Source organism: Carya illinoinensis, chromosome 5 (assembly GCF_018687715.1).
Source record: "Carya illinoinensis cultivar Pawnee chromosome 5, C.illinoinensisPawnee_v1, whole genome shotgun sequence".
NCBI classification, from domain to species: Eukaryota; Viridiplantae; Streptophyta; class Magnoliopsida; order Fagales; family Juglandaceae; genus Carya; species Carya illinoinensis.
Genome location: NC_056756.1, coordinates 41,765,090 through 41,837,178, shown reverse-complemented (window position 1 = coordinate 41,837,178; position 72,089 = coordinate 41,765,090). Strand labels below are relative to the sequence as shown.

Genomic DNA, 72,089 nt, shown 5'->3' with positions numbered 1-72,089 from the left:
GGAAAAAGAGTACAGTATTCATGTGTATCGCCGAGTGCTTTAGGATTGCCTCATTAAAACCTTGCAAAGGAAAACCCAGTGGGATAAAACCTTAGCGAAGGAAAAAGAGTACAATCAGCACAAGTCTTCAAGACATTACTTCCCCTGAAAAGTGTATGATAACAGGTCTTCAAACCTCCGCATTCCAATGTTCTGCATAATCTTCTTAAATGTTGCAATTGGTAATACTTTAGTGAATAAATCTGCCAGATTTTTACTTGATCGTACCTTCTTGATATCAATTTCAACTTTCTTCTCATTAATTGCAATGATCTTCTTGTGTGTATTTGAAAGATAACTTGCATCTGTATATCCACCTAACTGTGAACTTGATCCATGTTGATAAAATAATCACAACTGGATTTTTCTGCTCATCACTACTCTTCTGTAGTTGTACTCTTCTGGAGTTTTTATAAATAACACAGTTAGTGGAGAATTCATCAACATTAAACCGCTAACCTCATTTTTCAATAAAAAAAACGGTAGCCAGCCTTTTAAGATCAGACAAGCACCGCGGATTTTCAACTCTTTTGTAGGTGTCAAGCGTGCTGTCAGGCACCGCAGCTGTCAGGCGTGCTGTCAGACGCCGCAGAGCTATGAAGCTATATTCCATCTCTTTTCTCTTGCTTCACGAGAGATGCTGTATCATAATTTTCTCTATAAAAGAGATATTCAGCTCATCTTCATTCGCATCTCATCTTATTCACTTTTCTGTAATCATACTGCATTTTTACTCTGCAATCTCTTTCTACATTCTTATCCTGCAATCTCTCTCTACAATGGCTCAGCAATCTTCTCAGGGTCAATATATGAGGTATTCTGCACCTCGTTCATCAGCTGTTCCTGCTTCTACCACAGGTGCTATCATGCAATATAATGATCTGACTCGTAGGTCAGATAATGAAGCTATCTATGAGCTTGTGAGTCTCGGTACCCGATACTCATCATCCATTGTCGCATTTTCTCAGCGACTGCAATCCAGAACTTGTGGAGTTGACAATCTCTACGAGAATATTTCTATACTTCAGCGACTTCTTCTGGAGTCCAATATGAAGATAGAATCAATAAAGAAAGAGAATAGGAATTTAAAATCCTTATTTAAATCTTCTTTTCGATTGCCCACCCCTTTAGATAGGGATGCCATGCAGATTCTTGAAGAACAAGAGCGTTTAAAGAATGAGGCAAAGTGCCTCAAATTTCTGTAATTCTTGCTTCAAGTTAATAATATTTCACAAATATTCATATTTGTGTTTTTATCTTTTGGTAGATGTTCTGTGTGCTCCCTTTTATTTCTTCTTTTAATAATGCACACTTCATATCAAACCCATAATATAAATTTGAAATACTAATTGTATTAAAAGATGGTATTTCATGACTAATAACATCATCCATCTTCCCCTTGAAGCCGCAAGGGTTTCAGATTTATATTTCAAATATGTGCAGTTTTTATGAGCTCTTCTGGAACCTCAATGACATTTAAATCATATATATAAATTGCAATAATAGCTTGTTTCCACTTGCGTTTGGATTGCTTTAGATCATATAAGGATCTTTGAAACTTGATAGAATACATATTTCCAGATATATTCATATTAGAAGTTTCAGACATTTTCTATCCTTCACAGATTTTCATATATATATATATATATATATCATGATCCAATGATCCATATAAATATGCAGTTAATCATTCATATCCAAACTCTCGGTAACTTTCAAGCTAATAAAAATCTCAATATGATTTCAACCACTTTAAAATCATATCAATATTGTTTTTTCGAGAAACTAACTTGTGATTTCTATATCACATTTTTATATTAAAAGCTTCAGGCTTTTATATCATGTATATAAAAAAAAATCACCTCTTTAGGTGTTTGGACTTCAAGTCCATATTTATCACATTTTACTTAGTGATATCAATTCTGCAGGAATTGAGAAACTGACTTGTGATTTATATATCACATTTTTATTTCCTTTTCGTAAATACCCACTGACATTCAACAAGCATCACCTCTTTAGGTGTTTGGACTATAAGTCCCGATGCATCATATTTTACTAGTGAATCAATTCTGCAGGAATTGTTTCTTTCAAATTTGGCCAATATTTTACGTCGTATTCTTCGACGATTCTTGATTCACTTTCATCATTACTTCTGGTAATGTCAATTGCCATCTCATATGGAAATACATTGTCGACAACAATTTTATTTCTATCCATAATTTCTCCATTATTTATGAAATGTAACGAGATCTCGTTATTTTCAGGTACCTGTCCCTATTCAAGGGAAGACATTTTCATGAAAAACCTCTTCAGGAGGTACTCTTCAAGAGTTTATATAGGAGAATTTTATACAGAAAATTTGGATGGACTTTATTGCTTGTTTTGTGGGAATGGTCTCTTCAGGAGTACCAAATTATTTGTGCATTTCTCTTTTGAGATACTTTATCTTTTGTATCAATACGTCTCACATGCCTTTAGACATGTTTTTAGACTGTTGAGTTTCTTAATTGTCCTACAGGGACCTCAATCGTCGCTTGGATTTTAGCAGCTAGAATATGAGACATTTTTATCTTATTGCATCCAAAATTTAATTATCATCTGAACTTCTGGTTCACATATGATAATCAAGATAACGTCGAATAATTTCATCTTATTTGCTTCAAGCAATTTTTTTTTCTTTCCACTTCTGGTGGTAAGACTTTATAGTAAAAGAATCTTTTGGTTCTTTTATGGACGTCCATATGAAAATCATTCGACTTATCATAATTGATTTTGGATTATCAAGATAACCATGAAAAGATACAAATATTTTGAATCATATCACCTTTTGATGCATCATAATATTTGATTCAATAATTTGTATAATATCATCTCAAAGAGAAAGCTTACAGCTTTTCCAATACGAGCTTCTAACCCGAAAAAATATTCATTATCACGCTCAATCTCTTAGTTTGTTTGAATGAAACGCATAATTCTTTTCACTTCAGGGAATAGAAGGATATAAATTCATTATCATTCACTTCAGGGAATGATGTAGATCTAGTAAGACGTGATTAATGATTATTATCAAAAGCTCATTATTTTGCTCAGTCACTGAAAGAGCAGATATAAATTTAGAATATATTGTGGATGTTTGCATTTCATATTGCTACTTCAGGAGCACGTTCGAGACGTTCATTCAAATATATATTCTTTCCACAATTTCAATTATGCAACTTCAGGTACATAAATCATAATGAGCTTTTAATACAAGTATCAATCATTTAAACTATGAGATACTCAAAAGCTGTTATTGATTTAGGGCGATCCTTCAGGGATACTCCATTTCCATTCTCAAATAAATCATACCATCAATAAATAAAACTTGTATCTAAACTATGTAAATAAATATAGAATTTATCAAGTAATAATAATGAATATAATCATAAATATTCATCTCAACAATAATATATTAAAAACTTACTTAAGTTCAGAATCATCAGAACCATACACACGCAGCGTACTGAATGATTCCTCACAGCCCCTTTTCCTTGTTGATCAGTAGTAGCAGGCTGCAGGAGTGTAGGCGGGCAGCAACCATCATAGGGCCAAAAAGTCTTCCCACCAACCTATTATATTTATTTTATTTTATTATAAAGATAGTTGGTCAGCTGCATGCTTTGAATCTGATCACGGTTCTATTTTTGTCATGTGCTCAACAACCAAAAAAAATGAGAGAGATGTTGGTTCACATGCTCAACTTGCATGCATGGACCTACAAAATAAAATACAAAATGTGATAGTAAGGTAATTGAAATAAAGTCTTATCATAAAATGTGGACTTATCTCGTCGGGCAGGATGTGCTATAGCACCAAGCACTAGCACCAAAGCCACTTCCCTGGACAAGGACAAAATGGTTGGTGAAGTGGGGTCATCTCCAGCAACCAGCATGCAACTCTTCTCCTGTTTCTTGAGATAATAAGCCAATTTTGCACACACTGTTGTCTTTTTCCAACACCCTCTGCTTTCAAAAGAGATCTTCTAATATCTCGCATGGGCTCCACTATATTTTCCTTGGTCAAAACCTCCTCTTCTTTTAGTTTATTCCAAGCCGCCTCAATTTGAGTGATGTGGCAAGTTGAGCCATTTTCATAATTACAATCGCAAGTTGTGATGACCCGCTTTTGAGTGTATTTTCGCTGAAATAATTGTTTTTATTTTAATTAATATATTAGTTTAATTATTTTAATTTAATTGCATTTTAAAATTGGTTTTTAATTTATTTGATGTTGTGTTTTATTTCTTTAAGTTGTTTTGTGGTTTTTAATCTTTTTTGGCGGTTTAGTTTTGTTTCCCGGAATGAGGAATGGACCTCATCTTTTCCCTACAACTCTTTTCCTTTTTCTCTTCTTTTTCCTTTTTCTTTTTTTTTTTCTTTTTCCTTCTTTCTTTTTTCCTTCCTTTTTCTTTTTTCTTTCTTTTCTTTTCTCTCTCCCCGATCGAACCCCCCCGGCCTCTCTCTCTCTCTTCTCTCTCCTCACCCATGCCGGAACTGGTTCTGCCCTCGACCCGCCACCGTCCGGCCACCGTGGTCGACACCGCCGGTCTCGTTCGAACCCCCTCCCTCCGGTGCACCTTCCCACCAAATATCTCCCCCTGCCGGCCGGCCGTTTGGCCAGAAATCCTCCTCAAAGCCCCATGGTTTTTCGTCCGTTCTGCCGCCGTCGCTCCACCTCCGGCCACCATTTCTTCACCACTTCATCACCGGTCCCTTGCCGTCCTAACCCACCCATTTCCGGCCTCCAACGACCACCGAAATAGCTCCCACGAGCTAGGTTTCCTTTTTGAGAAATCCGGCCTCTTTCCGGCAATTCCGCCGCCACCCATGGCCAACCACCACTTCCAATAGCTTCACAACCATCCCTAGACCATTCCCTATCAATTTCGTGTCCTAGTTTGTCCCCGTTCAAAAGTGAGTTTTTCACAACCCACGGCCACAGTGAATTTTCACTGTGACGTTGCTTTTCCGGCACCGTTTGCAACGCCGCGTGTTTTCTAAAATTGCCATATAGCGCTGTAAGTATTTTCCAAATCCTATTTTCAGATTTAAATATATATTGCTCTTTCAATAATTTATTGCTGCTGGTTGGTTGATTCCGGACTGAGTCCGAGGAGTTCAGGGGTCGGATGGATGGAGGACGGAGTTGCTTGATTTATTGATTTATGGTTGGTTGATTGTTTTGTGCATTGAAATTGCATTTGCATGGTGCATGCACGTGTATTTTATTTTATTTGAGAAACCCTGTTTTGCGGGCGTGAATGGATTTTCGGGTGCGTGTGTCTCACGAGCCCAAGCCGGAATGGGTTATTATCTCGGTGGAGCTCCTCTGGTCACTCGGGAGTGGATAATACTGAGTGACGTCCCCTGAGTTGTCGCTGGACGACGACGGGAGCGGGGCTAGAGGATGGCCCGGCCAGGTACGCGCAGGGCGCGAGTCTGGGCATCGCTCTACTCACCAACTCCGTGGCCCTTCGCTGGCGAGGGCTAGAGGATGGCCTGGCCAGGTACGCGCAGGGCGCGAGTCTGGGCATTGCTCGTTTAGGTGTCACATGCGTAGTCGTTAACTGCGGTGTGGCACCGAGCCAGGGTGTGCGGATGATCCCTAGGGGAGATCATGGTGCATGCATAACCGGTTTGTTTTTATGGTTTTCGGATGCGGACCATTTTCTGGGAAAATGGCGAGTTTTGGTTTTGAGGCTTTTGATCCATTTTCTGGGAAAATGGTGGTTTGGGCCATTATCTGGGATAATGGCGAGGCGTGGTTTTTAAGATTATGTTTTCATTGGGCCAATGGGTTTTTGGCGTGCGTGGTAAAAATGTGGTTTTGCGGGGCATGTGCATTGGTTTTTCTTGCATCCATGTTGTTTGAGTTCTATGTGTTTTTATCTGGTGGTGTTTGGGTTTACTTACCTACGGTACCATTTTTGGTTCCGTAGCTTTTGGTGCAGAGTTCGAGGAGGAGGAGGAGGAGGCTGAGCCCGAGGATGCTGCTCCGCCGGGTTGCTGATGTTATGCTTTGTATTTGATATTTTATTGTATACGTGTTTTGTAATATTTTATTTATGTACGTTTTAAACAGCTTGTATTACGTTGAGAAAAATTCTAGTACTTAGTTATGACTTTCGTTATCTGCTGCGTGTTATTCCGTGCACATTTGTTGCTTCTACACACACTTGGCACCGTCGATGGGATGGTGACCCGGGTTGTCACCATCCGGACGTCTCGATTTCCCCGTGTTCGGGCGTGGGGATTTGGGGGCGTCACACAAGTGATAGATGGATTATTACCAGGCTCTTCAAGTTTCGTTTCTCGTGAATAGCTTTCTGAAAGAAAACTTAGTGGCCAAAAACAACGAAAAATATTTATGCGAGTGGATAAGAGAAAGAGAGTCTCCGATTTTGCCCCCTCTATTTCTCCAAGAAAATTAACCCATTAAACCTGGGTAAGTCACAGGAGAAAGGTTTCCATCACGAAAAACGTTGCAGTTGCCTGCAAGTTTTTTGGCTCTGAAATAGGTAGAATTATGGAAGGAAATGAGGTCCAACTCGTCCTCAGCTTCTGTTTTGAGGGAAAACATAAACAGGAAGAGAAACATGAAGGCTCTGAGTAAGGGGAATCTCTCTGGGTTTATCATCGTCTTTCTCTATTTTTCCTGTGTTCGAAAACTCCATCTTCAACATCTATATACCAAGTTTAAGTTATAGAGAGGAACCCACTAAGCGTGCAAATAAAAGTTTTTAAAAGCGAAAAGCTAGATATCAATTCCGTGCTATAATAGCTCCCTCTTTGTAGATCTGGAACTGCAATGGCATGGAACGTGATGATGTATTGCTTTTACTTTTACTTTGCAAATGAGATCCGTGAGCTCTTCGGGACGGAGTTCTCCCATCGGTATTAGCAGCAGCACCATCAACGTCGGCTCGTGGTTTTGTTGAGGCCCACACGTAGTAACTTTTGGCTGGGAGACGAGCGGCATTCGATCTGGATTTGGGCGTTCCCCGTGGCACCAATAGAGCTGTTGATACATTTACTGGTGCTTCAACATCGTGAACTGGATGGATTTTCTGAGGATCGGCCATTGATTAAGACGCCCAAGAAGATTGTGCAGTAGTGGAGGATTCTAGAGAAGAAACTCCCAGAGTCGATCTTCATGGTTTCAACCGGAACAAGATTAGACCGTGAACAATCTTTTTCGTCGTTGATGGTGGGTATTTGATTTCTGAAGAAGACGGACTGGCAGGCAGCGTGCTAGTGGCTCGAGCTCGTGCTGATAACGTGTTATGAACTGAATGAGAAAAGAGAGAGTTTCAAAGATAGAGAGCCATTCTTATTGATTCATCTCAAATGAACTTAGATACACCCATATATATAGGGTTACAAAAGTCTTAATTGACGACTATGACTTGGTCAATTACGACGGCTAAATGTGGTCATACAATACAAGATAGTTTATAACAATTTTCAATTATTTGATTACATATAAAAAATAATAAATAATAAGTTGACAGGTAATTTTTTATTTTTTTATTTTCCTAAGAATCTACATGCATGCCGCTATAATCCAGAATCACAGATAAAAGTGTAACAAACCCGCTTGAGAGTTCAGCCCATGGGGCTCAGCCTTTAGAATATTAGTTGGACTTTAAGTTGTATTAATTAGTGCATGGGCTTAGGCCCATAGCGTTAATTAGAGATTGTTGTTTTATAATTTTTTGTTGCTTTTGGGAAATCATCCAAACAGTTAAAAAAAGTCCAAATTTCTAGCCTCTCCTGTCTTCTTCTTCGCGAAGGTACTTCAAAGTGAGATTATCCTTTCAATCCTATGGGGGTGTGTTACAGAGAGATAAAATCATGGAAGTGATCAACATAATACCGCTCATATTATTGAGCCGGCAGCAACAGGAAGGGAATTAGAGGGAGGATCGCTCCCCCTCCCATGCATGGCTCCGACGAGCCATAACCTCTCGACCGGAGGAGCTAGGTATAGGTACTTGAACCGGCCAGTGAAAAATGAATAGAGAAAAGGGAGCAAATTAAGGAGACTAATGTGGAGAACAAATGAGGAAAGGTTAGGATAGGGTGAGACAGGATAGATCAAACGGGCAGGTAGGGTTTCTGGGGAAAAGCCCATGTATATGGAAGCAAATGACAATTGGGTTGACCCTCAATATATAATTGCTAAATGAAGGATCTTGGTGTACCTGGATTTAGATTAATTTACAGACTTTTTGTTTGTGTAAACTGATCAATGAATAGAATAAAAGCATTTATCATTTTATATTCATTAATCTATATAGACAATTTAATTTAATAAACATACTGCATACATACATATATATATATATATATATATAACTAATTAATACAACTATATATACTCCTGATCATCAAATGCATGCCTTAAGAAACCAGGGGTTGGCAACTAGTATAGCTAGATAACTAAAAAAATTCGAAGTTCCTAATTTTTATCTCTAGAGGAGATCAACTCAACATGTAAGATTTTTCATTTTCTTTTTTCAACAGTACTAACAAGTCATTTTCCTTGCAAAATAACTATATACGGCTGGCATGATTTTATACATATATATGACTCACATAGAGTCTCTCTTATTTTCAATCGAAGTCTCAGAATTCGTACAGATAGAAACTGATGATCTAAGCATTTTGAGCGTACGCACAATACATATATAAGCTCTCGTTATTATTCCGTGACAGTACTATGCTACTTGTCCCATTAAAGGACCTGAATCATGCATGCAAGAGTAGTATACTAGGGTTACTTTGAACTAGTAATTAAGGTTGTTGATGAGCTACAAGGCATTGCTTGTCAGCCTGGCAACTTTCAATATACGTTTTCTGACCTTGTTCTTCACCTTTTCGCTTATTTCTTGGCCTTCCTCAAACCCATCGAAGCACGTATTCTCATCCGTTAAGGCCGCGCTCACCCAAGTCTTAATGTTGGACATCTGGAATTCCTTATCCCAACCGCTTAATTTGTCCATGGCATCCAGGGATTCTCGGAGCTCATCAATGGAGTTTTTAATGTTCACGACGCAGTCCTTAATAACTGCAGTTTCAGAACTCGTCAATGATCCCTTCTGCTTCAGTTGCTTCGATACTATGGAGGATGCATTCTGTGCAGCTTCTAGGCCTACAGAAAGGCTGGTTTTGCAAAGCTTTTTGGGATTTGCTTTGATTTTGGAGGCATGGGGGGAGAGGGACGAGTAGCATAATTGTGGATATGTGGTTGAATTGCAGGATGTGATGATGTATTTTTCGTAGGTTTGGCTGGTATTGGTGGTGGCTAAGACTGCTTGAAGCGTCGACATGAATAGAAGAGTGAGAAGCATCATGAAAACATGACGGTATGAGAGTGGATGTCTAGGAGTGTTGTTGGCTGCCATCTCTCTTTAATTCTCTCTTTTTTCTATGCACTCATCCGTTTGTGGAGGTGTCCAATATATATAGGATGGATAGCTGTAGGCCAGGTGGCCGCTACGGTGATCATGATGCTTTAGAAATGATCACCAGGAAATTATCAAAATCATACTCTAGAAGAATACAAGTGAATAAGTACGTAAAAAAGGGGTACGTAATTTCAGAATTAGGCCGGCGTCCCAGGAATAAATCGATCAGTACATGTTGGTATATGCATACCGAAAGGAATATTGTAGGTCAGCACGACACGACGATGTCAACTGGCTAGCTAGCTAGCTAGGTACGTACGTCTTGATCATCCAATTCGCATTGATCATCGTGCTCTGCACATCACTGAAATTAATGGAATTCATTAATAATATTATAATTATGTTCTGTAGTTGAAAATATTATGCATAGATTGATTATATAATCTTACTATATTCAAGTCAACCAAAATTTTATGTTAGTCAACCATGGCTAGCAGTTTGTATTTGATACTAATATCATGTTTTGATAACCACATCCATTGAAGAGGAGTCATCAGGAACTTGCATATATGCTAACGTTTGATGGAAAACGGGTGTGGAAATAAAGAGTGGGTCCTGAATGATTGAGTTTTATGAAATTCAAGATGGCAGAGTGGTGAATGGAATTCTAAAAGGGATAAGATTTTACTCTTTATAATGATTTCAAGAAACTTCTCTTATAGCTCAGACTAGTCGTTTTGGATTAAGGGCATGTTTGGAAGATAAGAAGAGATACAAAATTCTCATCTGATCTCATTTTCAAACATAATTCAAATATAAAATTTTTCAACTAATCATTATAACTTTTTCAAACTTTCAAATAAAAAATAAAAAAAACAATTTCAATTTTTTCAAATTCTCAAATAAAAATAATATTACAAAACTATATTCTTACAATATTTTAACTTTATTATATTTGTTATTCAACTTTTTCTCTCTCATTTCTCAAAATCTAAAAAATACTCAACTCAAACTATCTTGCTATTATTCACAAAATTTTCATCTCATCTCATTCCCACGAACCGTAAGGAAATTAAATTGGTTTTTGCTGCGAGTGGTGGAAGGCTCTTGCCATGGAATGTATCGTGTAGAAAAGCATGTATTTCCCATGAATTAGAGTTTTCATGAGATATAATACTTTTTGCGGCGACTTATATCTCACGAGACTCACACGAAAGAAATTTGTGGATACATTGCTTTTCCCACAAAAAACATACTTTTTTCCACGAAGCTCCCATTGAAAAAAAAAATGATTTTTCTTGTAGTGCCAAACTTCTCCTAAGTTTATGTATCTGCATTTCCTTTGATCATTATAACTGATCTAGTGAGACCGAAGAGAATATGATCATAAGCACGTGATTTTTTCTGCCATACTCTACTCCACAATTAATTATGTTCTTATTTCAATTAATTAGATAAACTAATATACAGGTAACAAACGTGCATGGAAAGTCAATGCACCTCCATTTTCATAATTAATTAGTATTAATTGTTTGTTGTCTATCAACTTCTTATATATGTAGGGTTTGTAGTACATTAGTTCATGGGAGTTACGGATTTTCTTCGACTTAATTTCTTAATTAATTAATTAATACCTATTAATTAATTGGTAATTGTTAATTACTAACAATAATTATATATTCTCTATGTATTAAGAATCTGTCGTTCAATGTTGACAATGTGACGGTAACAAATGTCCTACTTATTAAGTTGACTACTACTCCCACCCGTAAGTCTTAATAATTTGGAATTGAAATGCATTTGTTATAGAATAATTACAACCGTCGTCTTCAAACATGCATTTCCATGTTAAAAAAACAAAAAAAAGAAGCATGCATTTCCAAATTATTAAACTTAAAAATAAAAAGAGGTTTTATACTTGAATTTGAAGTTGCGTGAGAAGCCGGCCGTTTAAATATTAATGGACCGTTGGTTAGATAAGATCGGTGAGGCCCCAATCGTCCATTGGCCTAATGTGCCATCCTATAAAGTGCATGCACGTGTCTACCTTGGTAACATCTTCCTTTTTTTTTTTTTTTTTTTAGATTATTTATAATTTCTCTAGTATGAATTTAGGGGCCGGTGAGGGTGTGCGCTTCCCGCACCCTGCCTCGGGCATAGGCGGTCGGGGGCGGTTTGCCTCCTGATATCCAACTCCACATTTACTCTCTCTCTCTCTCTCTTCAAACAACGATTTACTCTATAAGTAATGATAATATTTTATGCTTATGGGGTATTTTAGGGGCAGGATTGAGTGTATTTGTTGCTCTCCAACGAGTTGTGACCTTTTGGCATTGGCTCGCCATTCTGGAATATTGAATTAATTCCTTCTAAATGAGTTGTTGTCACCGATCAGCTTGAGGAGACTGTTCTGGTTGAGCATCTTGCCCATATACTTGCATATACATTACTCCCTTGTTGGACCAAGAACAGAATTTCCAAATACTGTTATCCATTTGGATCCAGAATCATTGGTTACTTAGAGCTGTATATACCTCTTCTAACTATTTAGGAGTTTTTCCCTTGTCATGTCTTGTTCATAAATCTTTTTCCCATTTGATAAGAGGTTTTCGATATTAATTTAATCCTTTTGTCCTAGTTCTAGACATTAGTCCTATAACAAAGTTGGGATTTTCTTTTGTAATTTGGAAGCATTTGCATCCTTGGTGTTCTTACTTCATTGCTTGGAATAGTTTGGCCTAAACTTTGATATTTTGGTTATTTGTATATTTGGCTATCTTGACGGAGACAAAGATGAGTTTGAATCTCTAGAAGGAAGATGGGATCTGTTGAGAGAGATGGAGAGAGAGGTTCAATGGGTCGAGGGAGAGCTTCGGGGGAGAAGAGAGAAGAGATGGGAGATGGGAGAATGGACTCACACCCACTGTAAGTCCAATAAATCTGCTACGTGTTACTCTTTTAGTGGAGCGTGTAAAAAGGGAAATGGCACCCCGACTGGTTTGAAACTTTTCTCTTTTTCATTTCTAGTCCATCGATTCCATAATGGTTAAAGCTTCAAACCGGTCAGGGTGCACTTTCCTCTTTTACACCCTTCAATAAAAGAGTAACATGTAGTAGACTCATTGGACTTACGGTGGGTGCAAGTCTATTCTCCCCTCTCCCTTCTCTTCTCTTCTCTCTTCCCTCTTCTCTTTTCTCCCTCAAAGTTCTCCCTCAACGCATCGAACCTCTCTCTCTATCTCTCTCAATAGATCCCATCTTCCTTCAAGAGATTCGAACTCATCTTCTTCTACGTCAAGATGGTTGGCAGTCACGAAAATGTCGAAGTTTAGGCCAAACTGTTCCAAGCAGTGAAGTGAGACGGTAATACCAAGGATGCAAGTGCTTCAAATTACAAAAGAAAACCCCAACTTTATTATAGGACTAACGTCTAGAACTAGGGCAAAAAGATTAAATTAAAATCGAAAACCTCTTACCAAAGGGGAAAAAAAATTATGAACAAGACATGACAAGGGAATGAACTCCTTATAAATAGAACACAGGTACACGATAAACTGATACATTTTTTTTTCCTTTTACAATAAAATGATACATGAAAATGGAATAAGAATATGAGTACTGCATTGAACAAAATTTACTAATTTATATAAGATCCATCACCAATACAACAAACTTTAACTTTGAAGCCTTGATTAATACATTCTTCTTGGAATAGTGTTAAATATACTTACAGTTTTACTTATACTTTTACTTACAAGATTCATTTTTTTAGTTTCTTCTTTAAATTCAAATTTTGAATTTCAAATTTTATGATTTTCAATATATCAATAACTGAATCATGGAAAATTAAGTTTTTTGTCAGTTTTTCTTACGTACGTTTAATATTTTCCTTCTTCTTGCTCAAATTTTTTAGCTGCATCTTCCATTGCTGATATGTTCGACCTTAGAAAAATAGTACGCTTGTGTCCACATGAACAATGAAGCAAATCATTCTCTGCAATGAATAGGGACGTATTAGCACAACCATTCTCATGTATAAAGTTTTTAAAATACTTAAATAAAATGATTTAAACACAGTCAAATAATGAATGAGAAGGTTGTTCTCGATCCTAAATTATACGGGTAACGTTAATTAATACAGTCTTAGGGTATTTAAGTCCCACGCACTCTGTTAAAAGGAAAATGGGATCCATCATTTTTTTAATTTTTTTTTTTATTTTTTACATGGGTCTTAAATTTACACACTTTTTTAAAATGATGTGTGTGGAACTTGCATACTACAGGACTGTAAATATCATTTCTCAAATTTTATCACGTCTCATTATTAGTAAATTTCAAGTAAAGTTTCTAATCTTTTTAGACTTAAACTTTTTGGTATCACTGTAATCATACCATGAAAAAGGCATAAAGGATCAGAGTTGCAGAAGTTGCACATGTTGTATGCCAAGTAACAGTCACGCTTGCAATGGCCGCATAAGAGAGTTCCTTGAGCATGTGGGGAAAAAGCATGAGATGATGCTTTTATGCGATGAAGCGCCTGCTTATGCTGCCGTATGAGATGTACAAAAGAAATCTTGACAGCACGCTGAGAGACTACATCTGTGGATGGATCACCAGAATTGTCTTGTTTCGAAGACATGAGTAAAAGCATTGCTTCATTACAAAGGAGTTCCTCGTATGATATTATTGGAATCTTCTTAAGAAGAGCATAACGTTCACTGGCCAATTCCCCCATTGGAAACCAATCTGCGGTTGCAAAGTTTACTGCCTCTCCACAATTAAAACCTGAAATTTAACAGAAAAGTGATTAAGGTGACAACTACTGGCAAGCGTGCGCGCGCGCGCGAGAGAGAGAGAGAGAGAGAGAGATTTACGTACCATGGCTAAATCCTGCATGATATGCTCTAGGAAAGGTAATGACAAATTCCCCTGGCACCTGCACAGTCTTGTAGACAGGTACATGATGTTGTAGCAAAATACTTGGAAGAAACATTGTGGTTTTTTCCGAAAGCAGTTCAAAAGCACCATCCTCTCCATTGGATGATAAGATATCTCGAGAGTAAACATGATCATGGGCTACCCTTTCAAACTGCAGAGCGGCATGACCAGGAACTCCATACCAAGTTTTGGGTGCACCAGAGTGATGATAGTTAATGCTGAGAATGAAAGTTTTGGTTAGGACAGAATATATGAACACAGTTTTGAAAACAGTTGGAAGTATGGTTTCTTACCTGTACAGATAGTGATCTTCCACGTGCCATGCAAACACACCAAATTGCATTCCAATGTAAAGCATTGGATCCGTTATTCCCTGGATTCAGGTCCATATAGTTAAAACGAAAGCTCTAATAACATATATTGAAAAAAAATCTGATGATGCAGTTTGAAGAATTTAGCAAGGTATGGACAATGGTCAGCATACCGGAATAACTCTTCCAACCAAACGCAAAACGGACTTGCGAAGCCTTGACAGATTCTGCAATCAAAGAATCAAATTATAATATGAATCATAAAATAGATGACATGAGAATACAACAGAGAAAGCAGAATTCAAAGGATAACATTTTCAGCCTCAAATCAGTCATCATATTGATCAAAGTTTTGGTAAAGAATTTAGGCATTTTGTTTCAAATGTGGAGTGTAAAACCTTCAAGTTCCATTTGCTCTTCCCAAGCTGATCCCTAGGATCAGATGAAAAGGCACTGCCATCAACATTGACTCCATATTCAACGGTTTCTTTCTTTCCACGAGCCAATCGATGCCAGAACTCTTTCTCCATGTATGCAGGAGAATCACATGAAGAGTACTCCTTGTTTGCCATCTTCTCGAACTCACGGAAGGTATATTGCCTAAAAATAAAAAAAGAAAACCATATTGCTCAGACAAAATGAATAGTACTACCATATAATATCTCACTATATGCTTAATTTACTGTCAGTATCATGTGGAAGTCACCTTCCTCTTCTATAAAATGAGATCTTATCATTCACATCCCATTTAGCAAGCCGAAAAGGTTGCACTACAGTTTCGAACTTAAAGTTCCTAAGTTCTTTCATCAGTACCACACTGGCTGGAACAGAAGCATCTATTGGGGGAATAATCTTGCAGATTCCTGAAATATTGTAATGCAAGGAATTGATTCAGGGATATTTAAAAAATTTCCATTGAAAAACTAAAACCATTAGTAAAGGTAAACAAACTAAAAGAGCTTTAACTTCCAACAAGAAAATGTGAGCAAAGAAAATTAAATTTTTTTTAAAAAATTGATGGGCTTAAACAGTAAACAAAAAAATTGTATCTTTTCATTATCTCATACCATATTTAGAAGCTTCAGAAGCAATATTTTGCAGATAAGTTAGAGGATCCCTGAACTCTATCATCGACGGACGGTATACAGGACACTTTGAAATGTCATCTATCCATTCTAATTCTGCGAAGTGAGACTCATCAATAGCAACATTCGCTGCACGTGATGTAAAAGCTTTTGAAGCCTTCACTGGACTTTGTTTTTTCATGTTAGTAGAATTCGTCCCTCTCCCTGAGAAGAAGATGACCAATGCAAATTATAAAGCATTCCCACCAAACAAGACTCCTTCATGAAATTTCCCATTTCTTAAATAATGTGATTGATACATTCATATAACCCATACAGCGATCAAACCGGGGGACAATACCATTCAATTAGACCAGATTTTCCTAAAAGCCCTGTTAAGAAGTTGTTCTTTAATTACTTCAGGCAGATTTCGAGATATTGGTGAACCCCATATTCCGTTGAATAATGTATTTGAATATCTGATCAAGCCGAGAGAAAAAAGAATTCAGGGAAAAAAATTTTCCGTAGAAGACAATGAGTAAAATCTTCATAATTTCAAAACTTTATCCGGCAGAAACATTTCCAGACACGCATCCGAGAAAATTAGGTAGTCTCAAGAAGCACAGAGAAACAAAGAAGCCCCGGAGAAACCAAACCTAGTTAAAACCACAAATCCTGAAACCCATACTAATATGTTCTGTTTGGTCCCCAACAAAACAGAGAACAAATGAGGACAAAAAAGGAAGAAGCAAAGTTGCATCGTTTCGTTTTCTTGTCTTCTAATTTCAGTAGTAGGATTAATTTTCTTCTGTAAATCCTGATAAAACGGAACAAGAAAAATCATATTCTACTAATTTACTTTCCTTCTAACATTCTTCATTGAATTTCTTAGAAACCAAACATTGGTAGAAGTAAAAGAAAAGGGTAGAAAAAGGAAAAAGTATACCGGAGAAACAAAGGATATACAAGCGAGAGAAAGAAGAGATTTTTCTGGGAAAGTTGCAAGAGTAAGAACAGAAAAAACCAGACAGACAATCTCTGAAAGATTTCAAAGAAAATCTCTCAAAAGATTTGTGGAACTCTCAAAGGGTTGCAGTTGGCTCTGTTTAGGCAACCGTTGGCGGTTAAAAAAAAAAAAAAAATCCGTCTAATTTGTACTCATTTCAGTTCTCTTCGACGGTGTGAGTGAGTTCCTGTCCGCCACGTCCGATAAGAAGATTCTCTTCGGGTTCATGAGAATTTTTGCGACACGTGGAAGCATCTTAAAAGACTTTACGTAAGTTTACATGCAGAAGCGAAACAGCGAAGAACTTTACCGCATAGCCGTTGCCGTTCATGCTTAATTTCTAAAATTCCGAATTGATTTCCTTTAAAAATTTTCCTATTTATTTATTTTGATTTATTTATCTATTCTTTTTTTTTTTTTATTTAATTATTGAAAGCGTATCGTTCTTCTTCATCCTATATTTATCATCACCATACAATTATTATCACCAATCAATCAAATAAAATTTTAGTATAGGATCAAAAGTAACATTAATTTCTCTTTTTATAATTCCTTTATTAAAATTTGCATTATAGAATATTTGATGCATGGACCGGACTTCCGCACATATATAGCAATGCAAACTCCAATATTGCAGCATTTACAATTCTTTATGTTCCTCCAATAATCCTTCGTTGTGTTACCTTTCTGAACTTCAAGAGTTTTTCTATAAAAGCCCCCCAAACCGCTCCCAATAGCCACAAATCTGGCCCTTTCGACCCCTCGCAAGCTTCGGCGATCCTCTATTCGATCCATGCCTCCCTCATCTACTGCATTGGAGCTTAGGTGTCGTGCTATTCTCTTTGATCTTTCATGTTTCGAGACGGAGGAGAGTAGAGATATTCTCAGATTATTAAAAAAGAAGAGAATCAAGCGTCAAGATAGGCATTCAAAGGCTTCGTTCTTTCATCGAATCAACGAATTACCATATAAATGTAAATCACTCTGTGTTTATGTATGTACATGCACGTTATTATTTTCTATATGCAATTGTTGTGGCCATTATCATAGATCTACATGCATATTGTTACTGTAAACATTATTTTCTCACCCTATGGTGTTTGGATCGATGCAGTTCCCATGGCTATTGGACTAGGCATCCGGTTGGGAATTGATGGGGAATCATGGTATTCTTTCTGTTTATTGCTTTACTACATTCATTAACAATATTGATGTTGATCTTCTTACACGTCGTAAGAATATATTTTTTTTTAAAGCAAACCAGAGAAACTGCATATATTAAGATTCAATCATTACAATCTTTCTGTTTAAACACCACATCCAGTATATGCATGGAGCATTCAACCATCCAAATATGCTCATCTGACATAGAAATAGCTAATTTTGATAACTTGTAAGCAGCCTGATTTGTTTCCCTATAGCTGAAGGAAACTTTCCATCCCAATCTGGTCTTCAACACACTTTTGATATCATAGATCAAAGATCTCGCTGCTGTCCAAGTCTCTTGTTGTGCATTGGTAGCCTGAATAATCTCCTGACAGCCCCCTTAAAAAATGACATAGGAGAAGCCTAGATCAGCACAGAGATCCATCGCCCTTCAAAACAAGCTTTAATGCTGCAGACAAAAGAAGCTTGAACCTCACCTTCAGCATCTCTTATAATTATTCCTAACCCTGTGATCTTGGACTTAACGTCCACAGCAGCATCCCAATTAGCTTTCATACAATGCTCAGATGGTTTCCTCCATTGCCTAACTCCCCTCATTGCCAGAACTGCATTTACATTATGGTCTTGACCAGGTTGTTGGACAGAGGGATATGCTTCCAAACTCTTAATAGCCCTCTGAAGCATAGTCTCTGGTCGATCAAACTTGTTATAAAATGTAACAGCATTCCTTCTAGTCCATATATCTTATAACAATAACCACATATTCTAGGTCTCCCAACTTCAGATTTGTACTCAAATTCTGCCACAGTTCCCAGACATAAAAAAAAGTAGAGTACCATTTCTTAAGAGGACTGTTATTGTCTCCCCATATATCACTAGCAGCAGAGCATGACCAAAGTGCATGTATTGCTATTTCTTCAAGCGTTTCACAAATAGAACACCAGGGTCTCTCCACCACCTTTCTTTTTATGCAGATTCGATCTGTCTGGTGGGAAGTAAATCATAACAGGCTCTCCAAATGAAGGTACGTAATAACTCCATAAAGAACAGCATTTAAAATACTTATAAGAAAAAAAATCAAATTTTAGCATAAATAGACGTAATTTATTTTGAATTTATGAGGCTGATATATAAAGAATAAAAATACAAGTCGTACGTGCATGAAATAAAATACAAGAAAAGGAAATAGAAGTGCACAGTTTCACAGCAACTGGAAAAAGAAAGTTTGAAGATGAAAATGTAGGTACATACCTAAACGAAAATGGAGGAGGAGTTCGGCTCAAAGATTGAAGACAATGCAGAAAAATTCCCAGGGTGAAGAAGATCAATCGGCGCAACAAGAAGTGAAGAAATGAGATAAAACCGAAAGAAATGAAGAGAAGAAGAAAGGAAAAACAGCAGCAATCGAAGGAGGAAGAAGAAGAAAAGGAAATGAAGATGAAGAAGAAGGGGAAGCGGTCGACGCTGGGAAGGAAAGAAAGGAAAGAAGAAGAAGAAGCCCTAAGGCATGCCAAACGACGCCGTTTAGTGAAGGGGAGAGGGCTGGGCTTAAGTGAGACTGGCTAGGCCCAAATTGAGAAGATTTTGGCCCAAAAACAAGAGTAAACCCCACTTGGAAGACCCCAGTCCGAAATATAGAGAAAAAAGATCCAATAAAATTAAATAAAAACAATAAAAAAACTACAACTAAACATAAATAAAATAAAATATTTAAAGCCCAAAAAATAAAATAAAATAAATTAAAGCAAAGAGCAATTTAAATGCAAAATAATAAATAAAATCAAGAAAGCCTTTTTAAAATAAATTGCACAACTTAAAAACCATAAAATAAATCCAACAAATATCACATTAAATTTAAAACAAGAAAACTAATATTTATAATTATTTAAATAATCATTCATTAAAAATACACGTAAAAATGAGATATTACATACTAAGAAGATAAAAACCATTACGTTATAAACAAATGGCAAATGTGTTATTTTATGCACAACCACAAATTTAATACAAAATACTCATTCATCTCTATTTTTTTTTTTTTTTATCTAAAGAAAATAAAGAAGTACATGTTTTATCTTTCAAGTTTTCTACGATGCTTATTGAATATAATGATGAACAACTTAATATATGTTTAGTTCTATTATATATTTGTACAAAACATTTAAAAAAAATAAGTTGTTGGACAACTTAAAAATAAATATAGTTTTGAATTAGTTAGAATTGGTCCAAAATGAGCTTGAATCGATCTAAATCATATTAAATCGATTGATTGAAGTGGTTCATTTAAAAAGGTCACTAAAATTAGTTTGGTTTTTGACTGATTCAATTTGACTCGACCTGAAAATGAATCGAACCATTTTTTGGAACCTTGAACCAATCTAGTATTCAATAATTCTAGTGTTTTTCGATCAAATGTTGGGCTTTTAACCATTGATAGACTAACCCTTTTGTTCGGGTGCCTGTGGAGACTAGTTTGTGAGCAGAAAATTGAGAAAAAGAGAGTTCACTCAAATGAAGCTCAACTCGTGAGTTCGCTCGACAGTAGGCTCAAGCGAGACATAAACCCTAGTGTTCTGTCAAGCCATACTCGACATCCTGCTCGAGCCATTGTTCATTGGTTGTTCACTCGAGGCGCGCTTGACACATTGCTCTAGTGAAGAACGTAATTTTTGCTAGATTAGGGTTTCCAGTGCCGTTTACTATAAATATGTTGTATTTGACTTGTTTTGTACGACTTTTCAGCATATTTTGAGAGAGAACAATTGTCAAGTGCGTGCATATTGTGTGAGAGAGCAAAAAAAGCCCTACAGAGAACGAAAAGAAGCGAAAACACGTTTTAAGCCTAGTGCCACACATCTAATGCACCGCACCAAATTAAGCAATAGAACTTGTAATAGTAGATAAACATTCAAGCGATCAATGGTCACCTGAGACTAATGGTCTTCTTTATAAACCAAGATGTTCATGAAGCTTGAAACTTTCTTTGATCCTTTGATCATGAAGAAAATGGTCTAAATTTGTGAAGCCTACTATGCCAAGAGTTTTGTGGCTTTCAGCAGGTTGACAATCTTCATTTGACAAGATTTAAAAGGTGAAAAAAACTCAAAGGTGGGTTATTAAAGATCAATATAAAGAAAAGCTGATTTCTTCTTTTGCTATTAACTCCAAACTGCAGTAGAAACTAATATGGAGGATATGTTTTAGTTCTTTGATCTTCTTCTTTTTTTCCTCCTAAGTGGAGATTAGATCCTAATGCATCTTGAGGAACCATTTTATTCGTACATAAAAATAGATGCTTATGAAACCGAAAAGAAAAGTAGATGTTTATGCTTTATACTACCATATATAAGAGTATCTTTGTGAAACAATGAGAAGTGCAAATTAGGGTCTTACAAGATGAAATTAAACAAACAATACAACATAAATCAAGGTGCAACCTCACCTGATGATTAAGAAGATAATATTAATGGCTGTGAATCTGAAGATGAGGTCACAAGTATACCATCCATACGTGATGTTGATATAGAAATGTCATATTGCTTGGATATTTCAGTTTTGATATCTTCAATCTCTCTATATTCCCCTTGAGGGTTAGAAACTTTTGGCGAGATTTGGTTGGCCTCCAATTCCATTGCAACTTCTCTCATTGAAGGTCGTTCCTTTCCATTCAAGTTCAAGCATCTTTTCACAAGGTTTGCAACTGCAATGATTTTTTCTTTTTCCGCTTCCTTCAAAACTTGATTATCAAGGATGTCAAACAAATTGTTCCCTTCCATCGAACTAACAAAAAATGCAGCTAAACTTTTGGTATCTCTAGTTCTTGATGATAAGATAGCTTTTTCTCTGGTCAAGAGCTCAGCAAGAACAACACCAAAACTATAAAAGTCACTTTTATCTGTAAACTGGCTTGATCGAAAATACTCAGGGTCTACATATCCAAAAGTTCCATGTACTAATGTGCTTAGATGAGTTTGATCAATAGCAACAGATCTTGAAATTCCGAAATCTGCTACTTTTGCTCTATACTTCTCATCTAAGAGGATGTTTGTAGACTTAATATCACGATGATAAATGGGTGAAGAAGCTGCTGAATGCAAGTAGAAAATAGCCCCCGCAACTTCTATAGCAATGCGTAAACGCATATCCCATGTTGGTGGAACTTCCTCACTTTGGCCATTGAGATATTGGGCGAGAGTTCCATTAGGAATGAATTCATAAACCAGAAGCGGAACTTCTGTCTCCAAACAACAGCCAAGCATCTTAACCACATTCCTGTGATTAATTTGTGGAAGAATCACAACTTCATTTATGAATTCTTGAAGTTTATCTTCATCTATTATGTTGGACTTTTTTATTGCAACAATTCTTCCATCAGCCAACATACCTTTGTAAACGGTGCCTTGTCCACCATGTCCAATTATTCTATCCGCACTATAATCATCAGTGGCCTTCTCCAATTCCTTTGAATTAAACAATTTGGTGTTCTCAACATTTACTTTGTTCGTGTTTGTAAATAGTTGTTGTTATAGTAGTAGTCCACCATTTCGTTTGAAGAACTTCTCCTTGCGTTTAATCCTCATCTTTTTCTTTATCACTTTGTATGACCACCATCCACCGAAAATAAGAAATAAGACACCGAGGCTCGTGCTAACACCTATTTGACCCAATGAAATAGAAAGATTATTCATTGCAGTAGTATTAATGGTAAAATAATAAAATGGCTTATTAGGAACATTGAGTACTAGATGGACATTTCTATGGATGCTAGAATATTGCTAGATGAACTATGTTGTGCCAAAAACAGGTTCACATAAAATTGAATTAGAAGTACTCCAAAAGATGAATGATCATTAAACTGAAAAAGAATATAGCTTTCGGGTTGGATAATTGATCTATTTATTAATCTCAAGACCGATTATACTCAAGACAACTCTTTAGACAATTAGTATTAGTAAATTAATTTTCTTAATTTTCATAAAACCCATATGGAAATTTTTTTAATGGTGGATTCCACTTTTTTTTTAATTAAAAAAATATGCGGAATTTGCACACCATAAATCTGTATATAACATTACTCAACAACAAATATGTAACTTCTATTGATTAAAAGCTAACATCAACAACCTAAATTCTATGAGTTCTTTAAAAATGTGGCATAAGTATTTCTAAAAAAAAAAAATTGCAGTATAGACGTCGGAAACAATTATAAATCAACAAGAACTATTAGAGCAGTCCAACATCAGCTTATCTCATACAAATGCAGCAACTCGTGGTGCTGATATGTAGTCAGATTCTATACCAGATGAACACACCTCATATGATAATTATTCTGAAAATTTACTAAATAGTCTAATTCATAGCTAAGATTTCTTTGTACCATTATGTAAATTTACATGTTGTTAAGCTAGCTGTACAGCGTCAGAATATTCTTTGGTTAGTTAGGATTTGTTTTGCTTCCTCTCCTGTATAAAGCAACAGCATCATGTGAAAAGCTTACAAAATGAAATACGATTCATGCAACAGCTTTTTCAGCAATTCTGCTCTGTTTCTTTTTGTGCTTCTTCTCCTATAATTCTTACATGGTACCAGAGCTCGATATAGAGTAAGAATTGATTTTTTTTTTCAATGGCTGATGAAGTTTCCAACAAATCCGAATCCCCCTTTTTAGATTTCTCCAACCCAATCAATCCTTACCGACTAGACCATGGAGATAATCCATCTCTTCCCTTAGTCCCTAACCTCCTCACTTCCGATAACTACACTACTTGGTCAAGAGCAATGTGCAGGGCCCTCCGTGCCAAAAATAAACTTGGTTTTATTAATGACACTTTTTCTAAACCAAAATCAACCTCAGACCCCATTTTTGATGCATGGGAGAGATGTAATGACCTAGTGGTCTCCTGGTTGCATAACTCCATAAATCCCTCTCTAAAATCCAGCATTACTTTGGTGGATGATGCTGCTCAAATTTGGAAAGAACTCCAAGAACGATTCACTCAATCGAATGGTCACCACATCTTTCAACATAAGAAGGCCTTAACAGGTTTGAATCAGGATAATGATTCTATTTCTATTTATTTTGGTAAACTTAAGACTCTATGGGGTGAGCTTCTTATGTATGATCCATTGCCTGACTGTACTTGTGGCAAATTAGCTGTTCTTCTTGATCGATATCAAAGAGATTGTATAATCCAATTTCTTATGGGCCTTAATGATTCTTTCAATGCCACCCGTGACCAGATTATGATCTTAGACCCCTTAGCTCCCGTAAATAAAATTTTTTCTATGGTTCAATAGCAGGAAATGCAACACCTCATGGTGCCTAATCTTCCTTCTACTGAATCTATGGCACTTGCTGTTAACCGGCCTTACTTACCATACAAATCCATACCCAAATCTCCCCAATCATTCAAACAAGACAGACCATTTTGTACCCATTGTAAACTTCAAGGCCACACTCTTGATGTTTGTTTCAAAGCTGGAAATGCTCAACCCCCAACCTGCACTCACTGTCATATGACAGGACATATAGCCACAAAGTGCTATAAACTACAAGGGTATACACCAGGCCACAAGTTTCATGGAAAAACTAAGTAGTATAATTCATCTGCTAACATGTCCTCTCTTGAACAAGAAGCAAAAATTTCAGATGACAAGATGACCCTCACTAAGGATTAATACCAGAAATTATTGGCTCTCTTGCACCCAACGGAGGCCTCCATTGCTACGCATGCTGTCAATAATGTTCAAGCAGATTGTTCACACCCACCCACCATGAATGGTATCTTCTTGTCTTCACACACAAACACTCCTTGGTTAATTGACACTGGAGCTACAGATCATATGATCTGTAGTGCCTCCTTCTTTTCTTCCATAACATCTTCTGTTTCATTTGTTGTTAAGTTACCCAATGGCCAAACAGCCCCTGTCTCCCACATTGGTACTGTCCATATCAACCTGAAATTAACCTTGCACAATGTTTTATGTGTTCCTTCATTCCACTTCAATTTGATTTCTGTCAAATAACTAATCAACTCTTTTTCTTGTTGTGTTCTTTTCCTTTCCTAATTTTGTTTTATTCAGGACCTTTTGTCATGGACCACGATTGGCATGGGTGAGATGAAAGCTGGACTTTACAATCTGATTCCTGCTCAAGTTCCTTCTACAGCTCTTTTCGACCACTTTTCCATTTCATTACACAAAAATATTTCTGTTTCAGCAATTTTCAAGGATGTGAATCTGATCTCTGATCTCTGGCATTGTAGATTGGGTCACACTCCCACTTCCAAAATACATGATATCAAAGATCCTTGCATTAGTACTCATATTTCTACTGTTTCTGATAAAAATCTTTGTCTTGTTTGCCCACTTGCAAAGCTTCATCGATTTCCATTTCTTGATAGTACTCATCAAAGTAAAGCTATTTTTGAACTCATACACTGTGATATATGGGGACCCCATTCTATTACAGCGTATGATGACACTAAATATTTTTTAACAATCGTTGATGACTATTCTCGGAGTACTTGGGTATATTTGCTTAAAAACAAATCTGATACCAGAAAATGTATCGAGGCTTTTTGCAATCTGGTTAACACTTAATTTCACACCAAAGTTCAAATTCTTCGCAGTGATAATGGTCTTGAATTTCAAATGACCGAATTCTTTAATAACCGTGGCATTATTCATTAACGAACTTGTGTGGAAACTCCACAACAAAATGGCAAGGCTGAACGTAAACACCAGCATTTATTAAGCATTGCCCGAGCTTTAAAAATTCAATCCAACCTTCCTCTTTTGTATTGGACAGATTGCATTCTTACAGCTGCTTACATTATTAATCGCATTCCTAGTCCTTTACTTTCAAATAAAACACCATTTCAGCTCTTGTTTAACAAGCTTCCTACATACTCTCACATGAGAATATTGGGATGTCTTTGTTTTGCTTCCACTATCTTCCACAATCGCCAAAAATTTGATCCAAGAGGTCGGCATTTCGTTTTCCTCGGTTACCCCTTTGGTATAAAAGGCTACAAATTGCTTGATCTCAATACCAAGTCTATCTTCTTCTCTTGGGATGTTACATCCATGAACATATTTTTCCCTTTCATCAACCAACCGCCCTACATCCCCTTCTCTTCCCTTAACTCTACGCTCTCCTTATCCCATACAACCTGTCCCATTACAATCTTCTTCCTCTCCTCACACAATTTTTCCTAACATCACATCTGACATGTCCTCTCCACCTTCATCACCTATACCATCACATGCACCTTCACCTCCTACAGCTTCTTCTCTCTTATCCTGCCCAGCTATTTCATCTAGTCCCCCCTTCGTAGATCAACACGTGCAAGGACAACTCCTAAATATTTACAGGATTTTCATTGTTAACAAGTTAGTTCCATCTCATCCAACCAACCTGTGGACATGGCATCAGCTCATCCAGGTATTCATTTTCCTTTATCTTCTTCTATTTCTTATGCACGTTTATCACCTTCATTTGCTTTATTTTCTTCTACCATTTCTTCACAACAAGACCCACAATCTTTTAAACAAGCTGCCAAGGATTCTGATTGGTGCAAAGCAATGGAAGCTGAAATTGATGCTTTAGAGCTCAACAAGACCTGGGTCCTTACAGATTTACCTCCTGGAAAGTCTCCAATTGATTGCAAGTATGTGTATAAAACTAAATACCATTCTAATGGTACAGTTGAAAGGAAGAAAGCACGCTTAGTTGCTCGCAGTTTTACTCAGCAAGAGGGAGTGGATTATCATGAAACTTTTTCCCCAGTTGTTAAGATTGTTACAGTCCGAACCTTGCTTGCCTTGGCTGCCATTAAAGGATGGCACTCACAACAGTTTGACGTTAATAATTCGTTTCTTAATGGGGATTTACATGAAGAAATATATATGAAGAAACCACCGGGATACACTAAAGGTCAACCTGGACAAGTTTGTAGACTGCTCAAAAGTTTATATGGCCTTAAACAGGCCTCACAGTAGTGGTATGATAAGTTCTCTCAATCCTTGATCAGTTTTGGTTTCAAACAGTCTAAGGCTGATTATAGCCTTTTTATTTGTATCACTGCCACTGATTTCACAGCAGTCCTTGTCTATATCAATGACATAGTAGTTGCTAGCAGCTCTCTTACATCCATTTCCCTTCTCAGAAATTTTTTGAACACCCATTTTCGCATTAAAGATCTCGGTTCACTGAAGTATTTTCTAGGCATTAAAGTGGCTCGTTCTCTCACAGGAATTCATCTTTGTCAACGGAAATACACACTTGATCTTTTGGCCGATACTGGTAATCTTGCTTCCAAACCACTTAAACTCCCTATGGATCAGAACCACAAATTAACCAAAACATCTGGAACCCCTTTGTCTGATCCCACCCCTTATCGCCAACTCATTGGTAGATTGCTTTATCTTACCCTCACTAGACCTGACATCAGCTATCCTATTCAAGTTCTAAGTCAATACATGGATTGCCCTTCAACTACTCACCTTGCTGCAGCTCACAGAGTGCTCTGCTATCTCAAAAATGCTCTTGGCCAAGGCATCCTCTTAACTGTTGATTCTTCTATTCAACTCATTGGATACTCTGATTTCGGACTGGGCTTCTTGCCCAGACACTCGCAGGTCTGTAACTGGGTTTTACATTTTCTTAGGACAATCTCTCATTTCTTGGAGGTCCAAGAAACAGAATGTTGTATCCCGATCCTCTGCCGAGGCTGAATACCGGGCTATGGCTTCCATATCTACTGAACTCACTTGGCTAAGACAATTGTTGACTGATCTTACCATTCCTCATTCTCAAGCAGCTGAGTTATTTTGTGACAATCAAGCCGCTTTGCATATTGCATCTAATCTGGTGTTCCATGAAAGGACAAAACACATTGAAGTGGATTGTCATCTTATAAGGGACAAGATACAAGAAGGCACACTCCAGACTGCTCATGTTCCTACACAGTTGCAACTTGCCGATATGTTTACCAAGTCACTGCCCTCTCATTTACTCTACTCACATATCTCCAAGATGGGAGTAGCTAACATCTACTCTCCATCTTGCCCGCCAAGGGGGGGTATTAGAGCAGTCCAACATCAGCTTATCTCATACAAATGTAGCAACTCGTGGTGCTGATATGCAGTCAGATTCTACACCAGATGGACACACCTCATATGATAATTATTTTGGAAATTTACTAAATAGTCCAATTCATAGCTAAAATTTCTTTGTACCATTATGTAAATTTACAGGTTGTTAAGCTAGCTGTATAGCGTCAGAATATTCTTTGGTTAGTTAGGATTTGTTTTGCTTCCACTCCTGTGTAAAGCAACAGCATCATGTGAAAAGTTTACAAAATGAAATACGATTCATGCAACAGCTTTTACAGCAATTCTACTCTGTTTCTTTTTGTGCTTCTTCTCCTATAATTCTTACAAGAATGAATCGAAATAACAAAATGAGAACGGTTTATAAGTCATTTTTGGCTCCATTTTCCAAAAGAGGAATAAAAGATTAGGACCGAGTGCATACACGACGCATATATATAACTTTAATATATAAACTGCATATATAGATATTGACCATCTTATAATATACATTAATTAATCCTTAAATTTCCATTTGCCCCAAACATAAATGGGGTATTAATTGTGTGCTTGGAGCACGAAAATGAAGTTGAATTTTACAGATTGTAGTAAGTGATTAACCGATCATGATAACTGTTCTAATTTGGATCAAGACAATGCATGGGACAACTAATTATTAATTATGCACAAGTCTTATTAATTTCCTTAGTATCTAAATCACACTACAAGAATTACAAACATTTATGATGAATTATTTACTACAAGAACTACTATTTGTGATCAAAATAGACTCATTTGACATGAAATAAGAAAAGAATCATTTAGTAAAAAATAACTAATAATCACAGATAAGCAATTATCTTGTAGTCATGTCATTCATGAGACTCAAACCTTAATTTGCGTTGAACTCATGAATTTGCCTATATACAACAACTAAAGGTCGTGCTTCTTCCTAACAGGACACGATGATATATATAACTTGCACGAGATTATCACTATATATCACAAACAAACAAATATATATTGAATTGAAAATAATATAGATATTCACGAGAAAGACTGAATGTAGGGTGAACATAATCGTGCCCTAGCTTAATAATGCATAATCGTGGGAGATGAAACAGGGAAGGCCCATAGAGCACTAAGCCAGTAAAAGTAGGACAAAAATTAAGGGAGAGATGCTTCATTCCTTTGGATAAAGGATAGCTCTACAATCATTATTGGGAGCTCCCGCCAGTTATTTTTATAATTTTTTTATATATAATTTTTTAATATTTTTAAATATTTTTTAAGATAAAAAAATTCATAATATTATTAAAAAATATTTATTTAATTATTAAGTAAAAAATAATAATAAATAAATAATTTTAGCTATAATTTCCAACGAGAATTATTAGCGGGAGGAGTAGCATTTTCGTTTTGATTTTATTCTCACATGAACAGAGCGCGGGATCCGTGATCATGTCTCTACAATGACTTATCCAGGAATTTTGGGGTCAGTTCATGGAAAATTGCAAACAACTACCTAACCTTTATCCAAGGAAAATTCTACTCTTCCCAAGTCAAAAACACCATCCATCATGTCTCCAAATGAGCACATATTGACCAAGTAGACCAATAGCATATATATGTCCCAAAAGTGGTTCGATTTGGAAAGCAAAATCGAATTAAATATCTTTGAGACATTGCTTTTAATAAACAATAAAAAAAAGTTTTACCACTACTTTTCTTTCAAAAACCTGACTCTTGAAATTTTTTTTCCCTCAATTTATATATTTAACATGTGTACCTAATTTATATTTAATATTATTTTTGTTGGAATTCTAAAGTAATTGACTTCAAACTAATTAAATCAAGAAAATTTAGAATTGTTTAAATCTCAACCATTATTTTTAATTTAATTACTTGAGAGTTTATAATGATATCAACCATAGATATATATATATATATATATATATATATTATGAAATGTGATAAATATTACTAAGATGAGAAGTATTGGATTATAAGTAGAAACAAAATATGAGGGTCAATATGAAGAATCTCCAACCAAATAAAAGTTAAGCACTGTAGATGAGAGATTAATTCAAGATCATAAGTGTTAAGTTTATAAATATATGTTATAAATATAAGTTTTAAAATTGATGTAACTAAATGTAACACATCATATATATCTACTTTATAATAAAAAGAATTTTACAATACAATTTTATATATCATATCAAGAAATTATGTTAATTTTTAAGATTATTTTTATAAAACAAGTTTTACAAACTAAGCAATATTTCTCGTGATTTAAATCAATCCACCCATATATGTGACAGAACAAATTACCAAGCAAGAAAATATATTTTAAAAAATACGTACCAACTTTTGCAATGATAATCTTGGCATGGCCACTGGCTTTAGGACTGCAACCTGTTCCGTTCATCTGTCCATCGCCTACGTAATCGTAGGGACAAGTACATGTGAAACTCCCGTCAGTGTTGGTGCATATTGCTGTAGCATTGCAAGGTTTTGGTCCTTTTGGAACTTGCAGGCACTCATTAATATCTGAAACGTCACGTGCAGTATGAATTAATGCCCAACAAATAAATTAAAACAATTGACTTGAATTACTATTTCAATATATAGATCTATTACCCGTATAATTTCTGAATTAAGCATTTCTTTCTATTCTAATATTATTGAATTGCCTCCTAATTTATTTAATTGTCTTGTTAATAAACTATATATATATCCCAACAAAATTTCATATATTTAAAAGACCTCACATTTTATTGCCTTTGTTACCGAAATAATTAACATACTCGATCGTTTGAAATTATACATGAATTTTTATAAACTTTTTCATCATATATTGGTAATTGATTTCCCAATATTATTAATTACTTGTTTCTTTGGTTTTTCCACTATTCAACTTTTATATCATTCTATATTAATTTTCAGTAAAGATTTTTTTTTTTTTTTTTTTTTTTTTTTTTTTTTTTTTTTTTTTTTTATATTAATACACGATTCGACTAAGATTGGCCAGTCTCCTGATCAAGTTCTTGTTGAGAGGATAATCTTTTTTAATATAATCAAGATGAAGAGGATGCATAATTGAAATTCATGCAAAGTTTTTATATTCTTTTTATTCTATATTATATGAAACTTCTCTCAAAATTTATGAGAATCTAGTTCTATAAGTAACTCGCGCGTACGTACGTACCTTGGCAACCTTCATGGAGGTATGGATTTCCTTCATAACCTTTGTTGCACTTGCAACGGTACCCATCACCATTTTGGGAATCATAGCATGAGCTGTTCTGTCCACAAACGTAATCCGGCTTGCTCCGAGCAGTTTCACATGTTTCATTACCGATTGCCCAATCAAGAACCATTGGAAAAGTATCATATATGTCAGGCGCTGGCATTTTTTCAAGATCATTAGAGGAAAATTTGAACTTATCTTCTCTAGCCACAAAGCAAAACTGCATGGATTGAATCCAGAGACATTTGTGTGTTTGTAATAGCTTTGAGCTTCCACAGTATAGCTCTTCAATCCTGTTGGGATGTCAACCTGGCAACACCCAATCCCAGAGCAAGATCCATTGACGACATTCATAAGACTTTGACACGTAGAACTGCAGCCAAGGGAGAAGAGTTCATTGTTCTGGTAAGCAAGGAGGTTGGCGTAAGTGTCACAGCCGATGCCCACGAGCTTGTTTTTGGTGTTGGAAATTGTGACAGTGGGGGAAGTGAGAGAGATCGAGTTGTTAACCACAGGCACACCACTCGAGTTTTGGTAACATTGAATGGCTATAAACATCAAGATTTAAAGCTCGCCTTGGATGGAAATGTTGGTGACAACATGATAATATAAAAGTCACATTGGTTTTTTTAAGAGGTTCCGAAAATACCCTTTTTTCTCTCTAGCTCTGTTTTCAGCTAGGTTTTCTCGTGCGCGCCGTATGGCTATCGCCGGAGGTCTCACTGGACCTTCGGTGCCGTCTGGGTGGACAAGGACATTCACGGACATGGTGGCGCAACCACTGCAGCCCTTACCGGAGGTGGAGATCCCGTTTCGCCCGGCGAAAGTTATAGATGGCGAGTTCTGTGTGATTTTTCCAAAGAGGAGATTGAGAAATCGGCCACCCCATTTAGATTTTCTATGGTCCTTAAATTCCTCAAGCAAAGGCCTTCTCTGGATGTGATTAGGGGATTTATACGGAGTAGATGGGGGCTGGAATTTCAACCCGTGGTCTCGGCGATGAGAAGGGTGCGCAATGTGTTTGTACGGTTTTCAACTGAAGGTGACTTCGTTAAGGCACTATCTAGGGAAGCAACGGACATCGACGGTGTGCCATACCGTGGGTTTCATTGGAACCCAGAGTTTAATGAAGAAGAGGAGCCATCAACAGTGCCGGTATGGGTCTTCCTCCCTGCTTTGCCTCCTAATTTCTATCATGAGTCTTACTTGAAAAGCATTACGGCTCCGATTGGCCGCTACCTACGTCGGGATAACGCAACCAAATGTGCTACCAAAACAGATGGGGCTAGAATCTGTTTGGAAATGGATGCTTCAAAAACCCCTGTCCATGGCATCTGGATTGGTACTTCTCATCATGAGCAGAGTTGGTATATTGAAGTTGTATATGAAACCTTACCTGCCTTTTGTTCTAGATGTAAGATGCAGGGCCATAATTTTAAACTATGTAAATGGAAGGAGGGCTTCAAGAAAGTGTAGGACCGAAAGCTGAAAGGAGGGGAAAAACAGATGCAAGTGTGGAAGCCAACAGTAAAAGACCAACAAGATGATCAACCAACTACGGAAGAAATTGTACAGACTGGGTCAGGAGTGGTTCTGCAGTCAGAAGTGGAAACTGAACATAGTGGTCCGAAAGAGGTGAAGGAAGCACCAGAAATTGGTCTGCTGGACGTTGTACTGGGGAAGCACCAGAGGCACGAAAATGAGGCCGTTTTAATTGAAGACAGCCCGGATTTGCACAGTGATCAGAGTTTGACAGTTCGTGAGAATGAAGATGCTGCTAGTAAGTTGAGCCCGAATGTAGGAAAAAATCAGATCGTTAAGTCGACGTTGAATGATGTTGATTTGTTTACTACAGTCGGTGATGAGGATATCTCCCATCCACGGAGATCAGAGGCTGGAAAAATTATAGGGGACCACGAGAGGATAGATACAATCGGTACTGTCGAGCTTGAGGATTTGGTTGACGCAGTGATGGTGGATGAAATAATAGCAGGACCCTCACAGAAAATTCAGGATGATGGGTACTCGACCCAAGAGTGTTTATTTCCTTTGAAATTAGAAGGGAGGGAAGATTGTGGGTCGGAACCAGAAAAGGAGTGTGGGGCACCATTGTGCAAAAGTAAAGAATACCTATCGGATAGTGAAACACAAAACGGAAAAAATTTGGCTAAAGGAGGAAGATTGCTCAGAAGTTCGACTTGGGTTCCTTGCAAACTCGTTCGCATGAATTTATGATTTGTTCTCCGATGTTTTGGAATATCCGGGGCCTCAGATCGTCTCTGAGAAGATTGTGCAAGTTGGTTAGGAAGTTATGCTTAAAATTTATCATGTTGGCTGAACCTTTTGCAGATGATCATCAATTGGCTAGTTTGAAAAATTTGTTGGCTTTTGAGAATTGTTTTTCTAACCTTGGTGTTGGTGGCAAAATTTGGCTTTTATGGAAAGAAGGATTGCAGGTGTCGGTTGTTAGTTATAGTGCCCAACATGTGACTGTTTCTTTGGGTATGGACTCACGTCAATTTTTTGTGTCTGTGGTGTATGCTAAATGTAGCCATTTAGAAAGAAGAGAACTTTGGAGATTGTTGCAATTAGATGCCGTTCAAGGTGCACCATGGTTATGCATAGGTGACTTTAATGTTATTCGTGGGGAGGAGGAGCACCGTGGTGGCAGACCGAGGTTGAGGATTGCCATGGATGAATTCAATGAGTTCATTAACAGTTGTGGGCTCATTGAAATGAAATCTATTGGGAGTAAATTTTCTTGGTGTAATGGTCAAAGGGGTTTAGCTAGAAGCTGGTCAAAAATTGATCGTTGTTTGATGAATGTCGTGGCTGTAGAGTTATTGCCAGATGCTTTCTGCAAATACATGGCAAGATCGACTTCGGACCATGCCCCTTTATCTCTTGTTTTAAAGACCTCAGTCACCCGCTATGGTCCGTCACCATTCAAGTTCCAGCAAATGTGGCTATCTCATCCTAACCTTAGGGATGTGGTTAAGGACAATTGGAATGAGACTGGTAACATGGGGCTCTTTGGATTGGCTTCCAAGTTGAAACGATTGAAAGTGGTCTTGAAAGATTGGAACCGTTGTATTTTTAAGCGCACGGAAAAGAATATTCAAGACTTGGAAAATCAAATTGAACAACTAGAAAGCAAGCTCCAAGATGGTTTTTTTGAAAACACGGAGAGGGATTTATTGATGGCCAAGGAAGATTTGGCTATCTGGATGCAAAGAGAAGAAACTAGACTGTCACAACGTGTGAAGCTTAGTTGGATGGAAAAATGTGAAGCTTCGGCACATTTCTTTAAAACTTTTGCTTCTTTAAGCAAGCCTATAGTACAGGAAATGAGACTTCGAGATGGGTCTTGCTTGGCCACCCCGGAAGCTATCCATTCAGGTGCTGTGGATTATTTCAGTTCTTTTCTTCGGGCTAAAGATCGTAGAGAACTACCAGATTTGTCGAATCTGGTGCAAATCTTCGTTCTTGAGGAGGAAAATGCCAACCTCCTTCAGCTCCCTTCGATCCAAGAGGTTAAAGAGGCTATGTTCTCCATTCCTGTTGATAGTATCCTGGGCCTAGATGTATTTGGGTCTAGTTTCTATATATCATGTTGGGATATTGTTGAAATGGATGTGGTGGCTGCAGTTCGGGAGTTTTTTCTTGGAACCCCAATGCCAAGATTTTATTCAGCGTCTTACATAGTACTCATTCCGAAAACGCAGAAGCCTACTAGCTTTGAGGAATTTTGCCCTATAAGCCTTTGCTCGGTGGTGTACAAGGTGTTTTCTAAAATTTTGTTTCGACGTTTGGCTCCTATTTTAAACAGAATTATCTCTCCAGAACAAGGTGCTTTTCTTCCTAGAAGAAGTATTTTTGAGAATATTTCTTTGGCCCAAGAAATGATACATTTGATTAATAAGAAGGTTAGGGGAGGTAACGTCGTCATTAAAGTTGACATGGCCAAGGCCTATGATAGTATAGACTCGGACTTCTTACTTCATGTTATGGCTTCCTTTGGGTTCTCTGTGCTGTTTTGTAACTTGATCAGGAACTGTATCATGCATCCTTGGTTCTCGGTAGTTATGAATGGTTCTGCAAAAGGTTTTTTCTCTAGTGGTCGTGGTCTGCAGCAGGGTGATCCTCTTTCGCCCTACTTATTTATTCTCGTTGAAGAAGTTCTCTCAAGATTGTTGAAGCATAATTTTGGTCTTGGCACTATTGATCCTTTCGCACATCCCCGAGGTACCCCTCTTGTGTCTCATTTATTATATGCTGATGATATTGTTCTCTTTGCAAATGGAGGAAGGTCCTCTCTCCAAACTATCAGAGATACTTTTGCCTTATATGAAGATTGGTCAGGGCAGGTGGTTAGTAAAGAAAAATCTTCTATCTTCTTCTCTAAACATGCCACTGCTGCTCGAAAGAGGAGATCATTGATGTTGACATCTTTTTCTGAGGGCTTCTTCCCGGTTAAATATCTGGGTGTGCCTCTTATGGTAGGCCGGCTTAAAGTGTCCCATTTTGATGATTTATTGAATTGCATTCGTCGGAAGTTGGAAGGTTGGCAGAACCGGTTTTTATCTTCTGGTGCTCGATTGCTTTTATTGAGACATGTTGTTGCTAGTATCCCTATCCACCTACTCTCTGTATTGCACGCTCCCAAGGCTGTTATGGTGGCTGTAAACCGCATCATGAGTAATTTTTTTTTGGGTTCCTCTAATGGAAAACAAAAGCGTAAGTGGGTTGCTTGGCATAGATATCCATACCACACCAACTCTTTTAGATTTTAAATAAATAACAAACAGAGATTCAAGCTTGTCTCGGTACTTCACTCTCATCGTACTTCAAAATATGAAAAACACTTTGTATCTTGAGCACCAAATCAAAATCACAACTAGATTCGATTATTTAGCAAGTGTGAATTCTGGTTGGAAGAAGTAAAATTTCTTGGGTATGTTATTTCCTAGGATGGTGTGGCAGTAGACCCTAGCAAAGTAGAAGCTGTCTTGGCATGGCGTCACCCTTCATTAGTGTGTGAGATTCATAGCTTTTTGGGACTTGCCAAGTACTATTGAAAATTTATGGAAGGATTTTCTTGATTGTCTGGACCTCTCACTGTCTAGACTAAGAAAAATGCTGAGTTTTTTTGGACTGACAAGTGCGAGAGAAGTTTCCAAGAGTTGAAGAAGAGGCTGACAACTGCATACGTTTTGGTACTTCCTCAGCCTCACAAACTATTTGTGGTTTTTAGTGATGCATCCAAGTTTGGGTTAGGATGCGTTCTTATAAAGGAGGGGCGAGTTATTGCTTATGCATCCCACCAGTTGAAAGATCATGAAAGGAATTATCTCATGCATGACTTTGAACTTGCAGCTGTGGTCTTTGCCCTTAAGATTTGGCTACATTATATGTATGGGGAAGTCTATGAAGTCTACACTGACCATAAGAGTTTGAAGCATCTATTTTCTTAGAAGAACCTCAATTTGAGATAGAGATAGTGGTTAGAATTGATCATCAATTATCAATGCGAGATCAATTATCAGCAGGGAAGGCTAATCAAGTTGTAGATGCACTAAGTCGGAAGTCTCATTTGGTGGATGAGGCTGAGCCATCAGGGTTGGACTCTCTCCTCTATGGGATGAGAAGACTTCTTGTTGTGAGCTTGCAAGAAGAAGAGGTGTTAGCTTCGATTCTTGATGTCTGAGTTGTTGATTTTAAGGAATTGAAGACTCACCAGAGAAGGGACCCAAAGTTGTTAGATATTAGGAAAAGGCTCAAAAAGTCTAGAGCAGTGTTTTTGATACCGTACTGGTACAGCCGGTACATGCCGTACCGGTATCCGGTCTGGTACAGAAAATCTATATATTTCGTACCAAGCAAAATACCGGGTGAACCGGCCAGTACAGTACTATTTTGGCCGGTATTCCAGATTCCCATTGGAATATAAATTTCGTCCGGTATCTATCTGCCGATTTATCATTTATGTATTAATGGCAATTTTGAAATTTAAATAACCAGTCAGGGTCATTTATGTCATTTTGGCCGTTAGTCTTTAGGTTTTCAGTTTCACTTTTAGTTCATTTCCTCTTTCCTACTGCCATGCACCTGGACTGAAGTGGAGAGTTTGTAAATTACTGTAGCACTGCTACTGGTATGAGATTTTGGCTCTTTTCAATTTCTTTTCTTGATCTTTGCTATTAATCTATTCTTTTATTTGATCTCGTTGCATGCACTTTGTTTTGTTTTTGTTTTTTTTCCTTTCTTCTTTGATCTCATTGCCGTTGCCTGCACTTTGTTTTTTGTTTTTTTTTTCTCTTCTTGATCTTTTCTTTTCTCTTCTTTGATCTAGTTGCCGACACCTTCTCTTTCTTTTTTTCTTTTTTTTTCTCTATTCTTTGACTTCGTTGCTTGCACTTTATTTTTATTTTTTTTCATTGTTGGTCTTTTCTTTTCTCTTCTACAATCTAGTAAACTGGCAATTTTTTTTTCTCTATTATTTGATCTCGTAAGTTGTAACTCTCATTGCCTACAGCCCTGCACTTTATTTTTATTTTTTTATTTTTTTCCTTGTTGGTCTTTTCTTTTCTCTTCTACGATCTAGTAAACTGGCACTTTTTTTTTCTCTCTTCTTGGCCTATGCAGTACGCACCGAATTGCTTGTCATATTTTACTTGTTGGTTTGCAGTTGTTTTGGTTGGCCATTCATTTCAGATTCTTGAAGACAGTGATGATGAATGTATTTCAATTTTCAATTTTTCAGTTTCAACTTAGTACAAGTAAATTATGTTAAGTTTCAGTCTATTAAATGTTGAACACTTGAATTTGAATAAGTGTTGAATTATGAATTATTATATAGGGATATAAAAATGTCTAGTTGTTAATTAACCGGTGCTACATCTACAACATTTGCTCCTGTAAGATCAGAAGATCCAGCATGGGCCCATGCACGTGCAGTGCTAGGGGCTAGAAATAATACTGAATGTTTATATTGTAATAAAGTAATTAGAGGTGGTGGGATCACTCGGTTGAAGTATCATCTAGCTGGGATTCCAGGCAATATAGAAACATGTAAAAAGGTCTCTGAAAATGTAAAATGGCAAATGAAGGAGTTGCTTGATGAAATGAAAAGAAGCAAAGAGAAGGAAAAAAAATAAACTCAGAGATTGGAGGCGATATAGATTTAACATCTGATGATATTGATGATAGTAATAGTATGAATGGATAGTCTCAACTTTCAAAAGGTAGGGAGAAGTCGAGAGATTCTGGAACTGGAAAATTAGTGGGGGGATTAAGTAGATTTTTTGCTCCAAGAACAACTCCTGGGGCCCAACCTTCAATTAAGAGTTCTATGTGTTCGAATGATATGCTTACACAAGCAAAGATGGCTGTAATATGCTAGTGGTATGGTTCTAATCTGCCTTTTAATGTGACTCAATCCAAGTTTTATCAACCAGCTATCGATGCCATGATTGCCATCGGGCCAGGATTCAAGGGCCCTTCTTTATATGAGTTGAGAGGAAATTTGTTAAAAATGGCTGTGAATGAGGTTCAAGAGTATTTGGAACAAATTAAGAAGATTTGGAATGAGACTGATTGTACACTAATGGCAGATGGTTGGACAAATCAGAAGCAACAATAAATAATCATCTTTTTAGTTTATTGTCCGAAAGGTACAATGTTCTTAAAGTCTATCGATACATCTGACCTTAGAAAAGATGCTGAAATATTGTTTAATATTTTTGATAAGGTTGTTCAAGAAATTGGAGCTGAGAATCTTGTGCAGTTCATAACAGACAATGATGCAAGTTATAAAGCTGCAGGAAAAAAGTTACAGCAGAAGTATGGCTCTTTCTACTGGTCCCCTTGTGCAGCTCATTGCATAGACTTGATGTTGGAGAATTTTTCTGATCCAAGATATTTTTTCCTTATTGATGATACTATAAAAAAGGCAAAAAAGATAACAAAGTTCATCTATAACCATGGTTGGGTTTTGGCATGAGAAAAGATTTCACCAAAGGTCATGATTTGTGTCGTCCTGCAAGTATAAGGTTTGCGACAAATTTTTTAAGTATCCAATGCTTGCTCTTGTTTAAGAAAGAACTGAGACAAATGTTTACGTGTGATAAATGGATTGTATCAAATCAATCTAAAAGCATCATAGGGAAAGAGATAGCTAGGATTGTTTTAGAAGATAATGAGTTTTGGGCTCAATGTCAATTTATTGTTAAAATTAGTGAGCCTTTGGTTCGTGTTCTACGACTTGTTGACGGGGATGAGAAGCCTGGAATAGGATACTTGTATGATGCAATGGAAAGAGCCAAAGAGAACATAAAAGCAAGATGTAATAACAAAGTTAGTGTATTTAGTCCATTCACCAGGATCATTGATTCTAGATGGGATAAGCAGCTTCACAATCCATTACATGCGGCGGGTTGTCTTCTTAACTCTAGAATTTTCTATAGCCCCAATTTAAAAAAAAATGATGTTGTAAGAGGCTTCAATAGTTGTGTTATGAAGATGGAACTTGATTCCGATGATCAAGACAAGATCATTGCAGAACTTGAATTGTATAATAATGCAATAGGTGAGTTTGGACATTCTTTAGCAATCTGCCAGCGTGATAAGTTTAATCCAGATATTATCATTTATTAATATCATTTGTTAAATAGTGTGACTTTGTACTTTAAATTTTATCTTATTTTATTTTACTTGCATTTAATTAATAATTTATAATTGCATTATTGTTATAGTTGCATGGTGGACCCAATTTGGTTGCGAGGTTCCAACTCTTCAAAGATTTGTTGTTTGAGTACTAAGTCAATGTTGTAGTGCAACTGGATGTGAGAGAAACTGGAGCACATTTGATTTTATTCATTCGAATAAGAGAAATAGATTAGTGCATAAACGTTTGAATGACTTAGTATTTGTTCGTTATAACTTGAAGCTGTGAGAGAGGTAAATTTTTTTAATACTAATGTCTTTCACTTTTGAATATATATATATATAATATTCTTTATTAAGTTTGATTTTATTTTGACAGGATCATAAAAAATGGAAGAGATGCTTTAGATCCAATCAATCTTGAAAACATTGACTTGATGGAAGAATGGGTGAGTAAAGAATTTGAGCTTCTTGATGGAGAAGATTTGGATTGGGCACGTATTGAGGAGTCATTAATCTCACTAAATGAGGAAGACGTTGATAATGTTGGTGTTGATGTTGATGTTGATGATGGTGGTGACATTGATGAAAATATTTTGATTAACATGTCAAATCTTGATCCTTATAGTCTTTTTGATGAGGATGAGTGATTTTATTTTAATGGTTGGATTAAGAACTTATTTAATTTGTAACTTAAAACTTAAGACTTGTATTGAGAAGTATTGAGTTTATGGCTTATTTTGTTATTATTTTGGAATACAGTAAATGCTTATATATATATATATATATATATAATTTATTCAGGTATAAACTATTTCGAAACGGTACATGAAACAATACCGGTACCGAAACGGTATCGGTACCGAAATATTATTCCGAACCAGTATACGAAACGGTACCGGTACTGAAATATTTCGTTTCAATGCCTTGACCGGTACGCCATCCAGTACGATATTCAAAACATTGGTCTAGAGGACCCATGCATTTCAATTTGGATAAAAATGGTATACTCCGGTTTTGCAATCATAGGGCGATTCCTCATAATTCATAGTTTAAGGAGCGGATTTTGGCTGAGGTTCCAGAAGCACGAAAATGTATCGAGACTTAAATAGAAGAGTGGCCATTTTCTACCTATCACTAATACCAATACTTGGGGAAAGTTGAGTCAGTTGTATATCAAGGAGATAGTACGTTTGCATGGGATACCCAAGAGCATTGTATCGGATCGTGACCCACGGTTTATGACTTATTTTTGGAAGAGCTTCCAATCAGCTTTTGGCACCAAATTGATGTTTAGTAGTGCATATCACCTTCAAACCGACGGCTAATCAGAACACACAATTTAGATTCTCGAGGATATGTTACAAGCCTATGTCTTAGATCAATTCGAGGGAAGTTGGAAGAATCATCTACCGCTTATAGAATTCGCTTACAGCAATAGCTTCCATGCATTCATTTAGATGGCTCCTAGTTATGCGGATACAAGAATAAGAGACATGTCTTTCGAGGAAGGTGATTGGGCGTACCTCAAAGTCTCTCCCATGAAAGGCGTCAAGTGTTTTGGTAAAAAATGGAAACTTAGCCTGAGGTATGTAGGCCCTTTTTAGATTTTGGTGAAGGTTGAGCCTATTGCTTATAGGATTGTCTTGCTGAATTATTTTGGAGAGGTTCATGATGTCTTCTATGTGTCATCGATGAAGAAGAGCTTTGGATAGCAAGAGCTGTGTTTTGTTTGCCTAGAACGAATTCAACTCCAGCTTGACCTTACTTATGAAGTTGCACCGACACAAATTATGGATTGGAAAGAGTAAAGGTTGAGATCCAAGTAAATACCTTTGGTGAAGGTGTCATAGGGAGATCTGTTGCCTCATGGGAGAGAGAGGCAGACATGACAGAGCAGTTTCCCTATTTATTTAGGCGTCAATGATTGTACGTTTCTCTCAAGCGTATTCTGAGTTGTATCTGATAACTTGCATTGGCATTAATGTTTGACCTTGCCAATTTCGAGGATTAATTTTTTTTTCTTTTTTTTTTTTTTTATAGGGGAGGATGTGATATCCCTTATTTCCTTATGTTTTTAAATATTTATATTACTAATTATTATTATTGGTTCTTTTATTTTAAATTGATTATTATTATTATTTTGGTTATAGTATTTTATCATTATCACTCCCTAAGTTGTGTAATTTATTTTAATGTATTTTTTCTTATTATGAATTGTTGTCTATTATCTATTGGCTCTTTGTTTCAAATTATTTTATTGTTGGGCTTTACTATTTTGATTTATTAATACTAAATTACTATTTTTTTAAGTTAAACAAGCGTTTTAATCCTCACCGTTAGATCTGTTTGAAGACCCCAAGCCCCCCATTCCGTTTTCCCTCTCTCTCCTCCCTCTCACTCAGTTCACGCGAGCAGCAGCCTTCTCCCTATCCAATTTCCCCTCTCAGGTTAGCCCAGCTCCACCACTGGCCACCATTGGTCACCGATCACCTCACCAGCTCTCCCTCACGCCGGCAAGCTCCCACCGTTAAACCCAGACTCCATCTCGTAGCCACCTTCTCCCACACACGCACACACGAACCCTTGGGTTTTCCTTATGCCACCTTGCGATGTCACCGACCACCACAACAACTTCCTCTCACGTTGGCCAGCACCATCAACCTAACCTAGCCCCTCAAGGTAGCCCCTTCTCCCCTCACACGAGCATGACCCAAAATGAGTTTCCCTTCCTTAAATGGCTAGATCTGACACCGTGCGCTGCCACCCAAGGCCTCTAGCCACCACCACTAACTCCACCGACCTACTTTAGCTCCTCTATGCTTAGCTTAAGCTTTCCCTTAGCTTCCCCCTCCATTTCCTTGCCTTAAAACCCACGGCTAGCACTTGGAAATCACGGCTTTGCCGCCACTCCACCACTTTTGGCTTCACCCGTAGACTAGTGCACCCTTGATCTTCCAGATTTTTCTTTCAGCTATTGTAAGTAATTTTCCAATGAGCCTCTTTGAGATTTAAACAATATTTACACTAACTTTGTTTCTGTAGTCTAGTTGGCTGGACTGGGTCTTGAGCTTAATGGATTGTTGGGAAAAATAATTTATGGTTGAGTTGGTTTGGGCCTTGGGCAAGGAACAAAGGATGGGAAAACGCGTGTATAGAGGCCGAGGAGCTAAGGGAGGTCGGTGGAGTTTCATGCATCGGCATATTTACTTTTATTAATATTTGTTTTGCTTATTTAACTGTGTTGCGTTCTGCCATGTGGTATGGTATGGAAATTGGATTTTCGTGTCTTGGTAAAATATTTGAGGGTGCGTGCGTACCATGACCCCAAGCCAATATGAGGAATTATTTCGATGGAGCTCCTCTGATTACTCTAGAGCATTATAAATGAAATTGGATGAGATGGTAACACTCTCATGCCGACTCCGTGGCCCCTCTGCAGGCAAGAGCTAAAGGATGCCTGGTCGCGATATGTGTCGGGCGTGGAGCTGGGCATTACTCATTACGAAATTACATGCACGTTTGTTATCCGTAGTGTGACGAAAGGAGCTAGGATGTATGGATGATCCCTAGGGGAGACCATACTGCATGCATAATAAATGGATGTGTTGTGGGCCAAATGGGTTTTTTTTTTTTTTTTTTTTGTGTGTGTGTGTTAGTAGATGTGTCATTTTCTAAGAAAATGATGGAATTTTTCTTGCATGACTTACCGTATGGCTGTGAACATGTTAGTTGAATTGAATATGTTTTAATCTCTTAGATGTTGTTTAATTGCTTACTGAGATTTCATGATCTCAATATGGTATTCCTACCCTACGGTTCGTAGACTTTGATTCATAGGAAGATTTTTAGCCAGAGGGACCGGCTCTGCCATAAGAGTGACTTCTTGTTGTCACTTGTTGATTGTAGGATTTGTTTCGCTTAAGCTATATATTTACCTTTTATTTATTTTGTCAGATCATTGTATAACCCCTTTGAGGATTTTTCTTTCATTGTACTCTTTTAAAATTCTGGTACTTAGTTGACTATCTTTTATTTATCCGCTACGATTATTATTATTAATGCACACTTAATTGCATGTTGCACACATTTGAATACTTTTCGTTGGAGTGTGTGACCCATGTGGTCATCATCTCGGTGTCACGATTCCCACTAAATCACACGTGGGGTCAAGGGCACCACAAATGATCATGACGCTTGTATTGATGTAGATAGTTATTTGTAACAATATATTCAAGCTTAAAACATTGGCCCCAAATGAACATTGATCGATCGAGTACATTCTTACCATTCAATTTTTTTTTTTTTTTCCTGAAATATTTAGAATGCAATCAAGGACCCGTATCAAATGAGTGGTCTAAAACATTCTTTCCAAACTGACCTTTCTGAAAATAATTTGGATACTGTAGAAATTTTACTTCAATTCAAATTGGGCATCACCAAATAAAAGAATAGCGATGAGAATTCCTATTCCCATCGGGAAACCAAAAACATAACAAACAAACAAAAATTAAGCAGCTTATAGGCATGCATAAAGCCTTTCTGAGAAAGAAACCATTCATATTCACGAGTAGAAACATTTAAGGAGTTCGATGTTAGCCATTTAACCTAAGCAAAAGTACTAGTCCTATATATATTGTCTTTGGAAACGATACATGATTACGAAAAATATCTGAAAAATCAAATATCAAATATCTGAAAAATTAATGAGAAAAGAGAGGACACCAATATCCAATGTCGACTTAAAAGATCCGAAGTATAAGTACCTGGGCATTCAATGAGAGTCCGTGATTGAATATCCCCAAACCCTTTAAATATCGAAAATCTTAAAAGATACTAGTCTTCAATCTATATTGTAAAACGACACCTACAAAACTTGATCAAACAGAACTCCAAAATCCCCAATGGAAATTTAAAATATATATATATATATATATATGCGAATATATTCATGCAATCCATATTTCATCCGCAGATTCCAAGATTGTAATAATTAGTCGAGAACCAATTACACACAAATTAATATGTAAAATAAAGCAAAATAAAAACCATAAGCTAAGTAAATCCTCGTACTCAATTTAGAAATTTATAAGGTGAGAAAAGAAAAAGATCTGAAAAATCCTGAAAATCATTAATACACACATATATATATATATATATGTCCTTCCACAGTTCCATTTTGGGGAAATAAATTATTAGGAGAGCAGCACTTTGGAATAAAAAACAAAAAACAAAAAAAAAAAAAAAAAAAAAAAACTCAACGATAAATTGTAAATACCTACCAATATTGTAGAATAGAATGAATATGCATGCGTTTAGTATATAGGGATATATAGCTCTTTATAGTAGTGTAAATTATATGTCCTAAACGAATTTTATTTCAGCTCTTTAAAATTAATTATGACCACGAACCACGTGCATGCAATGAATTTCATATTTTAGTAACAATATTCTTTTAACTTAACCAACATGGTGCATGGATGCCAGGTCAGAAGAAAGTAGCTAGGTAATTAGGAGATAAATCTACCTAATTTATGGGCCGGGCAAGACCATGCGCGCAGGACAATAAAATGTACGTACGGGAAAAAAGAACAAACGACGAGCTATATACTGGCTTGGTAAGAAAACAAGCTAGTTATAATGTGACAAGATAACATAACATAAAGGAGGGTCATATTAATATATATACAAATACGTAACAAAAGATAAAATGAAAGATAACTCCAAGACATCATTTTAAACACTTCTAAGAAAAGTCCAATAGAAATAATGAAGTCTAGTGAGAGAAAGAAAAGGAAGGCAGCATGAAGATTGAGATATAACACATGAAAATATATTGACCCGGAGTAATGCACGATCATCTATCATCATCCAATGGTTTCGAGACTTGGGTTCTCATACTAATCTTATATCCAACAGTTGTACTGGTAGAAGTAGAAGAACAACCATCATTGACACCAATGTTGAAATAGTGTACTGCAGGTGCGGTGACACAATAGTCAGTCTCTTCTGTACATAGATATGCTTTTCCCGATTGATGCTTCTCCATACTTCTCAACCCGTCTAGCTCCATTGCCATGTCCTTCATTGTAGGCCTATCTTCCCCTTTAACACTTAAGCACCGTTTTACAAGATTAGCAACTTTATTTATCTCATAAATATTACCATCACTTACAAGATCGTCCACAAGAATTTGACGTAAGCGATCCTCTTTTACTGCAGAACTAAAGTACATAGCTAGATTTCTATCAATTTCAAGTCCATCAAAAGAAATTGCCTTCCTACCCGTCAATAACTCAGCCACAACAACACCAAAGCTGTAGACATCACTTTTTTCGGTAAGTTGACTACTATGAAAGTATTCTGGGTCTAAATACCCCAAAGTTCCCTGTACCAAAGTAAGTAATTGTGTTTGATCAAGTGGGACCAATCTTGAAGCTCCAAAGTCAGACACCTTTGCTGAATAATTATCATTTAAAAGTATATTTGCAGGCTTCACATCCCTATGTATAATTGGCATGGAAGTTGAGAAATGCATGTATGCAAGTGCTCCTGCAGTATCTATTGCTATCTTCAAGCGCTTTTCCCATGAGAGTGAGGATGATAGAACTTTATCATGAATGTGATTCGAAAGAGTCCCATTTGTGATGAATTCATAAACTAGTGATGGCACTTCTGTTTCTAGACAACAACCTAATAGCTTAACCACATTTCTATGGTTAATTTGGCTAAGTACAATCACCTCATTAATAAATTGTTCAATTTGGTTTTGATCACAAAATTTTGATTTCTTAATGGCGACCAGTTTATTATCTTGTAAGACTCCTTTATAGACAGTACCATAGCTTCCTTGGCCAAGGACTCTACTCTCATCATAATTATTTGTAGCCTTTTCAAGTTCTCCTATGCTAAAGATTTTGACCGCCTGCATGGAAGTTCTATCATTCGAGAGTTTTTGTTGTAGCAACAGGCCGCCATTTTGTTGGAAGAATTTCTCTTTCAGCTTGAAGAGTTTTCTTCTTTTTAGTCCACAATATAGTGAAGAACCTCCCACAAACAATACCATAAGGCCAATGCTAATAGCTGCACATGTTCAAACATGCATTGTGATCAAAGTTTTCTAGTCAACATGCTATGTTTGTTTTCACAAACGGTTTGAGGAATTTAAATCAATAAGCAAGTAACATATATATGTATTATATGAAGAAGGCTCAATCAAGACTTTAGTTAAAGCATAGTTATAAGTGTCTATCACAGAAGCGGCATATATGGAATATTATATATATTTATATATACACACATTGAAATATATGCACGCCAACTAGTTTAGAGAACATATTATATAAAAGAGTAATGTTAGATGCAATCTTAGAGTGTGGATGCCTTGCCTACCCTCTTTAAAAACAATGAGATTTACCATTAAAAGAATAATACTAGATCTAGTCCAATAGTATGTAAATCTCACATACTTATTTATTTATATTTTTTAAAAAAAGTAGAATTCATTATTAAAAAATTATTATTTTTCATATAAGTTCAAGATTTACCAACTTTTGTCAAAGAAATTGTCGGAGGCTTGCTCACTTTAAGATTGTACAAACTATTTTTTCATTAAAACATGCATTTTTTCATGTAGATACCATATTTATCTATTTTTTAAAAATTAAATACACAAAATTTACACACTCTAAAATTACATAAATCATCTCCTCTGATAAATATATACATACAGCTTCTTCCTAACAGAACGATGATATATATAACTTTCACGAGATTATCACTATAACAAATAAACAAAGATACATTGAATTGAAAATAATGTAGATATCTACAAAAAAAGACTGAAAGCAGGGTGAACATAATCATGCCCTAGCTTAATAAGCATCCATGAAACAAAGAAGCCCCACATAGCACTAAGCCAACAAAAGTAGGTCAAAAAGTGGGAGATGAATTCACGATCCATCATGTCTCGAAATTAGCGAAGAATAGTAGCTAGGGGTCCTAGCCAATATATATATTATTAATTATTACCTAGCAAATATATAAATATATATATATATATATATTTTAAGATATATATATATATATATATCTTAAAACCGTAACATTTCAAATGGACTTTTATTATTTTTTATTTCTAAGTGGAAACACGTACTATACGCTGTTTGTTGCGTTTTTCCCTCCATCGATCAGCAAATTAAGCAAAGGTTCTCTAAGACTTTGACAAGGGAAAAAGGTAGGTATACAAAGTAGATTCTATATCATTATATATTAAACATTTAATATTGTTGATCAAACTAATCACATGCAGGAATTGGCCTTACTTATAATTAAATGAGTCCGTATATTTCACTTTTATTGTAGATCTTAGAGTTAGCACAAGAACTCCAAAATTAAAATCCTAATTCGTGAGCTTTTAATATCAAGATAAAAAATATTAAAAACTAGAATGATCATAACATGAAGATAAAAGATAAAAGATAAAATAGTTGATTGAGTTTTATTTGTGTTATACGGGATGTCTTAGTTGTATTTTATGATCATATCATTGCATGCCAACTAGTTTAGGATCATATTTCATAAATGACTAAAGTTAGATGTAATTATCGGGCATATGTTAATTCTGCATAATCTGTTTGGACAAATAAGGCTCATTATTAAAAGAGTAATACTAGATATATTGATAGAGTGTGCAAATATCGCGTGCTTCCTTTATAAAAGAATTGGGCTAACTTTTAAAAAATATCTTTTTCATGTAAATTTTAAATTTATTCACTTTTTTTAAAGGAATTGTGTGGGACTTAAAAAACCTAAAACTATACAAATATTATCCATTTTAATGTAGATTCTAGATTTATCTGTTTTTTAATAAGAGTGTGCGATACTTATATATTTTAAAACTTTATAAATCATTTTCTTTCAGAAATATCTACAACAATTAAAGTTAGTGATTCTTGTTGATACTTTCACAAGATTATCCATACCCCACACACACTGATATATATATATATATATATATATATATATATATATGTTGAATTGAAAATAACAGAGATATTTGAGAAAGTAGAGAGAATATTCCAAAATTGACACAACAATATAAATTCATGGATAAATCATGATGGAGACGTACTAGGTCACGAATCTCTCTGTTCATGTGAGAGAATCTCAACCATTGACATTTTATCATGATATCAACCATAGATAATATCATAATCAGTTTTATATATCATGAAATATATTAATAATTAATACGAAGATATATGATATTAAGTATTGAATAAGTAGAAACAAAATGTGCCAACATGAAAAATCTTCAACCATGCATGCAATTAAAGTAACCACAGTGAATATATACCCTATGAATTGTTATATGAGAGCTTAATTCAAGAAAAGTGTTAGGTCTATAAATATATCTTATATATAATACAGACAGTAAATTTGTAAACTGATTTATTTATAGTCGAAACATTTATCTTAGTTTAAATCAATCAACTCATGTGAGTGAACAAATTATCAAGGAAAATAAAAAATTATTATATGACAGTACTTATAATTATTTGATACGTACCAATTAGTGCAATAATGATGATCTTGAAATGGCTGACTTTAGGACTGCAACCTGTTCCATTCATCTTTCCATCGCCTTTGTAATCCTCGCGACAAGTACAACTGAAACTCCCATGAGTGTTCATGCATTTTGCTTTAGCATGGCAAGGTTTTGGAACTTGCAGGCACTCATTAATATCTAAAACGTCACATGCAGTATGAATTAATGCCCAACAAATAAATGGAAATAATTGACTTGAATTATTATTTCAATATATAGATCTATTACCCTTATAATTTCTGAATTAAGCATTTCTTTCTATTCTAATATTATTGAATTGCCTCCTAATTTATTTGTCTTGTTAAACTATATATCCCATCAATTCATATATTTAAAAGACCTTACATTTTATTGCCTTTGTTGCCGAAATAATTAATTAACATACTCGATCATTTGAAATTATACATGAATTTTTAAAAACTTTTTCATCATATATTGGTAATTGATTTCCCATTATTAAGTACTTGTTTCTTTGGTTTTTCTACTGTTGAACTCTTATATCATTCTATATTAATTTTCAATAAAGATTTTTTTTTTATATTAATACATGATTCGACTAAGATTGGCCAATCTCCTGATCAAGTTCTTGTTGAGAGGATAATCTTTTTTAATATAATCAAGACGAAGAGCATGCATAATTGAAATTCATGCAAAGTTTCTATATTTTTTTTTTATTCTATATTATATGAAACTTCTCTCAAAATAATTTATGAGAAGCTAGTTCTATAAGCAACTCGCGCGTACGTACCTTGGCAACCTTCATGGAGGTATGGGTTTCCTTCATAACCTTTGTTGCACTTGCAACGGTACCCATCACCATTTTTGGAATCATAGCATGCGCTGTTCTGTCCACAAACGTAATCCGGCTTTCTCCGACCAGTTTCACATGTTTCATTACCGATTGCCCAATCAAGAACCATTGGAAAAGTATCATTAGGCTTTAGCAATATTTCTTCAAGATAAGCAGAGGAAAATTTGGACTCGTAATCTTGTTTAATCATAAAAGCAGAGCTGCATGGGTTGAATTTAGAGACATTTGTGTGATTGTTATAGCTATGAACTTCCAAAGTAAAGTTCTTCAATCCTGTTGGGATGTCAACATGGCAACACCCAATCCCAGAGCAAGATGCATTGACAACATTCCTAAGACTTTGACAAATAGACATGCAGCCAATTCTGAAGTATTCATTGTTCCGGTAAGCATTGAGGTAGGCGTAAGTGTCACAGCCGACAGCGACGAACTGGTTTTTGGTGTTGGAAATTGTGAAAGTGCGGGAAGTGAGAGAGTGCTTGTTGTTGTCAACCACAGGCACACCACTCGAATCTCGGAAACATTGTCGGGCTATAAACATCGAGATTTCAAGCTCGCCTTGGATAGAAATGTTGGTGACAAAATGATTTTCCCACAGTGGTTGGGAATTGCTACAATTGATAAAATAATTATCATTAAGGTAGCAATTTTCCGTTGTGCCAAATGGATAAGGGATCTCAACATTTCCACACCAATTCGGGCAGTTTGGCTTGGCTGATGAAGCTGCTGCTGCCATTTTCGATAACATCACAACAACACATGCCACGTACAAGAGCATCCTACCGAAAGCCGCCATTGCTCCCTCTGTTCAGAGAATCAAGGGATTCGAGTTGTTTTCTCACTGTTCAGAGAATTGATGGACTCAAGCAATTAGCTAGCTAGGTCTGATTTTAAAGTAATTTGACTAATAAATATCCATTTCACACGTACCAACTCTTTTAGATTTTAAATAAATAATAAATATAAAGAAAGCAATAGATTTTAAATAATTTTCAGAATTTGATAAAAATTCAATTTTGAAAAACTTTTGTTTTATAAGATAGACTATATTTTGAATTCTGTTCCGCCCGTGTGGAAAGGATCGCATGCCACATTTTAAATACGTAAATATATTATTTCTGGGAGACCCACTCTTTTAGATTTTAAATAAACAACAATATGTAAATGATGCTTTCTCAAATTTTATTTATTTATTATTTACGTAGTATTATGATCGGTTAATCTAAAATTCGTTAATTGAATATTATATATAACTAACAGTACCTTGAAATTAGAATTTTATGTTAATTTGATATATATATATAATTAATTAATTAGATTGGAAGATTTAAATAATACTAATTTCGTACTGCACGTGCACTTTGAAATACTCTATTAATATTCAGTTTTTTGTTGATAAAAATCAATTGAAACGATTTTTCCTCGCTAATAGTCTATTTATTGCTATTTGAATTTATAGTCCACGCTAATATATATCTTCCTATTAATATGCTTGGCAGGTTGCTATCACTTATTTTTATTTTGACAATACATACAATACGTATAACTAAATTTTTTGAAGAGTAATAATTTAGTTTGTGACAGCATTAATTGTACGTCTTGGAGACTACATCAAAGTCGTAATTTAATTTCACATCCGTGATCCCTATATATATATATATATAATATTGCGTGCATCATGCATGTAATATGACTTTTCATGAATTGAGGCCATGGTTGAAGTGGAGGCTTATGATGACAGATGTCAGCCACCTATTAGATGGTAGAACTGCTCTGGCCTATATATGACTTGATATTTCAAGTAGGATTTTGCAACACATCATCCCTACGTACATCATATATTATATCTGTTTTAATTTTTATTCTTTAATTCTTATTAAATTAATTAAATTTTTTTATTCATTATTTTTATATTATATACTTATTAAGTGCAAAAAATTAAAATAAATGAAAATATATGATATAAAAGTAATGATAAATAGAATAGGTCGTCGCATGTAGCAACTTCCTAAAAGCCCACGCTAATACAAACCACGTGGAAGAAGTGGATGAAAAAAGCTGCAGAGATCTGAAAAATCTAATCCGAATTGATTTTAGCTCGAAAGAAAACAAAAAAATCACAATTTGTAAACGAAAATCTATACCAACTTGCTCGATGCCTCTGGATTGAAAAAGAAGTGATCGATCATGGATATATATATTTTCCTTTTGTTTTTATGTACTGACAACTCACGACCTTACGTACTCAACTTTCATATTACTTACTCCATGCTATTAATATAATATTGACTCGGTTAGATCTGGACTAATTGATTAAGTTTCGACCACCAATGCATGAAGTCGATCACGTACTTCTGTCCTATTCTTATCTCATTAAGTGAGATTTTTTTATTTTTATTTTTATTTTAACATAAATGTCCATTTATAGGGTTTATTTCTCAAATATTAAATATTTCTAATATAATGTAAACTAAATATGAAAAGCTTATAAAGAATAAAAAACTAGAAATATCTCAAAAACAAAGCACAAGAATGTTACGTTCCTGCTCAATGAGAAGTATTAATAAGTAATTAATTATCTCTGATCAAACTAACAACAGTACTTTATCACAGGAGACATTTGAATTTTTTAAAAAAAAAATACTATTATATATGTACGTTCCTACTCAATTAATGATCAGAAGGTATAAATTCATTACTAGAATTCATATATACTAATTTAGTCAGCGACAGAAACCCAACGTACGTGGATCCTAGCTAGATCGAAAGCTGCGCCCTAAAATATATGTGGTATGTAGGATATGTTCGAACATTAAATTAGCTTGGCCACCCCGTACTATGTGTTGATGTCGCCTCCTAAATGAATGGCTTAGTTTGAGTTTTCATCAATGTTTTAAATTATGTTCTGATCATAATTCTGGTTTAAGTATTAGAACGAAAACATTTCAATATTGATGCATTTCAATATACTCTTTTGAAATTAATTATATATTATATATAAACTAATAACTAATAAATTAAATAAATTAATACATATATATGTAATTGTGTATCATATATATGTGTGTATATATATATATAAATTAAAAATTTATAAAATGAATATACCTTAAAAATATCACAACCATGAGTTGAGATATAAAAAAAAAAAAAAAAAAAGGATTTATATAACCATATTAAAAAAAAAAAAAGAGAGAGAGAGAACGAAAGGACAAATTTAAAGTTATAAAAAAATTAAGATTATATATTTATATTTTATATTATAAAATTAATTAAATACTACCGAGATTTAATATTTATAAAAATATCATTTGAAAGAGATACAATTCGGATGTTCATGCAGAATCGCAGATAGCAATTTCCATTTCACACTATCGCCCCTCTTCGTTGAATTCTTTTCTTTTTTTGTTTTTTCTTTCTTTTGACCAAATCATCTGTTTATAACACAGCGACGAAAATGATGATGATATTTCTAAGTATTGTTGGAATACTTTTTTATAGAAGTTCTAGAGAGCCACACTATGGGTCGCGTAAGGATTGTGAAAACGTCGGCCTGCTGTCACGTTGCCGTAAAATTAACAATTCCCGTCACGTCAAACAATGACGTTGTTGATGGTGTAGTTTGAGTTCATTTTGTAATTTCTTGCCACAGGTAGATATCGTTATAGATTTTGTAAGGATTACATTTATTTAAAAAAAAAACAGAATTTATTATTAAAAAAATTAAGTTAAAATTAAGTTTGTTTCTTTTTAATTTGTGAGTCGACTCATATTTATTTAATTTCTCAAAAATAATACACGACATTTGTATATTTTATAATTATACATATTATTTTTTTAAAAACACTTTTGTTAAGAACCAATTCTATCTCATCTTATATGTAAAACACAATTAACACGTGTACATAAATATTAAAAATTCTCACATACTACCCACTATATTGATTTTATTTTATTTTTTAATTAATTGAGTAATTATATTTAACATCTATATATCACACATTTAATAAAAAAAAATAAATAAATAAAAAGATTATATGTGATATAAAGATGATAATTAGTACAACTGCTCGTCGCACGGAGCACCCTAGCAACTTCATGAAAGCCCACCCCAATACAAACCACGGGGAAGAAGGGGATGAAAAAAAGATGCGGGCTAGTAAACAGTCTGAAAAATCCAATTCGAATTGATTTTAGCTCAAAGAAAACAAAGAATTCCAATTCTTGCGATGGTGACGGTTTTAGGCGACGGCGACAAGTGAGAAAGACTAAGAGAGAGGTTTGTGTGCCATGTGGGTCATGAGGGGAGAGAGAGAGAGTCCTAAGAGAAGGGAGGGAGGCGGGGATGAAAACAATGTCATTTGTTTAATCCAAGACAAATTAATTGATGGTAGCTCAAAAAAAAACAAAAGGAAATCACAACTTGTAAACAAAAATCTATACCAGCTTGCTCGATACGTCTGGATTGAAAAAGAAGTTAAATAGAATAGGTCGTCGCATGGAGCAACCTAGCAACTTCCTAAAAGCCCACGCCAATACAAACATCGTGGAAGAAGGGGATGAGAAAAGCTGAGACTAGTAAAAGGTCTGAAAAATCTAATTTGAATTGATTTTAGCTTGAAAGAAACCAAAGGAAATCACAATTTGTAAACGAAAATCTATACGAACTTGCTCGATACGCCTGGATTGAAAAAGAAGCCGTGATGGTTATATTTTTGTTTTCATGTGACGACTCACGACCTTACTTCATATTACTTAATGCCATTAATATAAGAGAAATGATATTTGTAGTTATGGTTGTGCAAGCGCCGCACAATCTTTTTGAAAAAAATAAATTAATACGAGACCCACATGAAAAAAAAAAACTAACTTTTTAATCGTAGACCTCACTTTTTTTCAAAGCAATTGCACGATATTTACATACTCTACGACTGTATGTAAAATTACTCTTAATATAATATTGACTCGGTCATCTGGCCTAATTAAGTTTCGACCACCAATACATGCATCCGGATCACTGTCGCTCACGTCTGTCCTATTCTTATCCAATTAAGCAAGACTTTTTATTTATTTTTTAGTTTAATATAAACGTCCATTTATAGGGTTTCTTTTCTCAAATATTAAATATTTCTAATATAATCTAAACTAAATATGAAAATCTTAAGATTAGAAACTAGAAAAATCTCAAAAAAAAAAAAGCACAAGAATGTTACGTTCCTGCTCAATGAAAGTATTAATAAGTAATTAATTATCTCTGATAAGACTAGCTAACAGTTTATCACTGGAGACATTTGAATTAATGAAAAAATACTATCACGTTCCTACTCAATGATCAGAAGGTATATATCAATTCATTTCTATAATTAATACTAATTTAGTCAGTGACAGCAACAAATCGTATATATTCGGAGCCTAGTAGCTAGGTCAAAGTTGCCCTAAAATATATATGGTAGCATATGTTCGAACATTAAATTAGCTAGGCCCCCACGTACTATCATGTGTTGATGTCACCGACTAAATGAGTGGCCTGGCTTGGTCTCAAAGATGATTATAAGATGATTACCTAATTAGTAGGGGTGCAACCCGACCAACCCGGTTCGTGTTTGGGCTCGATTCGACACCCAGACAGCTCAAATCCATATGACCTGACCCGACCTGATTTTGGAATCGTGTATGTAGATCTACCTTCAAGGACACCCTCTCCTAGAGCAACTTCCTCATGATTTTCTTTGCTGTTGAGAATGGACCCATATTTGCCTTAAAATCTAATCGAGTCCTTGTGAACGATTCCCCATGCCTACCATCCTACAACATAACCCAACAACCATATAAATTCTAACCCTTAAACCTATGAGAGAGTGGGGGACAAAAGAAGCATAAAATATGAACCAACTCATCATTGTTTGGCTACTAAGAAACTGTAGGAAAGAAAAATTGTGGGCATGCACAGCTCTTGAGATAAGACAATGTGGTACCCGAGTCTCTAGCTAGGTAAGAATTGAGCCACCTAGTTGGCCACCAATGATCTATACCAGGACTTTATTTTATTAGATCCATTTGATGTTGTAGCAGTTGAAGAATTTTTGAAGGAAAATAAGGCTGTAAAGGCCAGAAGGTTACTCACAAATGCAGCTCAGCTCGCAGGAGCTTCCAATCTCCTACAAGACATTCTTGAGGAACAGTGCAAAAATCATCTCTTCAAAAAAAAAAAACTAGGATGCTAGAGCCTAGCATCAATCAATTTCCTAGGCCTAATAGCAACTCTAATGTAATAATAATAATGTTGGAGCATGTAAAAATTTAAATGAAAACAATTGGGGCAGTTTCTTCTTTCTTCTCTTGGATTTCTTCGAGGTTGAGGAAGAAGCACTGGCATTTGGCACAGAAGGAACTGCGAAGCAGCTTCTGAGGAAAGTGAATCAAGCTTTAAGAATCAAGAGGCTTTTAAAACGTGTATCAGTTTCCACAAGTTCGACCCGTAGGTTATTTCAACCGGTTTTTTTCAGTCAGGTCAAGTCTGGTTTCACGGACGGGCTGGGTCATGGCCTTTTCTGCACATGCCTACTAATTAGTGTAGGAGTTTCCATCAATCTTTTAAATTCTGTTATGACGATGACTCTAGTTTAAGTACTAAAACAGAATATTTCAATATCGGTGCATTCCAGTCCTGAATATTTCAATGATTACCTAGTATACCATTTCAAGATTAATTATATATTATATATAAATATTTATATGTATATATAAACTAGCAACTAAATAAACAAATACATATATATGTGTATATATATAGAAGAATTGAAGATTTATAAAATGACTATACATTGAAAAGATCACAAACTTGAGTTGAGACACAAAAAAAAAAAAAAAAAGAAAAAAAAAGAATAGAGAATTTATTAAAAATAATCATATTTAAAAAAAGGGAGAATGGGGGGACATATTTAAAATTAGGGTTTTAAATAACCCTAATTTGGGGTTTTCAGGCACCGTTTGCTATATATATGTTTTGGAAAAAAAATGTATCAATTTGAGAAAAATTGAGAGGAAAGGTGTGTGAGAGCATTTGTGAGAGAGAAAAGCCCTAGAGAGAGAGAGAGTTGAGATTGTGTGGGTAGAGTGTTGCTCTTGTAACTCACGGTATGATTGTAATCTCCTATGAATAAAATTCCCTACAACTTTGTGGATATAGGCATATTGTTGAACCACGTTAAATATTGTATATGTCTTGTGCGTGCATGCTTGATTACTATGTTTCTGCATTTATTTCACTATCTATCTTGATATAGTTATGTGTGTCATTACTATGGTGTTTCAACAACAAATGGTATCGGAGCTATAAGGTTCTTAGGGTTCGCAGTTGAATGATGTTTGGAAAAGACGTGATGGTTGGAATTGAGATGTTTGATGGCATAGATTTTGGTTATTCGAGGATGCAAATCGAGAATCATCTTTATAGAAAGAGGCTACACCATCCTCTGTTAGGAAAGAAGTAGGAAATCATGGACAAAGTTGTATGGAATCTATTGCATCGACAAGTTCTTGGGGTTATTCGGCTCAACTTGTCTAGATCAGTGGCGCAGAATGTTATAACGGAGAGAACTGCAACAGATCTCAAAGAAGTCTTGTCAAGTATGTATGAAAAGCCATCAGGAAAAATAAGGTGCATCTGATGAACTAATTGTTCAATCTAAGAATGTCAGAAGGTATGTCTATAGCCAACATTTGAATGACTTTATTATTATCACAAATATATTGTCCTTGGCCGAGATTGAGTTTGATGATGAGATTAGAGCATTGATTCTGTTAGCATCGTTGCCAAATAGTTGGGAGGCCATAAGGATGGTGTTAAGTAATATAGCCGGCAAGATGAAATTGAATTACAATGATGTAGCTAACATGATTCTTGCTAAGGACGTACACATGAAAGACTCTGGGGGGTTTTTTGGTACCAATTTGGACTTAAGTGTTGACGATTGAGGCAATATATCATTTGCTGGAGTTGTGGCAAGTCGAGCCACATATCAAGAGGCCGCCAAAATCAAGAAAATATTGTGGATGACGCTGTGAACACAGTGGCTAGAGAAATATAGGACACTCTATTGCTTGCAATACACAGTCTAATTGATGATTGGGTGACGGATTCAAGGCTTGGCTCCAGAGCAACTCATATCTAGAAATGATGTTGAACTATGTTGCTGGCTAGTTTTGGACGATGTACACGACTGATGGAGAGACACTGGATGTAGTGGAAATGAGTGATGTGCAAATTGCACTTCCGAATAGGACCGTGTTGACTATGCAACAAATCAAACACGTTCCAAATTTGAAGAAAAGCTCGATCTCTATGGAACAGCTTAACAATAGGGATCATACAATATCGTTTTCTGGAGGAGCGTGGAAGGTCATGAAAGGTGAGCTGGTCTTGGCACATGGTATGAAGTCCGACACTTTGTATTTGACATTAGGGTCTAGTGATGTGCAAGTAAATGCAAAGTTGCAGCAAAGCAGGCTTGGTTGTGTGAATAAGATGAGAAAGCAAAAGGGAGTTAGCTTTTCGGTTCCTCATATAAGGCTAGGAAAATCTCTTGAGACCACGGTGAGGAGCTATGAGCTACAGTCAAGTATTCCCAATGTAATGGGTGTTGTGATTTGTCTAGTAGATGTAATGATTGAGGGTGCTATACATGAAAGAATGAAGTTGGGCTTGACTTCAATGCATCTTTTGGCTCAAAGACGAGAGCTGTGAGCTATAGAGGTGATAGGGTTTATGATGGAGACAATGGTTGACATGTGGAGAATTAGTCTCCAAGTGGGAGATTATTGGGTCATGCAGCTTGATTGGTTTTGTGAGTTTGAAAAGTGCAAACAAATTGTTGTCTTAATTATCGTTCGACCTGGCGCTTGAGCAAAGCTCAAGCAATGAGTTCAGCCAATGCACGCTTGATAGTTGGCTCAAGTGAATCTTGGACAAAGAGTTCGCTCAAGATGCACTTGATATTGAGCTCCAGTGAACATCAAACAGAGAGTCCGCTCGAGTCAACGTTGGATTCGATCTTCGCATGAGGCCCGCTAAACACTTCGCTAGAGCAAATAACCCGGCCAATTTTTCTACATTAGGCTTTCTTGGCTCTATTTTTAATGTATATATGTTATGTTTTGGAATAGAAACATATCAGATTGAGGAAAATAGAGAGGAACGGTGTGTGGAGCATTTGTGAGAATGAAAAAGCTCTAGAGAGAGTGAGTTGAGATTGTGTGAGTAGAGTGTTGCTGTGATATCCCTTATTTCCTTGTGTTTTTAATTATTTATTTTACTAATTATTTTATTGGTTCTTTTATTTTAAATTGGTTATTATTATTTTGGTTATAATATTTTATTGTTATCACTGCCTAAGTTGTGTAATTTAATTTATTTTAATGTGTTTTTTCTTCTTATTAATGATTGTCTATTATTTATTGACTCTTTATTTCAAATTATTTTTATTGTTGGTTTTACTATTTTATTTTATTATTACTAAGTTGTTGTGTTTTTATTTATCTTTTATTTATCTATTTTTAGTTACTTAACTCTTTGTTTAATTCCTCATTGTTGGATTAGATTGAAGACTCCAAAATGAAAGGTCTGGATTTAATACCCAAGCCCCTTTCTTTTTTTCCCATTTCCTTTTCCCTTCCTCTCTCTCCTCCCTTCAACCCATGTATGCCGTAGCCCCGCTGTGCGCCACCGTCTAGCATCATCGCCAAGCCCAATAGCTCCACCACCCTCTGGCAACCTCCCCCACCCTAGCCTCTCTTCCCCACGCTCTCACTCTCTCTCCTCGCTAGCTGTGTGAAACCCATTCGGGTTATATATTTTCTATGTCATCGTACGCTGCCCGTTGTCATCATCGCCCCTCCCATTCTCTTCCCCATCGGCTGGCGACCACCCTCCTCCATTTTTAGCCCCTCCTACACTGCCACATTTGGCTTCATGTTGCTCTCGTGCCATCGTGCCTTCACAATTCACCGCCAACTCTTCACCACATCACAGGCGACCGTCAAGCTACCTAACCCAGCCATCCTCACCCCCGATTCGCCACCTTTGAAGCCCCTCTATATCCATTTCTGATTTATACTTTTTGGCCTCCAACTACCGCCACGCAGCCACCCACAGCCAATAACCACTACCATTTGTTTCACCAATATCCCTAAGCTCTTCTATAGCTAGCCCAAGTCTTCGTTTGAGACCCACAACTTTGTTTCGAAAACATTGTTATGCCATTGCGCCACAACCTTTAGCATCACCTTGATCCTCCAAAAATTATATTTTACCCCTGTAAATAATTTTCTAAAGAATTTTATGAGATTTGAATATATTTTTGCTCTAACATATTCATGTGTTGTAGATGAAAACTGAGTTTTCATATGAGAAAGAATTTTTGGTATGTTTGTAATGAATGAATTGAAAGGAATGAGAGAAATGAAAAGAAACTGTAGGGATGATGGTAAGCAGGGACGGTGGTAGAGTCTCGCTTATGATTCCCGCTTATGATGCTAGCTGTAGGGATGGTGTTAAGTAGGGGTGGTGATAGAGTCCTACCTATGATTCTTGCCTATGGTGCACGCGGTAGGGATGATGGTAAGTCCCGCCTTTGATTCCCACATATAGTGCTAGCGGTAGGGATGGTGATAAGCATGGATGGTGATAGAGTCCCGCCTGCAATTCCCACCTACAGTGATTGATAAATGGATATGTTGGGCAATTTTTTGAAAAAATAGTCGTTTATAATTAAATGGATGCGAGCACCATTTTTTGGAAAAATTGTGGGTCTACGTTTGGGCCATTTTTTAATAAAATGACGGATGGCATTTAATGTCATATTTTGGAAAAATGGTGGAAAAATGGTGAGATTTTTGGCATGCGTTGGAAAAATGATCATTTTCAAGAAAAATGGTGGTCTTGGGCACATGCATGTTTCATCATGTACATGCATACACATTGGTTGCATTATGGTATTTTTATTTCGTGGATTATTTGGTTGGTTACTTACTGAGATTCACAATCTCACGTGGTATTCTTCCCTATGATTCCATTTTATAGAATCATGGATTTGATACAGAGAAAGAAGTTGAGCTTGAGGGATCGGCTCCACCAGAGGAGTGACATGTGGTCACTTTTGGATCAAGGATTATGTTTTACTTTTTGGCTATGTGAATATTGGTTTTTACTTTAATTTCACTGGATAACTGTATAATTTACTGAAATACTTTATTTTAGTAGTCATGTATTTAAAATTATGGTATTTAGTTGACTAAATTTAATTTACCCGCTACAACTTTTGTTGTGCACTTTTTATATGTATACACACTTAGCACTTGTCATTGGGATGCGTGATCCATGTTGCCAGCATTCCAAATGTCACGATTCCCACATTTCTGTACGTAGGAGTCGAGGCATCACAGCCTCCATTTCTCTGACTTGAAGCCATGGCCAGTCCTTGTAAACCACATCCCATCATTGCTATGCCACTTTTGGCATCACCTATAGTCTAGTGCAACCTTGATCTTCCAAATTTGCCTTTTCGTTGTTGTAAGTAATCTTCCTATGAACCTCTTTGAGATTTTAACAATTCTTTTTTATAGTAACATTTTTTTGCAGTCTGGTTGGTTGGGCTGGGCCTCGAGCCTAGTGGGTTGTTGTAAAATTGAAATTGTGGTTGAGGTTGGTTTGGGCCTTGGGCTAGAAACGAAAGATGTGATTACCCGTGTAATTGGTTGGTTAAACTGTGTTTGTAACTGATTGTGATGTATATTGCCTAATGTGTTTTTTGCCATGTCATCCAATATATTGCCTAACATGCATTTGCATTTTTGTAATGATAATTGTTTGGCTTGTTATTGATAAATACTAAGCCCTTTGATAGTATTGTGAAATTGGTGAAAATGGTATTTTGGTGTGGAAGTGTCAAGAAATGATTTTTGGGTGCGTGTGTATCATGACCCCAAGTCAAAATGGGGTGATTACGCCCAAAGAATAAAGTGGCAGTTGTATCATAGCTTTGGGGTGTCGATTCCACGATGTGACAAATTAAAAGAAGAGCAGACGGGAATTCCTTGCACAAATATGATATTTTAATTATTCTTAATTCATTGAATAACTCAATTGAGAACTCAATTCCTGAAATTTCCAATCGGTAGGCATAGATTTATAAACCAAAATTAAACCAAATGTAACCCTTTGAAAAATTATTCACAACTTTTAAAATACGTAAATTATTATCCCTATTGAGAAAATCCAATGACGACAATATATTCAGGAGCGATATTGCAGTAAAAAACTAAATCAATATAGATAAATAATTTATCCAAATATAATGAAAGAACTAATCCATTCAACAGAAAAAGTATGACTGAATCTATAAACAGAATAAATTCTATGATTATTCAGAAAAGAAAACATCAACAATGAATTGAGAATAATAAAACAAAAGAGTTTTAGTAATTAAAAATAAATTGAAAATACTATCTAATGTGCAATTTCATCCCTAGTTCTACTTGAGAGTTTAGTTACCCATCAATGTAATAGACAACAAAAATCTCAAGAGCTGCACAATGCAAACAGCGGCCATGGAAGTTTATGTCCTCTCTCGTTTCTTCAGTCTGTGCTCCAACAATGGAGCTCTCCCTTCCTCCTCATTTTTTTTCCTTTTTCTTTTTTTCTTCTTTCTGTTTTATAAGATGCCCTATCATGTAGGAAGTAACTGAGTCTTGAATTGTGTGTTCCAAATGAAAGAAGTTCTCCCCCTCGCGTCCCAGTCCGTCCAAATAAACCCAAAACAAAAGAAATGGGCCCGCATGCATAAAACTCTCTTGGCCAAAATGTGTGGTGCGTCCATAACTTTCCAAAACAAAAGACCAATTCATCATGAGTCCCACGTCCAAATGTAGCTTTTTTTTCTCTTTTTTTTCATGCTTTTCATTTCTTGGCATATATATATATGTTGCCATGCATTTTACTCCATGCGGCTGCCATCAAATTAAACCCAAATGAGTGTACTCACGCTCTCATGGGGAATTAGGTAATTATGTACAAGCCACAGTAAACATTAATCTTATGATAGGAACATTAACAAATGAGTCTTCCACCACCCCTTCTACAAACTTACTTAGGATCAGAACGGTCAACACAAAAGGTTGTAACGTGGTTTGGGTTAGGGGCTATATGAAAAAAAAAGGATGAAAATGATTCAAAAACTTCCAAGTACATACAAAGAGAATCTTATTAAATATCTTAGTAGATCACAGTTCCCACTTGATGTACTCTCCAACTTTTCAGATCATTGAATAATAATGTTTTTCCTTATTCTTCCTCTTCTCTCAACAATTTGATGAACAAACACATGCTACTTTGGTATTATTGCCATTTCTACACAACCTTTTATTTATTTATTTTGATACCCACTCAATTGAACACTTTGCAAGTTGTATTTTTATCTTTTTTTTCTTCTCATTTTTTTTAAAATTGAAAATGACAAAACAAAAGAAAGAAAGTGTAAATTTTACACCTAATATACACTTAGAAGTAAAAAGGGTAGAAAAATCAGTGTATAGGCAGGCTATACTTCAATGTGGAGGAGCATGATGATGTAGGCATATCATGAAAAGAAAAAGTTACATGTGTTTATTGGCTCAAAGTTGGCTACTAGGGGTCTATAATGGAAAGGGTTAACTTGAAAGGCTCAAACATTGATCCTAAGTTGACCTTTGTCATATCCTAAGTATATCCACCATCTGACCACAAACCATGTTATGATATTCTCAAAAGAAGTGCCCAATTTAACAGATAAATAAACACTTATCACAATTTATTACATTTGTAGGCTCTCAATCCTCTCCAAACTCACATGAATACTCAAATAAAAGAGTTTTCTAGCTACATGTGTCAAACCACTATCTTACCATAAAACTTGGATGAGTGCATTATGGGTTCTATGGATGCTTCAGCAAAAAATGATTATGGTGGGTTTGGTGAATTCACGAAAATGTTTATTAATGAGAATGAGTACATATGTGAAAAGGATGCATGTGTAATGCAAATTAAAAAAATTGACACATGAAAATATGCCACAGAGTTCCAACAAGCATTTTAAATATTGAATTTGCACCACCAACTCTCAACTTAAATTAAACATTTTCCTCAATATTTAAGAATCAAATTGAATGAGGAGTAAGTAAAAAGGGTAGAATATACTTGATTAGTGACGTGGGTAGGTCGCTAAGCACCAAAGATGGTAGCCTGAAATGATAAAATAAAACTAACCTGCAAACAAAAACAAAGAAAACAATAGCAAACACAAAGAAAAAGAAAGAAAATAAGAGAAAACAAAAATAAAATAATACAAACAAAACAAATAAAGAAAAACATACTTGCGTGGTATGGTCAAGGTTGATAAACCGGATCCATAAGTGGAATGTCTTCCACTTCTGGAACTTGCCTATCAACTAACACTTTAAGGCATTGACAATTTATTTTAAAGATTCGACCATCCTTAGGATCCTCTATTTATACCGCCCCATTTGCAAAAACATTCTTTACTACTAAAGGGCCAATCCACCTAGACCGAAGTTTTCCTGAGTGCTTATGGAGTCGAGAATCATATAAGAATACTCGATCATTAGGTTTAAACATTTTTCTCAAAATATTTTTATCATAAAATGCTTTCATTTTAGCCTTATAGATTCTAGAGTTTTGATAAGCATAATTTCTCAACTCCTCTAACTTGGTCAACTGAAATTTTATAAACTTCCATGCTTCTCCCATCCATGTCAAAATTGAAATGCTTGATGGCCCAATAAGCTTGATCCTCAAGCTCCACAGGTAAGTGGCAAGACTTTCCAAAAACAAACCTATAAGGTGACATACCTAAGAGAGTTTTGAAAGCTGTACGGTAGGCCCAAAGCGCATCAACTAGTCTTAAATACCAGGGATCCTGGTTGACCATTTTTCTAAAATTTGCTTAATTTTCCTATTTGCAAGTTCTACCTGTCCTCTTGTCAGGGGGTGGTAGGCAGTAGAGATCTTATGTATCATCCCATCTTTTTTCATTAAAGCCTCAAGAGAACGATTGCAAAAATGTGTACCCCGGTCACTAATGATAGCACGTGGTGTACCAAATCGAGATAACATATTCTCTTTGAGAAATTTAATTACCGTCCTATTATCATTACTCCTGCAAGTTGCTGCCTCTACGTATTTTGACACATAATGTACTGCCATAATAATATATTGACATCCAAAAGAAGGAGGAAATGGTCCCATAAAATCAATACCCCAACAATAAAAAATTTCAATCACTAAAATTGGTTTTAAGGGCATCATATTACAACGGGACATAACTCCTAACTTTTGACACTTTTCACATGAGCGACAATAGATGTTTACATCCTTAAACAATGTGGGCCAATAAAATCCACACTGCAGAATTTTTGCAGTGGTTTTCTTCATTAAAAGGTGGCCCCCACAAGCTTCGGAGTGACAAAATTTCAAGATGCTAGCAATCTCTTCATCAGGGATGCAATGTCTTAAAATTTGGTCAGGGTAATATTTGAAAAGAAAAGGGTCATCCCAATAGAAATTGCATACCTCAGTCATGAACTTCCTCTTGTTGTGAGCGCTCCAATCCATTGGTATCTCACCTGCAACCAAATAATTCACAATATGAGCAAACCATGGTAGAGAAATAATAGAAAGTAAATGCACATCGGGAAAATCATGCTTGATTGGCAGGTGGTCAGAGGTGTCCTCAAATGTGAGCCTCGAGAGATGGTCAGCCATTACGTTCTCCACTTCTTTATTGTTTTTGATGGTAATGTCAAATTCTAGCAAAAGTAAAATCCACCGTATTAATCGCGCCTTAGCATCTTTCTTTGTAAGAAGGTACTTAAGAGCTGCATGATCTGTAAAAATAATAATAGGAGAACCAATCAAGTAAGCACGAAATTTATCCAAAGCAAACACTATAGCTAGCAACTCATTTTCAGTGCTGGAGTAATTCATCTGAGCACTATTGAAAGTTCTACTATTATAGTAAATGACAAAAAGCTTCCCCTCCCTTCGTTGTCCAAGAACAGCACATATAGCAAAATCACTAGTATCACACATGATCTCAAAAGATAAAATCTAATCAGGTAGCTGCATTATGGGTGTTGAGGTAAGCTTGCCAACTAGCATTTTAAAAGCCTCTTGAGAAGCTTGTGTTCACGCAAATGGGTCATTTTTAGTTAGGAGGTCACATAGTAGTCTAGATATGGTGGGAAAATTCTGTATGAACCTCCTATAAAAGCTCGCATGACGAAGAAAGGATCTCACATCCTTTACTATCCTAGGTGTAGGCAACTTAGAGATTAATTCAACCTTAAATTGATCAAGCTCTATCCCCCTAGAAGAAATAATATGCCCTAAGACAATATCTGAAGGTACCATAAAGTGACATTTTTTCCAATTCAAAACCAATTCCTTTTCCTCACATGAGTTAACAGTCTCTCTAAATTCAATAAGCATGCATCAAAATAAGATCCAAAAATAGTCAAGTTATCCATAAAAACTTCCATGCAATTTTCAACCATGTCACTAAAAATGCTCATCATGCAATGTTGAAAAGTAGCAGGTGCATTTCACAATCCAAATGGTATTCTACAAAAAGCATAAATACCGAAAGGACAAGTGAAAGTAGTTTTATCTTGGTCTTCTAATGCAATTTTAATTTAATAATAACCAGAATAACTATACAAGAAACAATAGAAAGGATGAACAGCCACACGCTCAAGACCTTGATCAATAAAAGGGAGAGAAAAATGGTCTTTTCGGGTGGCATCATTCAATTTTCTGTAATCAATACACATCCGCCACCCAGTCACAAGTTTTGTAGGGACTAACTCTCCCAGGTCATTCTTCACCACAGTAACACTTGACTTTTTAGAGACAACTTGTGTAGGACTTACCCATTTACTATCAGCAATAGGATATATGATTCGTGCATCTAATAGTTTCAACACTTCATTTCTTCACTACTTCTTTCATAGTGGGATTAAGCCTACGCTGGGGTCTCTACAAGAGCTAGTTCCTTCTTCCAAATTAATTTTATGAGAATAGACCAGGGGACTAACACTTTTTATATCAGTAATGCTCTAACCTACGGCTGAATTATGCTCACTTAGGGTCCAAATTAATTTCTCACTTTGAGACTCAGACAATTCAGATGAGATAATAATAGGAAAAGTATTACCTAGACCAAGGAGAGTATGCTTTAAACCCTTAGGCAGAGGCTTCAATTCAACTTTGGGTGCTTCCACACTTGAAGCAATTTTGTTTTTCACCTTTCTCAAGCAACTCCTTAAATTTTGGTTTTCATTCCCGAGTGCCATAATCCTGAGTTCTATAAAAAATAGCACAAATATAAACTACATCAGATGGATCATTGATAGAATCAAACTTAGAATTAACAAAAAAAAAAAATACTCAAGAGGATCGAAATCATGAGTTCTAGAAACTCCCCTATCTATGAGTGAGTCAATCATGTATGTCTGGTGGCTCTCGTAATCATCTTCTGGTTGTTTTGCAATATGGAAGGTATTCACCTCGAGAGTCATATGTCCAAAAGACATCTTAATGAGCCCATTCCTGTAATTAATAAGAGCATTAGCAGTGGCAAGGAAAGGCCTACCTAAAATCAAAGGAATTTTGGAAGTAGTATCAACAACAGAGCTAGTGTAAAGGATTAGGAAATTAATAGGATAATAAAATTTGTCAATTTGAATTAGAACATCCTTTACCACACCTCAGGGTACTTTGACTGAACGGTTAGCCAATTGCAATACTACATTGGTTGGTTTGATTTTTCCTAAACCCAATTGCAAATAAATAGAATATGGCACTAGATTCATGCTAGCTCCTAAATCTAGCAAAGCTTGCCCAAACTCATAATTTCAAATACTGCATGCAATGGTTGTACAACCAGGATCTTTGTACTTGAGTGGAATTCGCTGCTCAATTAGAACACTAACTTGCTTTGTCAGGAACGTTGTCTTCTTCACATGTTGCTACCTCTTAATTGTACACAAATCCTTGAGAACTTTTGCATAGTAGGAACTTGTTTAATCACATGCAAAAGGGGAAGATTGATTTTCACCTATCTTAGATTCTCTAAGATTTTATTGTTAGGATCCAGAGTCTGCCTGCTTGACTTTAAAACTTGAGGGAATGATACCTTAACAGGACTCGTTGTCACGTCAGGTTCCTTGGGCAGCTCAAGATCACTACTAACTTGATTCTTTTCCACATCCTCTGATTTATACATTGTTGGAGTGTGTGATGACTTACCACTTCGTGTCACAATGGCATTCACATCCTTCAAATTCTCTTGTGCCATGTGTTAACCATGGGGTCCAGATTGAGCGTGAGAAGGGAACTTACCTCTCTCATTCACACTCAAGGAGCTCATCAATTTGGACACTTGGTTCTTTATCTCCTTGTTTTCTTCAACAACCTGCGTAATCAAAGATTCAAAATTTTGATTAGTCTTACCATGTGCCTCAATGAAAGCATGCAAAGTGTCTTCTAAAGGACTTCTAGAATATGAAGATACATGATATAGTACAGGATATGATCTTGGAGGTTGTGTAGGTGATTGGTTTTTAGAGTTCCAGCTAAAATTGGGGTGATTGTGCCACCCCGGATTATAGGTATCAGAGAAAGGTGTTAAAGGCTTCTTGTACATACATAAGGCATTACATTGTTCCTTATACATCCATTTCAACTCAGCAAATGTGGGATACTCTTTAAAGAGGTGATCTACCCCACCACACACAAAATATTGTCCAAAAGGCTCTACATGATTAGGCATGCGTGTTGGCTTTAAGTCCTTAGTCTTTGACACCTCTAGCTCTCTAGTGAGCATCTTAACCTTAGCCTTTAGGTTATCCTCTTTCCTGAGATGGTAAATTCCACCACCATTTAGGTTTCGTGCAAGTCGTGACCTATTTGTGCTTTCAGTAGCACTAGATCTAGTCCAAATGTGAGCCCTTTCAGCAAGCTCATTGAGGTATTCTATGGTCTCATTAGGATATTTCTGTAAGAACTCACCATTACACATCATCTCCACAAATTGACGCTCTCTAGGTGTAAGTCCCTCATAAAAATAGCTCAATTAGCACCAAGTCTCATACCCATGGTGAGCATATACTCGACAACTCCTTAAATCTCTCCCAATACTGATATAGAGTCTCACTATTCTTTTGTGCAAAAGTGGAGATTTACCTTTTCAAAGCATTGGTCTTATGTTGGAGAAAATATTTATTAAAGAAGACCTGAGTTATTTCATTCCATAACCCAATAGATCATGGTCTCAGCGAGTATAACTAACTCTTAACTCTATCCTTTAAAAAGAAAGGAAAGAACTTAAGTCTCATAACATCATCAATTGCATTTTAACTAAGAAAAGTCGCAACTACTTCCTCAAACTCCCAAATGTGCACATATGGATTTTCATTTTCCAAATCATGAAAAGTAGGGAGTAACTGTATCATCCATGTTTTAAAATCCAGTTGGCGAGTATTAGCTAGAAACATGATGTATGATGGTTTGGCTTTGCGTGTAGGGTGGAGGTAATCTTGAAGCATCCTAGTGGATTGATCTCTATGTTCACTTATTTCCTCATAATTAGAAGAATTATCAAACAAATGATTAGAAAAATTAGACTCTGACTTTGACTCTAACACAAGTCTACAAGCAAACTGCGTCTCTATACCTATGCATGCAAGGTAGAGAAAAACGCAACACTAAAAAAGAAAAACTACAAAAATAAAAAGAAAATGAAATAAAGATGTAGCAAACTAAAAGAGGAAACGAAGTTACCGCATTTACAAACTACTGAAAAGAAAAAAACTATCTAACAATTCTTCTACCGTCTCCCCAGCAACGGCGCCAAAATTTGATTACACCCAAAGAATAATGCAGTGGTTGTAGCACAACTTTGATATGTCGATTCCATAGGGAGACAAACTAAAAGAATAGCAGAAGGAACAAAGAAACTAAAGAAAAATATTAAATGATTAATGAAAAATAAAGATTAATTTTATACAAATTGAAGTAAAGCAAAGTGACTAACGTAAGAAGTAATCAAATTTGATGAACAGTAAAGCGTTGGGAATTCCTTGTACAAATCTGGCATTTGAATTATTCTTAATTCATTAATTAACTCAATTGGGAACTCAATCCCTGAAATTTCCAATCGGAAGGTATGGATTTATAAATCAAAATTAAGCCAAATGTAACCTTTTGAAAAATCATTCACCACTTTTAAAATACGTAAATTATTATCCCTATTGAGAAAATCTAACGACGACAATATACTCAGTGAGTGATATTGCAGAAAAGAACTAAATCGGTATAGATAAATAATTGATCCAAACATAATCAAAGAACTAATCCATTCAATAGAAAAGCATGACCGAATCCATAAATACAATAAATTCTACGATTAGTCAGAGAAAAAACATCAACAATGAATTGAGAATGATAAAACAAAAGAGTTTTAGTAATTGAAAATTAAATACATAAATTAAAAATACTATCTAATGTGCAAGTTCATCCCTAATCCTACTTGAGAGTTTAGTTACCCATAAATATAATAGACAACAAAAATCTCAAGAGCTGCACAATGCAAACGGTGGTCATGGAAGTTTATATCCTCTCTCGTTTCTTGTGCTCCAACAATGGCGCTCTCCCTTCCTCCTCATTTTATTTTTATTTTATTTATTTTTCTGTTTTATGAGATGCCCTATCATGCAAGAAGTAACCGAGTCTTGAATTCTGTGTTCCAAATTCCCTATCTCAGTGTGAATAGATATTAAATTCAATAATATAAATTATATATCATTATTTCTATTCACATTTTAGCATTTTAACCCAATAATAAAGTACTTAGAGTGCACTTTCGCGCACTCATAATGGGGCATTATCTCGGTAGAGTTTCGTTGGTTACTCAGAAGTGTATAAAACCGAGCGACGTCCCCTAGGTTGTCCATTGGACTATATCAGAATCGAACGAGATGGTAATACTCTCGTGCCGACTCTGTGACCTCTTTGCTGGCAAGGGCTAGAGGATGCTTGATCACGAATGCGCTGGGCACAGAGCCCATCGCTCGTTACGAAGTCACATGCACGGTCGTTACCCGTGGTGTGACAAAGGGAGACAAGGTATGCGAATGCTTCCTAGGGGAGGCTATGGTGCATGCATAATAAATGGATATGTTTGGGCCATTTTCTGAGAAAATGGTGGATTATAATAAATGGATATGTTTGGGTCATTTTCTGAGAAAATGGTGGATTGTAATAAATGGATATCTTTTGGATCAAATGAGTTTTTTTGGCATGTGTGGATAAATGTATGATTTTCGGAGAAAATGATAGAATTGTTCTTGCATGACTTACCGTGTGGCTGTGGACATGGTTGTATTGAATATGTTTTAATCTCTTGGATGTTGTTTCGTTGCTTAATTTATGAGATTTCATAATCTCACTACGGTATTCCTACCCTATGGTTTCGTATTATAGAACCACAGACTTTGGCGTAGAGGAAGATGTTGAGCCTGAGGGACCGACTTTGCCGAATGAGTGCTGACTTGCTAGAGTTGATTGTTGATTG

At 35.9% G+C, this 72,089-nt stretch overlaps 4 protein-coding genes across 5 annotated transcripts; all 4 read right to left on the bottom strand.

Annotated features, from left to right (window-relative positions):
- Nucleotides 1–8,890: 8,890 nt before the first annotated feature.
- LOC122309294 (pectinesterase inhibitor 4-like) lies at nt 8,891–9,620 on the bottom strand. Its single transcript, XM_043122719.1, has one exon. It carries the CDS (start codon nt 9,482–9,484, stop codon nt 8,891–8,893), a length of 594 nt encoding a protein of 197 aa, XP_042978653.1. The 5' UTR covers nt 9,485–9,620.
- Nucleotides 9,621–13,365: 3,745 nt separating this feature from the next.
- Nucleotides 13,366–16,017, bottom strand: LOC122310361 (lysine-specific demethylase JMJ706-like). The gene is made up of 8 exons (XM_043124257.1): nt 15,804–16,017; nt 15,443–15,599; nt 15,135–15,336; nt 14,910–14,963; nt 14,719–14,798; nt 14,366–14,643; nt 13,880–14,272; nt 13,366–13,481 (listed from the first exon to the last, which is right to left on the bottom strand). Exons 1-8 carry the CDS (start codon nt 16,000–16,002, stop codon nt 13,366–13,368), a joined length of 1,479 nt encoding a protein of 492 aa, XP_042980191.1. The 5' UTR covers nt 16,003–16,017.
- A 2,670-nt stretch (nt 16,018–18,687) lies between these two features.
- LOC122311204 (wall-associated receptor kinase-like 9) lies at nt 18,688–31,948 on the bottom strand. Of its 2 annotated transcripts, XM_043125645.1 has the most exons (4): nt 31,280–31,948; nt 30,436–30,621; nt 21,416–22,627; nt 18,688–18,958 (listed from the first exon to the last, which is right to left on the bottom strand). In XM_043125645.1, exon 3 carries the CDS (start codon nt 22,353–22,355, stop codon nt 21,423–21,425), a length of 933 nt encoding a protein of 310 aa, XP_042981579.1. In that variant the 5' UTR covers nt 22,356–22,627; nt 30,436–30,621; nt 31,280–31,948; the 3' UTR covers nt 18,688–18,958; nt 21,416–21,422. The 2 variants fall into 2 exon arrangements, with proteins under 2 accessions (XP_042981579.1, XP_042981580.1); XM_043125646.1 differs by lacking the exon at nt 21,416–22,627 and having other exon boundaries at nt 18,688–18,954.
- Nucleotides 31,949–45,276: 13,328 nt separating this feature from the next.
- Nucleotides 45,277–51,295, bottom strand: LOC122311203 (wall-associated receptor kinase 2-like). The gene is made up of 3 exons (XM_043125644.1): nt 50,344–51,295; nt 49,557–49,733; nt 45,277–47,068 (listed from the first exon to the last, which is right to left on the bottom strand). Exons 1-3 carry the CDS (start codon nt 51,200–51,202, stop codon nt 45,843–45,845), a joined length of 2,262 nt encoding a protein of 753 aa, XP_042981578.1. The 5' UTR covers nt 51,203–51,295; the 3' UTR covers nt 45,277–45,842.
- Nucleotides 51,296–72,089: the final 20,794 nt, after the last annotated feature.

Bases quoted from the DNA above. Each gene is read 5' to 3' on its own strand.
- LOC122309294 (XM_043122719.1), bottom strand. From the start codon at position 9,484: ATGGCAGCCAACAACACTCCTAGACATCCACTCTCATACCGTCATGTT.
- LOC122310361 (XM_043124257.1), bottom strand. From the start codon at position 16,002: ATGAAAAAACAAAGTCCAGTGAAGGCTTCAAAAGCTTTTACATCACGT. The intron at 14,273-14,365 runs GTACGTAAATCT...GTTAAATTTCAG, and splicing joins TCATGCAGGATTTAGCCATG to GTTTTAATTGTGGAGAGGCA. The intron at 13,482-13,879 runs GTATGATTACAG...TATTCATTGCAG, and splicing joins TCCTTTATGCCTTTTTCATG to AGAATGATTTGCTTCATTGT.
- LOC122311204 (XM_043125645.1), bottom strand. From the start codon at position 22,355: ATGTTGGCTGATGGAAGAATTGTTGCAATAAAAAAGTCCAACATAATA.
- LOC122311203 (XM_043125644.1), bottom strand. From the start codon at position 51,202: ATGGCGGCTTTCGGTAGGATGCTCTTGTACGTGGCATGTGTTGTTGTG. The intron at 49,734-50,343 runs GTACGTACGCGC...GTGACGTTTTAG, and splicing joins CCTCCATGAAGGTTGCCAAG to ATATTAATGAGTGCCTGCAA. The intron at 47,069-49,556 runs GTACGTATCAAA...GAACATGTGCAG, and splicing joins CATCATTATTGCACTAATTG to CTATTAGCATTGGCCTTATG.